The 72,089-nt window shown below is 38.4% G+C and overlaps 3 protein-coding genes across 3 annotated transcripts; 1 reads left to right on the top strand and 2 right to left on the bottom strand.

Moving 5' to 3' along the window:
- Positions 1 to 15,048: 15,048 nt before the first annotated feature.
- On the bottom strand, positions 15,049 to 16,687 carry LOC588672 (serine protease 23-like). The gene is given in 2 exon segments (XM_788343.3): positions 15,049 to 15,249; positions 15,251 to 16,687. Coding segments are annotated over 2 exon segments (1,221 nt in total). The 5' UTR covers positions 16,276 to 16,687; the 3' UTR covers positions 15,049 to 15,053.
- An 18,729-nt stretch (positions 16,688 to 35,416) lies between these two features.
- LOC100889358 lies at positions 35,417 to 48,474 on the bottom strand. Its single transcript, XM_030994211.1, has 9 exons — positions 48,211 to 48,474; positions 47,615 to 47,708; positions 46,929 to 47,106; positions 46,247 to 46,424; positions 45,200 to 45,364; positions 44,619 to 44,900; positions 41,603 to 41,767; positions 36,778 to 36,822; positions 35,417 to 36,177 (listed from the first exon to the last, which is right to left on the bottom strand). The coding sequence occupies exons 1-9, from the start codon at positions 48,472 to 48,474 to the stop codon at positions 36,088 to 36,090; spliced, it is 1,461 nt and encodes a 486-aa protein (XP_030850071.1). The 3' UTR covers positions 35,417 to 36,087.
- Positions 48,475 to 53,263: 4,789 nt separating this feature from the next.
- On the top strand, positions 53,264 to 64,959 carry LOC105447521. The gene is made up of 8 exons (XM_030994210.1): positions 53,264 to 53,586; positions 54,495 to 54,588; positions 55,198 to 55,375; positions 56,109 to 56,283; positions 56,865 to 57,029; positions 61,392 to 61,688; positions 62,455 to 62,619; positions 63,877 to 64,959. The coding sequence occupies exons 1-8, from the start codon at positions 53,341 to 53,343 to the stop codon at positions 64,015 to 64,017; spliced, it is 1,461 nt and encodes a 486-aa protein (XP_030850070.1). The 5' UTR covers positions 53,264 to 53,340; the 3' UTR covers positions 64,018 to 64,959.
- Positions 64,960 to 72,089: the final 7,130 nt, after the last annotated feature.

The raw sequence follows: 72,089 nt of genomic DNA, 5'->3' as shown, positions 1-72,089 counted from the left end.
CATATTTTCCTATTGGCATAACAGTTGAACTAGGTTACTGAAATATGATTATTTTGCAAACGAGTATTCGTTTGAGCCACGTCTATTATTGCTGTGTTTCATCTTTCTAAACGTACTGTGGAATTTTATTTGAACAGTTCTGTATAGACGTTATGCTTTTTGATGTACATAATTAGGTTCCTAATTATTCAGGGCCTCATGGAAGGCCACTACTTATTGGTAAATGGGCTACCCTGACAAGAGATTTGAAAAAATGAATAAAAGAATAAATATTACCTTGCCTGATTTAAAACGATATCGAGCGAACATTTAACCTCCATCATGTCTCTCTCAACCTATTTACGACTGGTACTTCTCCGGCATCACATTGCATTTGTTCAAATTGAATGAGTAAAAATGACAGCGACTGTCGTAAATTGTGCTTGGCATTATGATCTCAAGGGTGTGGCAGGCTGTAAACATTCGTTGGGCAAAACGTCGCAGAGCCGATAGATATTAAATTGTCTGGTATGTGACATCCACCATCAGTGGCGTAGGTTACGGGTAACAGGACATGCCTCCCCCTCCAGACCTCCTCCCAATATATCGAATGGCGAAAAAAATAAACATAACAAATATTTAAACAAAAAAAAGAAGGGTGCAATGAAGGGTAAATGTGGATCAGAATCAAAGTGAAAAAAGATCAAGGGACCCCTTTTGGTTTTCCACCCTCCAACGCTTTATAGCGGTACCCCATATGCCAGAACCATATCTCAATAGCTGAACTCAGTCTACGCCATTTATCGGTTATCACTAAGGTTTTCGTCAATCTCCATCTTAAGTTAGGCCGTTATGGGCAATTTTAATAGTTTTTATTTTATTTTGATTGTTGCCTGAACATATATATATTTGGCAAAAGTGGCCCGACACAATCAAACAATGTCGAATCACCAATGGCTAGTTCTTATTTTAAACGTGATGGTGACCTGTCTCTCGTGAGTGGAGCGAATCGGGAATCATGTCCTGATTCGACTACGTGTATGTTACAAGTTTACTCGCCCAACAAAATGGCCGTGCATTAACCAGTAATCTCCTTATTTCATCAAACCATGTTTCACTGCAATCGACCAGCTTCAAAATGCACGACGGTATTGACAACTCTCTGAAAGACAGCCTTGTGACACAACTTATGTGTTATTTCACAGTGGCGGATCCAGGGGGGGGCCCGGGGGGCCCGGCCCCCCCCCCCCCCTTGAGAAAAAATCATGTAAAATCACGTGATTTTTTACCTTTTTTTGGGGTTGGCCCCCCCCCCCCCCCCCTGGCGCTCAAGGGGGGGGGGGGGTGCAAATTGAATTTTTTTTGAGGATCAAAAAAAAAAAAATGTGCTCACTACCCCCCCCCCCCCCCCCCCCCCCCCCCCCCCCCCCCCCACTCAGCGACTTTTCGGCCGGCGCGATTTTCAAATTTTCGGGAGCAAAAAAAAAAGTTGGGCCCCCTCCCCTAAGAAATCCTGGATCCGCGCCTGTTATTTCATATGTCATTGCACTTCGTTTGTAGCCGGTTTTTGAAGTTTCCCTAAATAATAACAATGACAGGTATTCACCATGCAGGTAAATTGAAATATGCTTTGGCAGCTGGGATTCTTGGTTAAGAACGTGTAGGAATAACAAGTGGTCTTCTTGACAGATAAAACACTTAACGAGTGGAAATGATAGACTGATAGAAGAACATGTAGAAAGATATATGTTATTCAACAACATTTACAGAGGCGTAGAGCTAGGGATGTTATAGGGGCACGTGCCCCACTATATTCGTAAAAGAGTAACGAAGAATGAGAATGACACTGAGAGTAGAAACGTTGGGGGCATAGGGAGAGATAGAAAAGAGAGAAAGTGAAAGCGAGAGAGAGAGAGAGATAGAGAGAAAGAGAGATAGGAAAGAAAGAAAGAAAGAAGATGAAAACGACAATAGAACAAGACCACACGTCAACCCCTTCCAAGTCCCTTTTTGGGGAACCTCGCATTTTTTAATAGAACCGCCCCTATGATCACGCTTCGCCACTGTGTATTCATATCCGGAGGGTGGTAAACAAATAAACGAAGATACACGAACGCTGTGCCAGATGCCGCCCCACCCCACCGACAAAAAGTAGCTGATATATTCACACAGCTTGTATATGCACTCAACGTTGCGGGCAAACAAAATACAAACGAAGTAAAACAAAAATACATCTGCCAGCCGACTGTCTTGACATTGATGTCAAAAGTGCAATAAAAACACATAGGTGGGGACTGGGTAAACAAACGGAGACATGACGCTTGTGTTTTTTGTGAACATTATTTAGCCACTTTGAGTGATTTGATCCGTTTGATCTGTCATGCCACTCTATTAACATTATCAACAATGCGAAAAGTTCGAAAAGAGAGAAAGAGTGAGAGAAAAGAGAGAGAGAGAGAGAGATAGAGAGAGAAGAGGTAAACAAATGCGTGAAGATTTAATAAAAGGCGCCAATAACCATACATATCAACACAGTTTTCATTTGTAAACGGGTTGAAGCTTTATGATGGAGAATTAACTTTTCGATGAATGAAGTAAATGTTTGATAAGGAATGGGATTGGTGTGTCACCGCCCCATTCATAATTATAATTATGGGGAAATTTTGCCATCACGTTTCAATAACTGTCAACTTACGAAAAGTGTAGGAAATTATTTTGTTGCTTGTCGGACAATTTTACCATCAGCAAACTTGTTGGCAGGCATCTTGTCCGTACCGCCCCTTCCCCCGCCCACTCATAGGCAATTTTGTTTACGACACTCGTGATAACATAATCTTTATGCATTTTAATCAGATTTTGTGCTCCGTTATCCATGTTACCGATCTGAATATAACTTCGAGAGTTAATTCTACATCAATCACAATTCTTGACATATGTTTTTTTTCTTTTTAGCTCTCGCAATTCCCCTTCAGTAAATCATTACCTATTCATCTGACATCGCCCATCTCAAGTTTAAGTGATCCCTGGTGTCATATTTCGATTTAGCGGTCATGTTGTGAATGTCATGATTGAAGCTAAAATCTCAAACTGTGATATCACATCATACCTGCATACCATAACATAATCATGGGGAAATTGGATTTTTCACACTTTGACGGGAGCATAGCTTCTGTGTGGGTGTGTGGTGCGGGAGGGGGGGGGGGCAATATACGACACATCATGAACATGGCCAATTGAACGTCTTCTTCTGCTACTAGCTATCTTGTGCTGGAACTTTAAATTGTGACTAAATTACAAATTCATACTGACTTTTGTTGATCTGTGATAATGTATACATCACATATCTTTTGGACTTTTGATGTAAATTTATGTCATATATTTTATATTATTTTTTCTATTACTTTTATTCTACCTACCTGCTAAGCTAAATCCCTAAAAAATAAAACCTCCAAAAGCAAATGACTTTTGTGACATCATCATGCCAGTCATTCATCAGTCAGCTAGATAAACATGAACAAAATACAGTGGTATGTCCTCACCCACTGTGTACCTTATTGCATTAGCATTGCATGTTTTCATAATAGCCTATTATGGTGTTGCTAGGGGATTTCTGACATAGCAACTGCTTAAAAATGTAACTGGATTTTGTGAGTGGGCATTGTATAAAAACACGCAATGCTATGATGTGAACAGGTGGCCAGTTGATGGGAAAGGATATACCAATGTCTATTGTTCATCTAGCTGACTGATGACTGATTGACATGATGATGTCACAAAAGTAACCCTCATCCCCTCTCCAATATTAATAAGGCCAACGCTCCCTGAATAAATGATAACTTTCGTAACGTCTCTTCGACTCCTATTGTTTAGCAAGATATTACCATACTATGCCACAGTGTTATGGGATTTAGTATACACCCAATAGAGGATTTTACGTGTGTATCTCGGCCTTACGCTGACATTGGAGTGAAAATACAACTATTTTTTAATGTTGAACGATGTGAACAATGTTCAAAATTAAAACACAATTGCAGTTTTACTCCAACAAAATTTGAATATCCTGTCAAATATTCCTTCAAATATTCCCCTGTACACGGGTGCCTGTCCACGTTGATCAGAGGGGGTGGGGGGGGGGGGGGGGGTAGGTGATATATTATCCCGAAAATGGGACACTTCTACGGTTGATTGGCAGAGAGGGAGCAAAGTATGACTTTCCGGACGTTATCCGTGATTTTCTCACATATTCAACTCATTATTTACCCTTTAAGCAATTTAAATGTTTTTCTATTCTCTCAAAAGGAAGAGGGACCCACATAGATCACTTACAATCATCTCTATATGCGGACATTTACTGCATTGGGTGAACATCACTCTTTGTTAAGATTGGTCTGGTAGTTTGGACCCAGTGCATGCCCCCACATTTTCCCAGCATACCAACAAATTCAACGCTTAATAGGGGAGTATATTCGTCCAGAATTATGAACATTGAAATGTGATTCTCTTCGAGATTATCGACTAGTAATCCAATTTCGTTCCTGGCTGTTTTCGTCTGGGTAAATTTAAGGAAATTTGAGCTAGGAACATTAGGTATCTCCCTATCTTCCCGTTTCATTGTACCTGTCAGGGCAAATTACTGTCAATTTAATTCTGTTTGTTTTTTGAGGTACGTACTATTTTCTCGTATGATTCGTAATTTAGGATGAATGGAAGCGGGCAAGGTGTGTGTACTTTATACAACTACTTGGTTCTCATGGAAGGAAAAGGAATGGGAGACAGAAACAAGAGAGAGAGAGAGAGATAGAGAGAGAGAGAGAGAGAGAGAGAGAGAGAGAGAGAGAAGAGAAAGGAAGAAAGAAGAAAGAGAGAGAAAGGAGAGAAGGGGCACGGGGGGGGGGTCAGTATAAGGTGATGACATAAAATGAATGAAGACGAGAAGGAAGAAGGAAGAGGAGCTAGGAGGAGAAGGAACATGGTGAAGAAGAAGAGAAGGAGGAGGAGGAAGAAGAACAAGTAAGAAGAAGGAGAAGAAAATGACGAAAGTAAGTAGCGAAAGGCGCAAGAAGAAGGAAAATGTAGAATGAGAAGAAAAATACGTTAAAACTTGAATAAAGGAGAACATAATACTGTGAATATCTAGTATCCAAAATCGTATTGAATCGGCTGTGAAACATATAAAGGGTATATGAAAAGGAAGGGGAGGGATTGATAAAAATGGGTAGACTTGGGAGATTACCATTGACAAGTTAAGGTCATTGCTATGCAGGGCTCAAGGAGAAAGTGTCTGTACTAATAATAAATCGTGACGCTTGCTGAGGCGTCTGGAAACTGCAATATTATTTACGTAAGATGCAGGAAATGTCATTCATCAAAAAAGTTAAAATTCGATCACCGGTTTGCAGTTTCCCCGACAGGAAAATAAATAGAACGGACTATGCATTTGACGGAAGTATCTGGTCATTAGAATTTTCGTGTTTACAATGAGAAGATAGATTTAGGCGGTGGCTAGTTGATCATCTTTTTTAAAAGAAAAAGAGTTGGACAATTGGAAAGTGTTGGGTTCATGTTAACAAGCTTGCACGCGAGTCGTCTTTTGAATAAAATATATTCTTGTTGGAAATGGGGATATTGTTTATTATGTATCAGACATTTTTCTGTAACTGAATTACTGTGGGCCTATACATAATATCCCAATGTGCGTTCATTAATCAGGTGCAGATAGCATTTTAGTATTACATTTCGATTTTATAGTTGCATTCGATGTGCACAAAATAATGCATTTTAGGAATTAATAGCAAGAAGTTATTATATGACGGCAGGCGCGTACGCAGGGGGGGGGGGGGTGGTGTTTGGGGGGTTAAACACCCCTCTTTGAAATTTTTATGTGTATAAACCCCCCTACAATTTTTTAAATAATAAAAAAAAAAAAAAATTATTCCCATGGCTGACCTAAAAAAGGTGACTTTACCTCCCCCCCCCCCCCCAACGGAGCGAAATGTCAATTTTTCAAATTTCGAGACCAAAAAAAAAAAAAAGTGTCCTCTTACCCCCCCCCCCCCCCCCCCCCCCCCCCCCCCCCCCGCTTATTCAGCGCGGCCGGCTGAGTCGTTGCGATTTTTTGGTGACCAAAAAAAAAAAATTCAGCGGCTGGCTGAGTTGATACGAAATTTTCGGCCGATTTAAAAAATGTTTAACCCCCCCCCCCCCCCTTGGAAAAATTCTGCGTACGCGCCTGTATGACGGCAATAATTAATTAAAATAAGATATTCTCTCTATTTTCAAACGCCGTCCAATCTGCACTTACGACTAAAACAAAAACACACCACATAAACTCTTACCTAAACCGCGTTTTTAAATTTAAACTATAATTTAACTGCAACTGAACGAATTAATTTTGACAGTTCCGGAAATGATAAAGATAGACTGGTACCCATTGAAGAATGCCGAAAAACGGAGATGAAAATTAAATGAACTGGAAACTACCAATTTATTTGAGTCAGACAGGTACTGATAAATTCATGTCAAGCAGTGCGCGCGGTAGCATGGTCTCATCTTCGGAGGGGGTGGGGGGGGGGGGGGCTTGGTCTTTGATATAATGACATGGAATTTCAATAGGTGTCTGATTAATTATGTAAAGTAGCTTACTAGTCGATCAGGTAATATGCAAGTTGGATTAACTCTTCGGCTGCTTCCTTTGCCTCTCTCTACAGACGTTCGTTTGTCACACGTGGAATTAAGAAAAAACAATAGGCACAAATTCACGCAGGTATTACTTTGCAAAATTTCCCATTTCTAGTCTTGATTAGCTCCTTGCCATGGCAACCCTTTTAACACCGGTATATATTAATCTTACACTGGAAACAATTCATGAAGCCTTTGGTATCCATGTACCAGGATAACTAAATGCGACACAGAAAGATTATATAACGGGGGGGGGGGGGGGGGGTGAGATGGCATACGATTCCAAAGTTTTTTTTCCCCCTCTCTTTTTTCCTTCTCTTTTTCATCAATTTAGATCGATGGGGCTACCCCCTGCCAACTCTTCCTCAGGCACGGTACTAATTCTGAATTACTTTACCCTTTGAAGGATAATTTTTGATATATATCTAAAATACGTGTATCTCAATGAATCTTAGTAGTCAATCCATTTATATCCAGTGGATGTGTACTTGTAACTTTTTGAAGATGAATACAAAAGTAAATAATGCAGGTTTGGAACATATGTAACGACTAACAATATTATTATTGGTCATGCTGTTAACCGGAAGTTCAACCTTTCAACGGGATGCTTTCACTTCCGCCAGAGAGAAAAACAATCCACAACATGTTAATATGAAAAGCACATGAATAGACAAAATAGAAAAAAACCGAGTGGAATATCTGATATTTCAGGTAATAACCCCAGAATTTGATGTGTTTCATATGGTTTCACAGGATCAAGGAGTATGATTTTCTCGGCTAGTTGAAGTAGAAACCAGAGGGTCCAGGGGGACACCTGGTGAGGGAGAGAAAAAGCCAGAGAAAGCGATAGAGAGAGGGAGAGAAAAAGCCAGAGAAAGCGATAGAGAGAGAAAGAGAGAGAGAGAGAGTGTGTGTGTGTGTGTGTGAGAGAGAGAGAGAGAGAGATAGTGAGAGAGAGAGGAGAGTGAGAGAAAGAGAGATAGAGAGAGAGGGGGATTATATATTTTTTACGACTCGACAATCATATTTCCTCTCCGTCTACACATCTTTGCGATAGTGTATGCTCTAAACATTCAATGATTTTGAGACAATATGTTCCTACTTTAATGACAAGAAACATCTTGCCATTTGCGTTCCCCAAGTCAACAACATATGACAAATTGGCACGAGATCTTGTGCTCCAGGGACCCGACTCATGTTATTCTTCCTTTCAACTGTCACGATCTAAGCACGCACATTCATTATTATTCGAGAGAGTATCAATATTTCATGTCTTCTCCCAACATACGATCTATATTTTTTGATTGCCAGATATTACTCACAATACGAAGGCATATGGAATGGTGATTTATATCAGAGATAAACAGTCATTTAGGACATTTTTGTCCTTATAAGTACTGAGACCCGGGGAATGATGTATGAAAGATATCCCAGACACCAATTAAACTCTGCTGTGTGTCGAAGTGAAAGGATGGAAGCGTGAAAATGTGTCACCTTTCCTCTCTTCTCCGGTCCTTTATCTCTATATTAATTGTTTCCAATATCCATCTTCCGTTCTCCTTTTCTTTTCTTTCCGCTATTATTTCACGATAACCCCATCTTCCTCTATCTCTCAAACTCTATTGTCCAAAGTCGTGACAAATTTCCCCGGTTCATAATATTCACTAACTGATGCTCTAACAGAACATACTCTTTTCTAATTTACCATTCATGACTATTTCTGTCAACCTGTCCTTGTGTTTAGGTGAACAATTGAGTCATCCCTATGTATTCGATCAAATGAAGTAATTACACCTGTAGACAAATCGGAAATAAAGGCTGAGGATATCAACCCTAGCAGTACATCATCAATACCAGACAACAGTTTACCATGGTTACTAATTTATGCATGTCATTACCCCAACATGACGATCATGCAGTTGTTGAAACACTTTCATTTGTTGCTTTCACCCCTATTCAAGTTTTAAAAGAGAAGGTTGAGTTCTGGGAAGAGGTGAAAAATAATTTGTGAGCGTTACTCATTCTTATTATGCAAGTGTGGAAGAACATCAGATAAGACATGTTCCCTGAAAAGCATGGCTCTTCAAATGCCTTCATATTCTAAATATGCATGTAACATCGTAAAAATCGGGGGGGGGCCGCTTTTTATGCCACGTGTTCGTGTAGTCCCATATACATCTTTCTGTGTACAGTGTTTGTAACTTTACCAAGACTTGGCCAATTTTCTTATCATTTTGATGATTCCAGAACCTTGCAATACACACAAATTCTTGTATGCTAGATGATCAACCTTTTCTGGTCGGTTCCACACCGTTGTTCTTTCACAATGCAATCGCATGACCAGAACTCAACTTCATCTTTAAGATACCCTGATCGGGGAACCACGGTTCCCTGGATCGATTGCGAATCTCTGACAGATCAAATTAAACAAGAGCACCTTTCATTTAATTTGCTGTAATTTTGCACGTGATGTACTGTTCGAACTTGGGCGGTGTACATGTATACACTCCTTGTATTCATATCAAGCCGAGAAAATATATCTTTTTATTTTCTCTTTATGATCAACTGAATGATATATCTTTGAATTGATTTAGCACTTGATATCTATTAAAGCAATGGCTTGTAAATAATGCTTTTTTTCATAGACCATGGAAATCTTTTGAACAGGCATAGGAAAGGATTCTATAAACTACTCTCTGCATAAGTATTTTCCAGTATTGTGATCAGACAGCATGTAGAATCAATCCAAATAATGTGGTTGCAGGCAGGGCCCTCAGGGAGAACAGTATGAATACTGATGAGGCTACCCTGGGTGAACAAGACATATTATTATTATTAGTAGTAGTTATGTTTTCGTTTCTTATCAACCAAAAAAGGGTGGCGGTCAATATGTTCAGAATATGTTATATTTCTGTCACATATCGACAAGTTCATACCCTGTAGTATGGCTATGGTACAGTTCAGACCTGTATTTCAATTGTAGGCCTATATAGTTAAAATACTTATAATCGATTTTGATAGAAAGAGATGACGTCATCTGACGGAATGGTTTTCATGGTCTCGTACCTTCACCACCACTACCATCACCATATACCACAAGAATGTCGTTCAACTGTGACGTGACTCTTGTGTGAACTTGCAGTCAGACATAGGCTCCTGAATGTCTTACGACCCGCCTCTTGGCATCAATAATCCACCAATAGTCTCTTGGCATCGATGATCCATCAGGAGGAGCCTCTTGGGCTTAAACAAATTATAAAGATGGGCACTGATCATGCAATTAAATATGAAATAAAATATCTTGCAGTTATCTGGGAAAGATGCCAACGAAATACATATAAGAATAGATTTGTATGTATACTTTAAAATGAACAGAAATTGACCTAATCTTGTTAAAAATAAAATGGACTGCACGCAGAAATTGGTATATGGAACTAAATAATTATTTGTTCCAACTTTTCCTCCCGTCATATAGCCATTATGAAGGCATTTGACTACTCTGATATTCTTCGAAACTGACATAGATAGAGTGGGGGAACCTTAACAAACTTTTTTTGGGTAATATTTACCAGAACTAAACCTTCCCTTTAAGGATCCGGCCGGCGACTAGCCTCTGGGAGAGGCTCCTTAACCCCATCCACCACATGGGACCCTATCAAAATCATATCGAAAAGATGGACAAGGCGTTAGAAATGCTACTATGCAGAAACGCCATATACATGATAGTTTCTCTGGTATAGTAACAGTCCATTTATGTATGCATGAATTTTTTGCATCTTGTGTTTTGTTTTTTAAAGATAAAGCTGAGTACTGATCATGCCATTAGATTATGAAAGAAAAGGTTTGTTTGATTTGAAGTTAAATTTTTTGGAAAAGTTGATTATCAAGAACATAAACGTCTGTGTACATGTATATTATGGAGTTTTGGAATAGAATTGAGTTTTGCTAAAAACTAGATCCACGGCACACAGCCCATTGGCATACGGGAAGTCATACACAATCATGTGGAAGGAAAGTTTGATCCACTCTCCTCAGAAATGTTTGGGTTATATTTCGAGTACATTAATGGAATTCCTTTTCAGAGGGAGCCATTTCCACTGTGAAACTCTTCCAAATAACATGAAAAAGAATGATCAAACTTACAAATTGTAACCCATCGCTACCAGAACTCAACTTTCTCTTTAAGAATTCATCAGTCGCCTTTGGGAAGAGGCTTCTTAACCCCATCCACCCCATGGGACCCTATCAAAATCATATCGAACGATGAACTGTAGCGTGAGAAATGCTACTACGTATTAAAAGATAAGGTATATGTAGACACGCAATATATTATATTAAAGATTCACAGTATGTATGAAATGTTTTACAGCTCGGTAGAACCCGCAATAGGTTAATGTCCGGTCGGTATGTTGCTGAGAGCCAGAAGGGCGTTAACTTTTACGTTGAGTTAACGCCCTTCAGCAGAATATCATGTCGTATCTGTTTAACCAGGGAGATTTGACTTTAAAGTTACATCTCCCTGGTTTAACTATGATCATTCTAACAGACCACTATACTGTTGTGCCTTCTTGATCGGTCACATCTCCCTTGTGCAACAGTGTTTGTGCAATGAAGGAATCAATGTACACTGTACATGCGAAAGGTAAGATACCATAAGAGCATACAAACAAAGCTATTACACATCTTTTCAAAGGGAAACTCCAACCTGATTGCGTTGGTTTTAACAGAAGCAGAAAAATGAAAGAAACAGGTCGGTGAAAGTTTGAGCAAAAACCGATTAAAAATAAGAAAGTTATGATATTTTGAAGGTGCGATCAATCAAACACAACTGGCACCTTTGCGATGTATCTTGCGAGGTCCCCTCACATTTGCCATGTACTAACACACTTCAACCATTAAACTTTCCTCAATTTAATTTTCGATCACATATTCAACCAACAGGTAAATATAATTATTGCAAATATGTTTGTATATAACCCCTTTATGAAACCAATCTTATCCGTGATCAATAACTAAGGAAATTAAAGTTTATGATATTTGTTTTTGGCAGGGCAAATTGGAGAGGAGCTCGCAAGGTTCGTCACAGTGGTGCCAGCTTATGTTCCCATTGGTGACAACTTCAACAATTAGTAACTGTCTTATTTTTAATCGGATGTTGCTCAAGCTTTACATATTTTTTTTCTCTCATTTTTCTATTTTATTACAACCAACTTGATATCAAGGTGATCTTCTTCTACAAGGCATCTTGATTATGGTACACGACAAATGGAGATGTTAATGCTTTGAGAAATGTTTACATATTTTATATTGTAAAATAAAACGTAAAAGTATCTTAGTACTGGCATACGAAGTGCTTTTCATATCCTTGTTTCTTTCGAAGAGTTTGAACAAAACTTTAATTATCGGGTCCATAACTTATGTAGGTCGAAGTCGTGATACCACTTGATTTACCATAATTTATTTTATATCTTAATTATTTGTCTGGGTGGTCAATATTAGTATGATGTTTGATTTGACAACGATACCCTGAAATAATAAGAAGTGTTTCTCATGACCTTGTAATGCAAACCTTGTAATGCAAAAATTGTAAAAACAGAGAAGACCTTGAACAAAACTTTAATCACTTGATTTATAAGTAGGTCGCAGTGGTAATGATTTTCAATAACCTTTCTGGTTGGTCGATATCAATTTGAGGTTTCAATCTGACAGCGATAATCGAGCGGGACTGCATTAATTGGTTGTGCAACATGCTGTGTTAGAAGCGTTTGCCCGCCAAAACTGTCAATTAGTGGTCTACTGCATCCACGTTCTTCATTACCATTCCACAATTGTTTTGTCCACATCCAATTTTGGTCAAGAATCTCAGCTCTAGGCATTGTGATAGAGGTCTTTGTCTTTGTTTCAATGTCATTTATTTCAGATCGAAATATTAAAACAATTTTGCAATCATTACTCGAGATGCATTTTGAATGTGACTAAAGAGAAAGTCGCCCCTAAATTAATCGTGGCTACATTCCTCTTTATACGGCTTAATTCCATGTCTTTTTTAGGCATTCAAAATATATTCTAGTTAAAAATAGTTTACAAGATAAAATGCCCACGGGACCGACGTTTCTGTCTCGTTGACCTCATGACGATTTAGTTCAAGGGACCTAAGTGCCTCTCAACTGAAAATTCACTAGACCAATATTAGGGACTTTTAGATTTGCACGTCGACATAGTGGACTGCTACGTGTGACGTCCTTTTAAGGCACTGTGAAGTCCTTTAAATGCACTGCTAATTGATGTCTGAAAAGTTCGTCACACGTAGCAGTCCACTTTGTCGACGTGCAAATCTAAAAGTGCCTAGTTTCGGTCTGACGAACTTGACCATGTCTCATGGATAGGCATGGGTATAGCTTAATTTTGACAGGCAACATGTCCATCAGGGCTGATGCCATTATTCTAACTTCGACAAATTTGTTTCGCTACATAGACATCAAATGTAAAAACACGAATTGTTTTGTAGGAAGACGACATTTTATTAGAAATTTGAAATAACGTACCCTTTCCCACATTAAAAGAGTTGCAAAATGTATAAAGGCACTTCATATTTAAAGATGCAGTTGAGTTGTGGTCATGCGATTGCATTATGAAAGAAACGGTGTGGAACCGACCAGAAAAGGTTGATCATCTAGCATATAAGAATGTGTGTGTATTGCAAGGTTCTGGAATCATCAAAATGATAAGAAATTTGGCCAAGTCTTGGTAAAGTTACAAACACTTGCACAGAAAGATTAATATGGGATTATACGAACACGTGGCGTAAAAAGCCGGCCCCCCCGATTTTTACGATGTTACATGCATATTTAGAATATGAAGGCATTTGAAGAGCCATGCTTTTCAGGTAACATGTCTTAACTGATGTTCTTCCACACTTGCATAATAAGAATGAGTAATGCTCACAAATTATTTTTCACCTCTTCCCAGAACTCAACCTTCTCTTTAAACAAAATATCTATTTAAAATTGTCATATAGTAATAAATTTGTAGTGTTCATTAAGTGAATTTCGAAAGATATGTAAGAAAATCGAAACAACAATATTTATAAACATAATTAAATATAATCATAACATTGATCAACGTATTAACCTTCATTTTATTGTATGACGTATACACTTTTACGTTCAGGTATTCATTTGGTAGTTTAACTAACAGTTTAAAAGATGGACAAAAAAAATCAAATACGTTTGCCGATCTAGAATAGCAAGCTATAAATCGAACTTATAACTATACAATTAAATATTCGCGGTTTTTCGAGGTTCCTCAAAAAAGCATATTTCTCATTAAGATGAAAATGATGTGACAATAAATCGATAAAATAACCTGAATTATTATGATTTATAACACAATAATCGTGTAATGATATTTTTCTAAACCTTGGAGACTAAATTAACTGAGTGCCAAAGCTCCAGAAGAAAGACGCATTAAATAAAATGTATGAGGGCATATTTGCCGAGGGAGGGGTGGGGAATAAAGGACAGGAAACTTGAATGTAACCTAAATCCGAAAAAAATGTTCAACAATAATTATTCGGGGCATATTTGCGTTTAAAAGTAATAAAATGACGTATATATTAATTACTGAAACAAGCAGCAGAGAAAATTAATTTTGTCTCCCTGGATTACTGTAACTTTTGTAGTTCCATATACTTCCTGAGCTTTATGCTTTTTTTAAAATCAGACACACACAAAACGGCACTCAAATGGGATCAAGTATTGATGGAAAACACACCTGAAAACACACTCATGCATCTAAGTTCTTTTTACGTTACATGTACTTTGTAACAATTTTATCGTATAACAGATTAAGCCCACTATACACTATACGATCCGATTTCGGGAGAATTTGCCAAAACATTTGATACGAACATTCAAACATGTAAAATCTCAATGACCGAGGATCTGAATAGTCAGATGATTAAGAAAATCTAAATGTCATAGATTTCATGATTCTTTGGAAGAAATCTAAATTGGTTAAGAATCATAGTGATATCAGAGCAATAGTGACATATTGTTTAAGATTTGAACCGATTCGGCTATTATTCTGAACAGAAGAGTTCAAGGCACTAAAATTTCGGTTGTTAGTAGGCTACTCTTATCATTATTAAGAAGCAAATTCAAGAAAATAGTGTATGTTTAGATTTCCTAACGAATACAAATGCCATTTGGTCGAAAATGGATCGCAGGACGATTGAGTAGTGTGCGTTAAGTCTAAGTTATGAACAAATTTCACAGAAATCGAAACAACGGTATTCTAACGTAGGTAAAAGAAAATTCGAACAAATATGAAATTAGCTAATATTTACATACATGTCATCTCAATGCTATCAAAAGAGTACTATTTTTTTTAATCATTCATCCATTACATTCGTTGTAGTCTCCTGTTAACCAGTAACATATTTGTGCAAATTTTAGAGGCGTTATACGTATCGCGACATTATTGACAACATTTTCTCCGTCAAGATCGTATGTCTGTTCACCAGTGTAGACTCCAACGACTTTCCGTGTCCATTGCCTTAGCAAGCCGTCCCAACGACGCACGTAGATACCGTCCAACCGCGTCACTGTCGCCGTCGCACTGTTGATAGAAAAGCTCGGACGTCTCGCCCTGTAGATGACAGAAGCGGTAATACAACACAGCTTCGTTGGGTGTGTCGAGCGCGTTCATGTGCAGCTGCGCGTTCTCTTGGACGTTCACCGAGCTTCCGACGCTGACGTTGAGGTAGGGCCGGTCTGGACTTCTTTTGAGGGACAAGACCGCGTAATCTTTATCCAAAGGTAGGTTCCGTGTGCGCTTCAGTCTGGTCCAATCGTAAGGCAGGTAAGCCTTGGCGACGCGGATCCAAATCAGAGCCTTCTCCCACTCGTCTGTAGAGATTTCCTCGGGTTTCAGGCTTCGCTGACGGCGAAATCCTACGTTGAGCTCTCTGATTGGCACAATGTAATTTTTACCGTCATGGATGCATCGCGCTGCGGTCAGGACGTACTGTTCTCCGATAAGCACACCTGAGCAACCGGTGGAGAGTTTAACCGCGGCTGAAAACGGTTCCTTCGAGATAAACTTCCTGTCGTCGATTGGGAACCGCGTGTTTGCACCGACAACTGCGCGTCGTCTCCTGCTGTGTGAATTCTCTTTTTCCTCGGACAAGTTGGCTGAGATCATACTCTCCTCTGCCATCCACCCGTTAAGATAGCTCACAAAATTCTCGTTAGGTGTCAATTCCGTCTTTTGTATAATTCCATCATCCGTGACAGTCTCGAAAGCCAACAATTCCCTTATCTCGGTCATCGTATAATTCCAATCCCGAATTGGAGAAGCGCATAGTCCCTCACATTTAAGCTCAGGGTTACCGGTTCCTTTATTTTCCACGGTATCATCCGCTTCATTTCGTATATCCGAAACGGCGAGCTTGCTTTGTCCTTGAGGGAAATGGATTGGGTGCCATACTTCATGGTAATATGATATATTCTTTCCAGTTCCTTTCCACTTAAAATGAGTACCATTATTATCCTTCCCCTTCTCCACTCCCAGAACGCCGAGTGGCAGCAAGATTAATAACAGCGATGTCGGAATCATGGTAACGAATATTTATTGTCCAAATATTTTACAATAACGACCAGTGTTTTCGCCGATTCGTTGATAGGAGCAGGTCGTAAAACTCAAACTTGGCACGATAACTGTAATCATCCATGTTGGGTATGTCGATGAATGTGACCTCCTCTCTGAATAAATGAAACTCCTTCTGATGAGGGTTGTACCAAGCAGGTTAGACGGCTTGAATCCTAAATAACGTCCAATCAACTTGAATTCAAAAGTACGTCTGGTTGTCTTGGAAAGGACCTCGAGCCACTCATTAGTGCGTGAATGTGATCCAAGTTACCACAATGGAAGACAATGTCGGCAACCCTGGGAAGGCAACACACTCAAGTTCACCAAGCGCCAGCAGCATACATTGGAAATATTAATTATGCCGTGTCCGTTGCAAGGCAATGACTATACTTCAATGGGGGAAGTCTGTGTACGAAAATAAAGAATGAAACTTAGCCACGCCTCTTCCAGGCTCGAAAGCCCGAAGCGTCATCTGATTGGTTGGAAACTTCGAGTATTTAATGACGTATGGTGGTAATGATGAGTTAGATGGGATGAAGTCACAAAGCGCTGCGGGTTACCGTGGGGTTTGAGTTTCACGCTGATCCCGATCCCACTTGTGACAAAACATGATATACGCACAATCTCCCTCATGAGCATTGGAATGTTGAATGATATTAAAGGACCAGCGAATTCTTTTGAGAGAAACCGGTTCAAAGATATATTCATATGAAAATAGCGACCAATACATGACTATCAGCCTATTAAAAAGAAAGTCAAAATATGACACAGGATAAATGTCATCCTAATTATACCGATTGGTGGTACAAATAGTTAATATTTCTCATATCGATATGCAACAACACTTCCTTTGATTAGATAATGATCCGCACGATTAGAGGTGAAATGTATAGTTGCGAGGCGTATTATAGAATTGATTCAAAGTTTGGAGACTTGACTGAGGATTAGCCATTTACAACATCTTGTACTAGGGTAAATATTGTCTATATCGAACCAGGTTTACTTAAAGGGAAGCTAAGTAATAGGACAGTGTGCGCTATTAGTTATGTCATCAACATAAAGCATCCATGTTTTTTATCCTATTTCTGTTCACTGTGGCCCGAATTCACAAAGCAAGGTTTGAGCTCAGACCAAGATTTGAGCTCAAACCTCCTTTTGTTTCGCCAAACCTCCTTTTGTTCTTTACAAACCAGGTTTGTGAAAAACGCGTAAAACGCGTCATATGACGTACGAAAACCAAGGTTTGTCGACAAACCTCCTTTGTGAATTCGGGCCACATGTCTGAGCCGTCATGTGAGCGAAACAAATATCCATGTAAAATGTACGTTGGAAAAATATACATGAAAAGAACTGAAACGAAATGTACAAGGGAAAAAGTTTGTAGGGCTGATAATACTGTCCACTATTGGATTATCAATTTACTCTCGTTTAATCATTTAAAAAAGAAAGGACAATAATTTTGAGACAATAATGGACTATGATTGGAGAGGGAGATTGGCCGCGCTGGCAGCGTTTTGGTATAAAACAAGTCCTTTAGATGGTCTCCCTACCCGCAAACATGTGCTGGTGTTTTTTACAGCTATGTAATGCATTCTTTTCCAGAACGGATTATTAATTGTAGGCCTATTAATTATTCGAAATTAATATTTAAAATAAAAAACAAAGTATAATTTTCGTTGATATATTAAAGGGCTCTTGACTGGTAGGAAGCAGGGAGTTGAGGCGACCCCGGTTAAATTTTCGGAATGTTCATTCGGAAAGTTCACAAACTTGATACAAGCTCATCTCTCTAAAGCCGAGGAAATAATATGAAGGCTACCGGCAGTTATTCTAGGACAAATTTCTATTCCCAAAAGGATAATTGAGGTAGCGATGCCATCTTTTTCGAGACATTCCATTCAAAAATCTGATAGTCAGTGGCTCACGTCCAGGCATCTGCTGATTATCATGTGCTATTTCATGACGAACCCCATTAAACTTGGCAAACTTGACGTTTGCCGGTAGGTGGTCCGTTTAAGTGAGCGAGAGTGGGTGAGATCGTGGTAGACTGAAGGAGATGGGAAACTTGGCATAAAGATGAGGAAGATGGGATGTAGAATGAAACTATGAAAATGTGTGGGAAGAGAGACAGACTCCAAGAGAGAAATAGAGAGAGAGAGAGAGAGAGAGAGAGAATGTTGGTGATATTGTTATGATGAATATTCTATTTTTTGTCACTGATATTTTTGTTGTGTTTTATTATTATTTAAGTGTCCTTCATAAGCTACTTTATGGAGTTAATTGTGCTTTGTAACTGAAAAGAAAATTAGAGGCACTATCAGGCGCGTACACAGGGGGGGGGGGGTTAAACCCCCCTTTTGGTAATTATTTGTGTGTAAACCCCCCCCCCCCCCCTTTTGGATTTTTTTTTTTTTTATTAAAAAAAAAAAAAAAAAAAAAAAAAAAATTCCCATGGTTGACCTAAAAAAGCTGACCTTACCCCCCCCCCCCCACGGAGCAAAATGTCAAATTTTCAAATTTCGAGACCAAAAAAAAAAAAAAAAAGTCCTCTTACACCCCCCCCCCCCCCCCCCCCCCCCCCCCCCCCCCCCCCCCCCCATCGAGAGTCATGTGTCGATCTAATGGTGAATTATTTGCCTATAAACCCGCATCCAAGACGGGCACTGGTTTGAAACTGCATTTTTTCTTCTCTAGACAGTTAGGATGGAGACGTGAAGATTGGTCCCAAGACGTCACACGTATCAGTCCACGCAAATCTAAAAGTCCCTTATGCTCTTTGATTGAAACACGTAAACCCAATTACACCCAATAGGCTGAAACACAGACGCGATTCATGCCAGGATGCATAACGCCCAAAAGTGAGGTAGTCACATAATCCCCCCAAAATCCAACAAAATATTTTGTTTAATGAAAGAAAGAAAACAAAAGATAGAGAGAGTGAGAGAGGGGAGGGGGGGGGGGGTGAGAGGTTACTTCACCCATAATAATAATAATACATTTATAATAATAATAAGATTTATAAGGCACCAAATCCACTTGACAGTCAAATGCTCAAGGAGCAGCTTGTGCAAAAGATGAAAAATACATACATGATACATTTATACAAAGTGCGATAGGAAAGGTACAGACATGAAAGGTTATGGTAATCAATTATAAGCTAAATTAAACAGATATTTCTTAAGATTGTTTTTTAACACTTCAGCAAAACTGCTATTCTTAATCCATTAAGGGAGAGTATTCCACAATGAAGGTCCAGCATGAGCGAAGGTTCGCTCCCCCCATTTCGTATCATGCTCCTAATTTCTCTGTTGATTTAGGAATTGTTTCCAAATTTGAGTGAACCCAACGTAGATTTGTTTCTTCTCTTAATGTCCCAATCGTCTACTGAAGACGCATCATTTCCAAGGTACTTTCTTGTATTTTGAAAAGGCACAGTCCAGATAATTCAATTTGTTGAAACAAACGATATAGAAAAGTAAGTTGGGAGAAATATTTATTTTGGATATTACTTTAGGTGGAAGTCCATATTACACAATTAAAGTGAATTTATTAATCGATTTTCTTAACGTCCGACGTAGACTGTGATGCCGTTGCACATGGGGTGTAATCTCGATTATATCTTACCTTCGCGTTTTAATTCTGTCTGTGAATGAAATCAACCTATAAGACAGGGATTTAAAGCCTGTATGACTTTTTGTTTTGCCTTCACTTTGTGTGCTCCACCACGCTCACATCAGGTTGCGCCGCTCTCTGACGCACAACTACGTCAGCCACTTGACGCCCCATGTGCAACGTCAATAGACCGGTTCACTAACATATTATTCAAATTTCAAGCATCCTTTTTTAACAAAAGTTGTTCTTGACAACCAGGAAGCTTGTCCGAGGCTTGCCCGACGTAGCAACAAATAATATATGTATAGTGGATTCAAAGTATTGTAGTGTATTCATTATAAACAGGCTTAAGGCATATCTCGTCACCATGTCCCCAGGAAAGAAACATCCATGAATTTGAATAAGTTAGTAAACCGGTAGATAAATATACGTCATCAAGAAACTGTTCTGAAGGACGACCTTGTTGTTAAAGAAATCTTCCAGGGTGGACCAGGCGTAGCTTCCCGGAAAGATGGTTCCGCTGCGGATGTACAATTCGCTTGGTTTCACACAATGATATAAAAAGGGAGCTAAATTTATCTGTGAATGGAATTCGAAAGATAATTTCATTTATCATCATGGATTTCGCTCCGGGTCCAGGGTATGCCACCTCCATGACCCGAACGTAAGCCATGTTTAGGGTAGCCTTTTGACAAGGCCTCGTTGACTCTGGCTAAGCGGCTGAGATGAGTCTAGATACCCGGAGTGAACGCGCGACCGAGTGACGGATGTCACAGGTCTGGGCAATTCGCACTGGCGTTCATTCAGGTTTTCGCGATTAGTCTCTTTTTAGTCGCTCGGCGTCTATCAGGCATGCCTTGTTTAAAGGCTATGTTTAGGGAGGAAACAGAGAATGTTCCCTCATAAAAGAGCCAGACTTGTCAGTGGGAGTCTTTGTATCTATCATTGCCGTAGCAGCAGGGGCACAGGGATTATGTGTCCCCTAACCCCGTCCATTAGAAAAATTAGAAAAATATGAAGTAAAAGAAAAGAGAGAGAGAGAGAGAGAGAGAGAGAGAGAGAGAGGAAGACAGAGGGAGAGAGAGAGAGAGAGAGAGAGGAAGACAGAGGGAGAGAGAGAGAGAGAGAGAGAAAGAAAAAGTGATAGGGGAAAGGGATGACGACAAAAGATATTTCGACTACGTTTCGCGACCTCCTAATCAGTAGCCTAATCTGTAAATTCGCATTTTAATTTCCAAGGAAGATCAGTGCTCCCCCAATCGTTGCCACTGCCCCCTCAAATAGATCGGCTCACTTTACGCCACTGTTTGTGCGTGTATATCTCCTGGCATATGTTTTGACAGGTCGTGCTGCCATGAAATGTAGCAGCGAAGGCAGAAGAAGAATGGGAAAAAAGAAACCAAAATATCATCTTCAGCAGATAATTATGGGGACAGTAAGCTTTTCTTTGAATAATGATAAAACCACCAACAAGTTTATTGGAGTAATGGATCTTGTAACAAGTCATCCCGTATAACATGACATTGCAAAAGAACTGAAAATCACTGAATAGGTTATCCACAGTGTCAATGAAATCCCACTGGGCTTTGGGTTTCGCGCTTTATATCATGATACTCGTGATAAGAGAAATGATGTTCAAAAGAGCAAAGTAGAACCGAGAATTGAGAAGTCTTTCGCAAATCTTTACAGAAATTTCGTGTATTTATTTTCAATCATATATCAACTATCCAGGAGTACTTAAAGCAAGTAGTACCATAAAGTATCATGAAAAGGAGAGTTGTTCTATATTATGACGATAATAGGTATATGTAAGTCTAAATTTTTAGACAAAATTCTGGATCCGCCTCTGTGCCAAAGTACCGTATATCATCTGCGAGACCTGAGTAATATAGAAGAGGAAGAAAAAAAACATTATTGTTGATTTAAAAAAAGACATTTTGATTTTCATTAGAATAAGAGAGCCATGGGGACTGCAACAAGCATTTTATGCACTAATTGGGTTGCGTTCAGAGGATTTAATACACTTGATATAACGCAATTATATTAACACATCGTGTGCAATGGGCAATGTGTTATTAGTCGAGAACAACCTTAGTTTGTAGAAGTACACGACATCGGGTTGGTCCATATTAATCTAAGTAATAATAATTTTGTCTACCGAAGGAAGCCTCATCAGCACAAATGCTGTTCTAAGGGCCCTGCAATTGTATTATTACCGTATTGATCGATTGCCAGCAACCCATTGGCACCTGGGTGGAATAATGTCTTGCCAAAGGACGTTGGTGCCAGTCTGGGATTCGAACCCTCAACCCTTGGATTGAGAGTCAAGTGAATGAACCACTATACCACGACACCTACGTCCATCCATCCATCCATCACGCCCAAAACTTGAACAAACATCGCCCGCCTGTGAAATTCCTAAGCTGACAGTATGAATGGATAACGGCACCTGGTAATATAGGTTAATAGAGTTGTCCATGTTGACGTCATGAGTTATCGTTCACGCGAAGTCTGTCGGTTGCTGATGTGTCGAAAGTCGAAACGCTGTTGTTCTATCAGTACCAATTATTGTTCTGAATGGTTACATTTGTAAACACCATTGGACGTTGGTGATTCTTCTCTTTTAATCCAATACTTTAAAATGATATACCTTAGTCAAACCGCCAAACCGACTCCGTACAAACTCGAAGCCGACCAGTTCTTAGCCATTGGAGGTAAATGTAATTATTGTTTAATCGGTCTGTTATCGGTCTTGTGTCGGTTTTATGTCGGTCTTGTTTGAAGTATTATACCAGTATTGATTTACTGGTTAGAGTTTAGCACCAAATATTTGATATACATGTTGTACCGTAACGGTGCTTATTCGAGAGAGGGTGGGGGAAATATGTATTTTTGCAGCCCCTTCTACCGTAGACACTTTCTTCAGGACTTTCGAGGGGATGGGGGGGGGGGGGGGGGGGGGGGGGAAGAGGGCACGCTGGCTCCACACCAAGTTCAATACCCCCACCTGATGCTTGGGGATCCTGGGCGCTCAGGATTATGTCTTATTATGAAAAGTAGGCCTATATACCAAGGAACTAGTTATAGACAACTATTAAGAAATACAAATCGGATGGTTTTTAAATTCATGCATTTTTTCCTTAGTATTTCTTTAAGAATAAGAGCTGTAACAGACCCCTTCAAACTGAAAACTGTTATGTCGAAAATCATAGAAGGAATGCTTTATTCGGTCTCAGTCTCGCAACTCCAAAAGCTTGCCGCCGCCTCAATAAAATTAGGGTACCTCAGCAATTTTAACCAAGGTTGTCTGAAAGGGAGAGGGGGGGGGGGGGGACTGTAAAGAAATCACGAAAACCCACACTATTTTGAGAGCGTGCTTTCCTCTTTATGTAATGTTGTTTTGTCATTCTACCTTGATCATTCAAGTACCTATTTTTAAAATTATTTTTCTGTTTGTTGATGATGATCCCAAGTTATGTCAGATGTATTCGATAGATATTGTATGAAATGATATGCTCTAATACAGCGCCTATGCACATTTTTGTTTCAGTATTCAGTAAGGGACTATTGGAGGGGTGGGGAGGGGCGGGATGGGTGGCCGCTCGCCCTTGGGTTTCAATGGCTGCGTTCATGCTTAAATTTTGAAGGCAGAATGAGCGATCTGAAACGCTCATCGTAAACGCTCATCGTGATCGCAGTTCCACGATGTCGTGTTCATGCTTACTTCTCTGGCTCCCCCAGGCAATTCTCAGTGTGTGGCCTTAATTGGTCTTCCAGCTGGATTCGCAAACCTTCACTGTGCATGCTACGTAGACCCACTAGAGGTCAGTGCGTTGACCCCATTTAAACGCGTTTACAAATTGTAAACGCATCTTTTTGTGAGTTTACGATCGGCGATCGTGATCGCCGTTTTTCGGTGATTCTACAAAAGTGAGCATGAACGCAAGCGTGTTTTAAACTAAACGCGTAACAGATGCCTGATTCTGGCCGTCAAAATCAAGCATGAACGCGCCCAATGTGTATCCAACAGTTGTGTAGGTGTGTATTCAATGTACATTCGCAACTGAAGAGCTGCCACATAACATTATGTGTCATCATAAGACAGATATGGAAGACATTTTTGAGATGCCCGCAACATTACGGTATGTAGTCTCGTCTGGAGTAGAGCGTGCATGTTGTATAGACGACAGTTGTATTTATATATTTTGATAATGATTCGTGACAACTCGAAGGTTCCAAACTGAACATCGTAAATATTGTCGTCTGACGGACGTAGCTTGAAAGCGAAAAACTGTAACATGTGCCTAATTCTAAACCCATGTAACGGGTCATCTCTTATTCTTTCGAAATCGGCATTCACAAAATAACATGGCAAGGAAATATGGATGTTATTTTTAATGACAATTAGATGATCCATAGGAAAAGCAAGGCCTCGGTTTAATTCCGGTCTTCACAACATAAAATAAACTGAGAAAAGGATTCGTTCATTGCTATGAATACAAAATTGGAGACAAGAGCGCTTGGATGTGGAGGAGTGGAATCTAACCACACTCCATTAAAAAAATTTCGGCAAATCCCGAATGATTGTCGGCACTGGCGTACTGGTGGGGGTGCTTGGGGGGCTTCAGCCCCCCCAAATAAAATTGAACCATGACTTTTTTTCACAAGTGATGTATATGTTCGTGATATCACATGATTTTCAACAAAATGCTAGTTTCTCCATTAATTCTTGCAAACTGACCCATTCCCAAAAAAAGCCAGGAAGAGCTTATGTTTTTTATAGTCACTAAGGGCCTTATAGTGGCCACTAACAGTAACACTGGTAAAAAAAAATCCTTTCCAGAAGCTTTGTGCAAAGTACTGCCGGGAGATAACATGCTACCTACCACTCGGGCTGAGCATGCACAGATTTGCGAACGAGCGTTCCATACTTACATCATGTAACACTGCACATATAGTGGGGGAAATTGAATTCAGACAAGATTAAGAGTAGAGAACGGTACAACGAATCGTCTTCTTTCTCTAATAATTTAATGAAACGGCAAAGCCTTCCGCGCTTTGCACGGGAGGGGGGGGGGAATTGAATTCAGACTAGGATTAAGAGTCGAGAACGGTTTTGATGAAACGCGAAAATGATTTCAGACAAGGATTTAGAGTAATAATTAAATAAAACGACAAAGCTTCCGCGCTTCGCGTGGGAGGGGGAAAACTGAATTCAGACAAATACACGATAAAATGAATCGTCTTCTTTCTCTATAAATTTAATGAAACGTGATAGCTTCCGCGCTTCGCGCAGGATGGGCGAAAATGAATTCAGACAAGGGTTAAGAGTAATAATTTATTGAAAGACAAAGTTTCCGCATTTCGCGCGGGAGGGGGACTGATTTCAGACAAGGATTAAAAGTCGAGACCGGTACAACGGATCGTCTTCTTGCTCTAATAATTAAATGAAACGTGATAGCTTCCGCGCTTCGCGCAGGATGGGCGAAAATGAATTCAGACAAGGGTTAAGAGTAATAATTTATTGAAAGACAAAGTTTCCGCATTTCGCGCGGGAGGGGGACTGATTTCAGACAAGGATTAAGAGTCGAGACCGGTACAACGGATCGTCTTATTGCTCTAATAATTAAATGAAACGTGAAAGCTTCAGCGCTTCGCGCGGGTTGGACGAAAATGAATTTAGACAAGGATTAAGAGTAATAATTTATTAAAACGTCAAAGCTTATGCGCTTCGCGCGGGAGGGGGGGGGAAACTGAATTCAGACAAGGATTAAGAGTCGGGGTTGGAACAATGAATCGTCTTCTTTCTCTAATTATTAAATGAAACGTCATAGCTTCCACGCTTTGCGCAAGAGGGGCGAACCAAGAATTAAGAGTCAAGAACGGTACAACGGATCGTCTTCTATCTCTAATAATATAATGAAGTGTCAAAGCTTCCGCTCTTCGCGCGGGAGGGGGGGGGGGAACTGAAAAAATTAATTAGTTCCTGGCCCCGGGTTTATGGGGTTAAAATTGTAGGCATTTGGACATTGGCATTTTTATATTTGTCGGTAATTGGTGGCTCGTTTTGTCGGTAATCGGTGGCCTCTACACCCTTCCCCCCTCCCCCACTGAAAAAGATCTAGCCGCGCCCCCGATAACGACACAGTTTATACACTCGAGATAATTTTTGCAAGTACTACAGTGAAGTACCTGCATCAAAGCATAATCTATACAACGTCTCACGACGTGTCAGATCACTTTTCTCTAACTTCTAACGAATCCCCTCCCGCGCAAAGCGCGGAAGCTTTGCCGTTTCATTAAATTATTAAAGAAAGAAGACGATTCGTTGTACCGGTCTCTATTCTTAATCTCGTCTGAATTCAAGAAGGCCTCTTTTTTTCCAGGAAGTGCCGGTGGACATTAATGCGCCAAATGTGGTTCTCAAATTGCAAAAGATCCCTACTCTTGGAAGGGGTAGGAGAAAGCAATTTTACGTCATATTATATTACTCCAGGAAGCAGGGGCGTCGCCAAAGGGGGGGGGGGGGTGAGGGGGTGCGAACCCCCCCCCCCCCACCTGTCAGGATATTGTCGCGCGGTAAAATTGCGCTGCCGTCGGAAAAAAAGAGAAAAGGGGGAGGGAACAAAAGAGAGGGAAAAAAAAGAGAGGGAAAAAAGAGAGGGAAAGGGGAAAGAAAAGAAGAAAAAAAGGAAAAGAAAAGAAAGAAAAGAAAGAAAGGAAAAGAAAGGAAAGAAAAGAGAAAAAAGAAAGAGAAAAAAGAAAAAGAGGGAGGAGAGAAAAGACTGAAAGGGAAACAAACGAAACGGGGGATGAAAGAGAGGAGAGAGAAGGGAGGTAAGAGTCTGAGAGAGGAGGAGTGGGAGTAAAAGAGAGAAGGGAGTTGTTGGGTGGAGTCGTCTCGTCGAGGGAGCAAGAAAGAAACGGGTAAATATGTTGCTGTGTTGGGTCAGCTGTGTCGGTATTCTTGATCGATCCTCGTGTACTATATCAATGCAGAAGTTTGAAGTCGGTGAGATGTATATTGTCGGTCGGCCGACAAGTTTTTTTCCCTACGAACTGTGTCTTCTTATCCGCTGTGACGACTTCGAGAGTGACTACAACTACAATACTTGTTTTTTCTCGAAGTTTCACTTTTCTATAATATCAGCTAAAGAAATCAGAGGTTTAAAATTTTCGGGAAAACTAAATTCAAACAAGGTTTAAGAGTCAACAACGGTACGACGAATCGTCTTCCTTTCTATATATTGTGATGAAACGCCAAAAAATCCGTGCTTCGCGCGGAAGGGAAACTTCATTTAGTCGAGTCGAGAACGGTACAACGAATCGTCTTCTTTCTCTAATAATTTAAGGAAACGTCAAAGCTTCCGCTTCGCGCGAGAGGGGAAACTGAGTTCAGACAAAATTAATAGGGCTTATTTCGAGTCGAAAACGGTACAACGAATCGTGTTCTTTCTCTAATGATATGAGGAAACGTCAAAGCTTTCGCACTTTGCGCGAGAGGGGGGAAACTGAATTCAGAAGAATAGGGCTTATTAAGAGTCGAAAACGGTACGACGAATCGTCTTCTTTCTCTAATAATTTTAATGAAACGTCAAAACTTCCACGCTTCGCGCGGGAGGGGGAAGCTTCATTCAGATAAGGATTAAGAGTCGAGAACAGTACACCGAATCGTCTGCTTTTTCTCATAATTTAATGAAACGTCAAAGAGGGGGGTGGGGATGGGAGGGGGTGGGGGAACTTCATTCAGCCAAGGATTACTAGTCGAAAACGGTACAATTAATCGTCTTCTTTTCCTTATAATTAAAGGAAACGTCTAAGCTTCCGCGCTTCGCGCAGGAGGCCCATCACCCACACCCCCTAATGAGCGCGCTTTTAAGTGATTCTCTTGCTCACTACCGCCCCTCCCTAAAATAAGATCCTAGCTCCGCGCCTGCATTAAAATATATAGCTATGATGCTGACTAAATTGAAGAAATAATACGTATATTTATGTCTTCGAGGAAAATGACCATTTCGCGCATATGCAAGTACTATAGATAGTCCATATGAATTTTTTGTTTAGCTTCGGCCCCGGGTTTATAGGGTTATTTGTAGATATTGAACATTTAATTTTGTCGGTAATTGGTGGCTAGTTTTGTCGGTAATCGGTGGCCTCTACACCCCCCCCCCCCCCAACTAAAAAAGGTCTAGCGACGCCCCTGCCAGGAAGTGCCTGAAAATGCGTCTAATTTGGTTCTAAAATTGCAAACGCTTCTTACTCTGGGAGGGGGCCAGAACCCCCTCCCAGACCCACCCCTGCTTGGTCACTCCACTCCCTCGCCGTTAAAGCCTCGTTCTGTCGCTTCATCGTTTTACATTTCAACCCTTGCCATTTTGTGCCCCCCCCCCCCGGTAAGAAATTCCTGGATCCGCCACTGATGCCCCTTGACCCCCGCCGGGCTTTGCCACTAGACCCCATTTCGAGAAACGTTCAGCAGGGACTGCATGTTAGAGTGGGGGTGATTCGGATTTTTTTTTGTCAGCCCCCCCCCCCCAAACGTTTTTGCTCATTACGCCACTGATTGTCGGTATAAGATTGTGTAGGCCAAACCTTTAAAAAAAAGTGATGTCCTTCATAGTTATTTATCATTTGTCTGTCGGAGTATTGCATTTAGTCTATCCACCTCCCTGTCTGGAAACGTTCATAATACCAATACAAGCAATTATAGAAAGAAACATTGCAACGCGTGATAATGAATAACGAAAGAAAGTAAATGTATATGTATTGTAGTCCCAACTTTTACTCTCCCATGTGTGTTTTTCTCCCATTTCTCGTCTCCACCTCCTCGTCGCAATGTTTATTCCTCTCCCTCTCTGTCTGTATGTCTCCATGTCTCATTTGGTCTGTAAAATATCTGTTTTACTCTCTCTCATCTTGAAGGATGGAAGTGAATATGAAACAATCCAATACCTGCTCGTGCCATATTGCTGCCTGTAATTATTTTCGTCAGAGGAAAAGCTGAAAGGGAGGAGGCGGGGGGGGGGGGGGGGGGCAAGACAAGGTGACGATAAGTTCCAGGTTTCATCATGAAAGCAGACTTTAAAACAAGCATATTGAACACGATCGAATAATCAACATGAAGCCATACCAATAGCCCTAGCCTTTGCATCTCCTACTGATATAATTATGCGTCCATAAAAATAACGCATTAAGTAATCAGAATTTTTATGGCATGTACAATAGAATATTTCTAAAATAGTTGTGATCGTATTTTCCCCCAAACGGGCAAAAAAAAAGAGAGAAGATTTCTGAATAAACATATGCACTATCCATCAGAGTCACGACACACTCCTAACAGTTAATTTTGAATAATTGTTGGGAAGAGAAGACACAGGCGGGGTAAAGGGGGGGGGGGGGGGGGGGGGTCACACCATTTTTTAAAACGCCATCTTTACATGTTGTCTTGCGCTGCTGTTGGTTGCGATCAAGAAGCTTCCAAACAGACGATGCAGCTCACCATCCCAAATCGATTTGGAAGCTTGAATGCATGCCGCACATTCCCATCAAACATAGGACTCCTTAGTGAATTGAAATGAAACAGTTATTTTGGGCCGGGTCTGTGATGGAACCCGTCACATGTGACAGTGTTCACGGTGGGAGACAATTCTTCCAAACATCCACCCCTAATTTCCCCTCATAATGGTAACATAATGGCGTCGCACTGTCAAGCAGAGGGAGTCGAGCTTCTGCTCATTCAAAACAACAGTTGGGTAAAATTCTTCTTCTTTATTTTCTGTAAGAGCAATCCAATCCTTGTATTAAGTTGATTTGTATGAAAGCAGAAAAATAACAGAAACAAAATGGGAAAACTTTGTTTTTATATTCGCCATCGTAGAGGGGGGGGGGGGGTGGCTGATGTATCTTCCCTGCATATCAACTTTCTAGTTTCTAAAAATGTTGCTGCTCGAAGATTACGGTGACTTTAGCCAAAATATTGATATTTTCTTAATTCAGAGGGAGGGGGTGGGGGTGTGGGGGGGGGGGGGGGGGCTGCACCCAACAAACGCCTATGTTCTGGATGATATATTGACAATTGTAATTCGAGGTAGGCCCTATACATTAAACTTTAATTCAGGCATGTTGTTTGGCGTGTGCATAATTAAACTTTCTAAAATTGCCTGGAATTGAAGTGACCATGATACCATGCTCATGATACTGGTAAGATTAAGCTCATGATGTCATTGCTTACTGAATATGCGAAAGAAAGCATCCCTTTTTTGTTTCCTGTTTTTTGTAATTGCGAGAAAATTATAATCAGTACAGAAATCAATTCTAATCATCTGAATATCCCCGAGGAGATTTTCATCAATGCCCATATCATAATCGTAGCTCCAGTTGTAGGAACCATTATCGGGTTTGTATGATTGTAAGATTGTAAGATTTTTTAAAACTCTATCGACCTCCTCTCGGGGTACGAGAGTGCAAACATATTGACAACATAGTATCAATATAACAATAGTATATAGCAATGATACATATGTTATAATATGAATAGTGATAAACATATGATTATACAAACAAAGATAAACATGTGATAATATGAACAAATAAACATATTTACAAATCAAAGTATAGTACGACTGGCCTTGGTTGTTTTTTATTCTATTTTCGTCTAGACTAGTCCTCTATTAAGCTCTCGTGCATGTTCTCTACCTTAGGCCTGTCACCTGTCCACCTCTTCTCTTAATGTTTCATATTGTTTTATATACCTCACTTAAGTAATCCAGCAATCTGATTGGTCGAAATTGCATTCATAAACTTTAACTGTTCCCGAAAATTCCCGGTAACCATGGTTAAAAAACAGTTCAAAATCCCAATAACCATGGTTATTGGGAAAATAGGTCAGTCTCCATGGTTACCCCATAGGTTTACATGTTAAAAAATGGTCTGAGCGATCGAGGATACCGTACGTGTGCGAAGAATTGGTCGGTAATTTCAATACAATTGAATCTCGATCGATCTTACCGACAAATTTATCTTGCATTGTTGACATGAAGACGAAAATAAACTTCCAAAAACAAAAAAACAACATCTGCCGATAGATCTTGATCTAAATTCGTGCCAATATGCATTGCAAAAGTAAAAGAAGGGCCTGTTTAATGGAGCAGCCGCGAAGCATCCGCCACGCGAAGCCGTTTCCAATTCATTTTAATGTATATATAAGAAAAAACTGCCATGTATGGTAACAGAGCGCGATAGCCGAGTGGTTTAAGGCGCTGTCTAGATACATCATCTTTTGTACGCAAAGAGATCGAATCCCATCTTCGACAAAAGTTTTTTTTAATTTTTTTTATAATTTTTTAAAAATATTTTTTTCGGCATATAAAAGTATTAATGACTGCTTTAATATTCGAGAAATAGTTGTTTTTATAAGCTCTCGGGAAGGTTACAATTGTGCTACTGCCCTCGGCACGCCTCGGGTAATAGCACAATTCTAATCTTCCCTTGAGCGTATAAAACAACTATTTCTCTCAAAGCAGTCATTAATACTATATTATTTCATTTACTGTATGTGCTGCATGACTCTTAGGAGTAGTAGTGGGAGGGGTGAGGCGGGTTAAAGGTACTATGTCCCATTTGCAGGCCAAAAAAATGAAAAAGTTAAATTCCAACTGCATTTGAAAGATAATACTATTTTAGAACTCCCCTAAAAAAGGTGGGGCTTGAAAATGTCTTCCAGTCGGAAAATAACGACTATTAGTTGTCAAATCGACTTTAGGGCTATAGAGCCCAAAAGTAATAGTCTTGATTTTCAGACAATTGTACCGAATGGTCATACGTTTTATGCTGCGCAAATATTCAATCAGTTTAATCTTGGCCATCACAAGAAGTGGGTTATTGATGTAGACAAATGCTCATGTACCCTTTACAACTCTTTTCATGTATGTTATTACCAAAGAAGAAAAAAGCCAGTCAGTCACTCAATAGTGTCTGACAGTGAAGTCTAGCAAGTAAACGTGTTTCCTTGCATAATTTGAATATGAGGACACTGCTAACGTTTAAATTTTACAGATAGGACATACATGACATATTCATAATTCCTGCAAAGTTCTACAGAATTTGAGGATGGCTGCAAAAGGGACATAGTACCTTTAAGCTTTCGTGCATTTTCTCTACCTCAGGCCTGTCGCCTGTCCACCTCTACTCTTGATTGTTCATATTGTTTTATTTCATTTACTGTATGTGCTGCATGACTCTTAGGAGTGATAGGGGGGCGAGGCGGGTTAAGAGAATACTCATATCCTCAGTAGGCGTAGTGAAGGATGTCAGGATGAAACGTAGAGAAAATTGTATAGAGTGGAATGGATAGACAGGGGGAGGGAAAGGACATGGGAGGGGGAAGGGGAGGGGTGGCCGGGAGGATGTAGAGGGGGAAAGAATATTCCGTCTTTGTGGCGTTTTAACATCTCTTAATTATTATTTCCTAAAAAAGTTATTTCAAAGCATGTACGATCCGGCTGGGCCCAACACATAAACCCAATTAACTTATGAAGAGTCCACAGTACACCATCACCTCTTTCTCTGCTTAAGGGCACGCAAGGACATTTTACCGGACTTGAAATTCCTCAAGTGTTACCGGTCACTCAAGATCCAAGTTCAACTCGGACCACCTCCCCAACCAGGTCGCATTGCAGACGCGACCCCCGGAGTTTCGGGGACTGCGCTCAGTTGCGTCTCGGCGAGAAAGCTCGCCTCCGCCGCTGGACTGGTCATTCTTCATTAAAGTCCCTTTTGTTGGCTTCATTTTCGGGCTCCCTGGTCGTTTGAAGTGAAAATTATGCCATCCTATTTAGCTAGGATAATAACCAATGCTGTGCTTCCCATTAGAGGGTGGAAACATGTCTATTAAGTCCTTAATTGAAAGCCCCTAGAGGGATTGGTCGACTTTATTAGATTATCAGACACGCGTTTCCGTATCATAAATATTGGACCAAAAATGTAAAGGATAAATGAATATAAGGCATATGATTGTATTGCGATAGTATAACTATATGAGTTATACTATTTGTGGTTGTGCGTCTTGATTTAGTTTACAGCTTCAAAATTATGGCACTTGACGCTTTTATGAAAGCAACATTTTAATCTTAAAGAAACCTTTCACTTTATATGGCATTTGAAGTAATCATACCGACTTGTAATTGAATTTGTGTCGAATTAAATTAATTGTTTTTATAAAGTTATGTTTGATTAATCATATGACACAACTTTCCTTCCCCTATGCATCTACTCTACCCCTTAATTCTCTAAGTGTTTAGCTCAATATCCTTTTCGTTATGTAATGCTTCTTTTTCTCCTCCTCCTCCTCCTCAATATTATTTAGATAATAACTCTCCTTTTCTCTCCCTGATATTTTAGGAAGGTAGCTCTTAATGAATCAAATCTAATCTTATTCCAAATTGTGCACATTGTACTTGTAGTCATCCTTTTAGATACAATGTCCTCGAAAAGTTGTTTGTCACCAAGCTTGAAATAAATGCAACACCTTGGCAAACTGAGCCTTATGACTAGCTTTTACATGTAACCTAGTCATAAAGCTCTGTAGAAACATTGAATGTGAAGGTATTTTGATAGTTCAATACGTGATAGACGAGCCGATTTAAATTGCCTTACGTTGCTTTATGGGAAGTCTGTTTGGTCGCAGTTTTGGAATATCCTTGTGCGATGTGTTGTGTATAGAGAGGAAGTTTTGGTTTAAAATACATTATTTATCTGCTTTTTCTTCTCGAGGTTAAACCAACTACTCATCGGGAAAACATACATTGATAAACATATCCACATTCAGTGGCATAACGTGTGCAGTGGGCAGGGGCGGCGATTTCTTTTCATGACCGGGTAGGGGGGGGGGGGAACGACGAAATGCGAGGGACGAGGAAGCAGTGGCGTAATGAGCAAAAATGTTGGGGGGGGGGTGCAGAAAAAACCCGCTCTTACATGTTACATGCAGGCCTAGCGAAACGTTTTTCAAAGTGGGGGGGGGGGGGGGGGGTCTAAAGTATTCACGATCAGGCAGAGCAAAACGAGCGAAGCAAGTGGAAAGTAAATTGGCGTAGGGTTCAGGGGCGTAGCCACATGAAGCTCAGGGGTTTTAGGCATTAAATAACGGTCGGATGAGCATCCAGGGCCTGCCTTAGGGCCCAGGGGCCGGAGCCCCGGAAGCTCGGGGTTTTAGGCATTTAATTACGGTCGGATGGGTATATTTGTATACCTTATTTGTGACACTGGCATGCACGTCACTAATTAGAGTGGGGTAGAGGTGGCATAGCCCTCAGAATCTAAGGGGTTTTAAACATTAAATTACGATCAGATGAGCATCCAGGAGCTGCCATAGGTTGTATTATTAACAAATTTCATTCCTTAGCAAAACTATAGTGTAAAAACAAGCAGTAATGATACTTTTTTCACTTCACTTTCTACAATAATAACTTGTACACTTTGAAGGATATTATCCGAGGGAGCGTAGATGCCGAGCGGGAAGATTTTTGCATTTCATTTGTCTAAACGCTGCACTCTTGGGGCCCCCCAGAGCTTAAAGTTTGTTGCAGTCTTTAGGCAGTATTTGCTATACACTTTTTTTGGCATTTTTTTCAAATTTTCCAGGGGGGGGGGGGGGCGATCCCCCAAAAAAATTGAGAGGGGACGTGTCCCCCCGGGATCGTCGCCCCTGGCAGTGAGGCGCTTTGGTATAGTGGGCGGATGATATTTGATATTATGGGAGGGGCTCGTGTCCTTCCCACCCTCTCCCTGAAATATATCTTTATCTCATTACCCCTATTTCATATGGTAGTGTTATTCGACAGGGTTTGGAGCGGGGATGATCAGGGAAGACCCAAAGAAAACTCCAGTGGTGGTTATAGAGTTCTCCCCAAATTTCCTCAACTCCCCGTCTCATCCCAAAATAAAAGTTTGCCAGGCACATGTAGGAAATGCATGTACGACCCCCCAAGCTCCCCCTTTAACCACTCCTGAAATCATCCACATTTATTTCTTTATCCCTCAGAAAAAAAAGAGTCAACTTCAACATCAATGATGGTGGCAATACGACTTTATCGAAACTTTGAGAAAATGTAGTCCCAGAACATATTGCATCATGACACCTTTCCAGACATGGGTTTTATAATGTTTGTGTAAGCCTGGGAGTAGCACCCAGTGAATGTTGTTCTACCCGCTGAGACCGTTTAACCTTACAATTGACCTCATACGAGCACCTGCATTGTTTGCCCAAGATCATTATCTCACTTGGAATCTCAGGTGAAAAAAATCACCCGAACTTTTCTTTTTTACTCAACAGATTTCAATTGTTATTTCCACTTTTCAGCGACGGTCGACCTACTTTTTAAAAATTATGCTTGCACGACCTGTCCGAAAGTTTGCTGCTAACAAAGCGTAAATAATTATAACGGCAGGCAAAACATCACAAAATCACTAGAAAACAAAAGGAGCCAAAAGTCGATTGCTCTATTCAACAATGATTAAGATTTATTGGTGTGTATCTATAAAAAAAACACACACACGAAACAACGGCAAGTGAACAACGACAACAACAGTGATGAAACAAAGTGTGACAAAAAAAAAATACATTTTAAGATATCACAACAACAAAAATACACTTCAGTCGGTATTACTTTGTTGACAGTAAATTAAAGCATGAATCAAAACAGATTTGGGATTTTCACGTATTTTATTGCTATTGACTGCAAAATAATTGATATCGATTGCATTTTTTTTTGGTATCGGCACAAACGCTAGACGTCTTTTAATTGTTCAAAAATCTTTAATTTGACACTTAAGAATAAGACAACAGCAGAGACGAAATTTCGTATTATTCCCTTTATAGTATGTATGACATGCAACTAATGTTACAACTGTTTTACTACTTAAATAAGCAGTAATAATCAAACCTAGTCATTTTCACTCAAGACATCTTGCCTTACCTACGTTTAACTTTATGAACAATGTAGCCATCACTATCGATAAAAGCCAAAAGTTGAAATATGTGGCAATCATCTAACGTTCACTGCTTATTCCATGCCCATGAATTATATTATCGATCAATAAATTGTTTTACGTAATTGGCAGTAGTGTAATAACGCCTCGTGTGAATCGGGATTCAATTGAAATCAAAATCTATTGAACCAAGCGGAGCGAGTCGACATAAATCCACTCCATTGCTCGGTGAGGGGACATGAGCTTGCAGTACTGCATGCCCGCGTATATCTCATTAGGATAGTGACAGTAAATTAAAGCATGAATCAAAACAGATTTGGGATTTTCACGTATTTTATTGCTATTGACTGCAAAATAATTGATATCGATTGCATTTTTTTTTGGTATCGGCACAAACGCTAGACGTCTTTTAATTGTTCAAAAATCTTTAATTTGACACTTAAGAATAAGACAACAGCAGAGACGAAATTTCGTATTATTCCCTTTATAGTATGTATGACATGCAACTAATGTTACAACTGTTTTACTACTTAAATAAGCAGTAATAATCAAACCTAGTCATTTTCACTCAAGACATCTTGCCTTACCTACGTTTAACTTTATGAACAATGTAGCCATCACTATCGATAAAAGCCAAAAGTTGAAATATGTGGCAATCATCTAACGTTCACTGCTTATTCCATGCCCATGAATTATATTATCGATCAATAAATTGTTTTACGTAATTGGCAGTAGTGTAATAACGCCTCGTGTGAATCGGGATTCAATTGAAATCAAAATCTATTGAACCAAGCGGAGCGAGTCGACATAAATCCACTCCATTGCTCGGTGAGGGGACATGAGCTTGCAGTACTGCATGCCCGCGTATATCTCATTAGGATAGTTAGGGTGAGTGTACAGGGAACCCGATGCAACCTGCAGAAAAAAAGAAAGATGGATAGATAGACGATTAGATAGATGAATATATATATATATATAAATAGATAGATAGATAGATATAACCGTAACATTGATAACATTGATAATATTGATACAGATTGTTTTAAATGTGATTGTAGCGTAGTGTAAGTTCACCCTTTGAGGGGGGGGGGCGCCCCAGTCTTTGGCGGAAATTGATATGCGAATTGACAAGGCTACTCATTAATGGCGGGCCGGGCTAGGGCACGGGGGGGGGGGTGGTCTATGCCACTCATTTTATCTTTCTGTCTTTTTCTCTTTCTCTCACCCTTCCCCCTTCTCCCGTTTTCTCGTTTCCCGCATTTTCTCAACCCCCCCCCCCTTTTCACCTCCATGCCCGCATCCCTTGTACCATAGTAGGTCTATGCTTGTACCTAGTAGCAACGCCACCGTATAATGATGTTTATGATTGTTTTAATATTGCTGCTGGCGTTTTGTACTGCACCGGTACCCGACGCTCATGGCGGTATGTTTGTAATGCCTCGTTGCACACTGAGCGCACACTGTGCGTCATTTGCCTGACGTTTGGTTGCGTCAGAGACTTGTGTGGTCTTTGACCAGAATTGTGAAGGTGACATCGGAAGAAAAAAAAACGATTGAAAATGAAACAGTGCACGTAATCATGGAATAGACTTGTTTACTATTATAATATGTTTTTCTCCGGAACCCCTGGTTACCAACCATTAATTCACCTGATATGCTAGATGACTCTCCAAAGATGAAATCCACTTTACATACTTTATTTGTTACTATGTCTGGCAAGCTCTGGCAAGCGTTGAGCTGCAAAGAGCAACTTTTCATGTCAAAAAGTAATGCATACAGTTGGGAAACCCATGGCCACTGCAGTTACTGTCCCAACAGTTGCTGCTTTCCAGATGACCGCAATCCCTGTCATCAGAGGGTTGGAATCTCCTGTAGGTTCCAGAATGCTGTAAACCATACAGGAGCATGATTTTTTACTTGCACGTCACTGTTTTACTGTATATAGAAATTGTACACCCTTTTGTTGTCTGCACCTTCACCTGCTGTCACAACACATCCCATCCCAGTATAGCTTGGACAAGCTGCTTCAGCTAGGATTACCTCATCAAGTATCAAGTAGTGAACAGGTCTAGTGCCGTAGGAACAAATGTCGGGTCACCGAGTAACCAGTAGGCCAATTCCGTAATGCGTTTATATATTTATTGCAGATTATGTCTAACAAGTCAGATTTATGCAATTCGCAGTTTTGCTTTTGAATACGGTAACACATCAAGAAAAAAAGAACGAAAAAAGAAAGAAAACTAGAAATGCAATCGTGTCGGAACGATGTGCGTGCAATGACGCCGTGTTTCTACGTGTCAAACGAAAGAGCTTCTCTCGGACTATCCAGAGCAATTTGCACGAAGTCTGTAGCTTCTGTGATATTGGAGATAGGTAGGGCGAAAGAAAGGCATCAACAGTGACCTTGATGGGATGGTACTATGCCTACGAAGTTTGAAAGAAATTGGGATAGGGGAAAGAACCTAGAAAGGGCTCGCAAGCACTGCGTGCACAAATTAACCAATGGGATTTGGTGCATGTTTGACATTGCAATCAAGTTCGTTCTGGGGGCCAAAAGCGTGAACCCGGTATGCCCCATAGACAATGCGTGTAATGAATGGGCGGAAAACGTGCAGGATCTGTATTATGACCGGAGTTAAATTGTTTTTTCTCTCTCTCTTTACGTCTCTTTATGGGCCGTATTTGGTATCATTAGAAAGAGAATTTCATGGTTGTTATTGTAAACTACTCTCTTTTTTTCTATGATAATCCTATCGAAACACGTGATGTAAAATAGATTTATAGGACAAAATGGCGTCTTAAATGGCCCCCTTGACCAATTTCAAAAATCCGGCCATGAGGTGCCCTGCGTATTGGAACTCGGCATGTCACTGCAAATTTTCAAGGAAAAAAAAGGACGTTTAAGGGGCGAAAAGCAGTCTGAAAAAATGACGTCATAGCCGAAACGTGTTAGGTTCGGGCGGAAACTCGGCGGAATTCGTGTAGTGATCTTTGTTCAAATGCGATTTACTCACAATTTTCTGTGTGAACATATATTATACTTGGTATCATCCGAAAGGGCACTTTATTGCGGTCAGTTTGACACCATTGTTAACTGCGCGCAATGTATTGTGCGCATTGAACGCGCTATTACGTAATCCATAGTAAATTCATCATTTTTGGCGATAACTTTGCGCTGACATATTCAAATTTTACTAAACTTGGTAAAGAGATGTCACGTATATGGATACATATGTCTGCCAAGTTTCATTGATGTAGGTATAAAGATCGCCATTTTAGAGCAAGTTGAAGTTATTTCGGAATTTTCTTGAAAATGGCGAATTAGGAGGGCAATTTTCTCAAATTTGGTCAGTGATAGGGTATATAATTTTGTATATGGCTGGAAAGGGCATATGTTCAAGTATCTAAATCCCAAAAAGGGTACGGGTTTGCCAAGCCATTATGGAGATACGGCCACAGAGAGAAAGCCAATTCCCAGAACTTTAGAGGGCGCTATTTATGTTGTGCAAAGCCATTGGAGCGTGAAATTTGGCATGGCTATGTGCAATTATGAGATAAAGATACTGTGAGATTTAAATACAAAACGAAATTTAAATGAGAAAGTTATGGCAGTTTTAGATTATTTAGGGGTCCATTTTTCAAGAATTTGAGAGATTGTTGACGGAGTCGGTTTCAGATTTGAATTTTGAGTACGAAGATGGCATTTTGAAGGTCAGGTTATACGTCGCAGATGAAAGAACATCTCTTAGACTATCTAGAGGAATTTGTTAGAAGTTTGTATGATCTAGGATAGTGGAGATAGAAAGGAATAAAATAAGGCCTTAAAATGGACCAGAAACGGACATAATGGCGCCTGGACGGTTATGCATGAGTGATTTCGAAAATCGAAGAATGTAGTGACCTTGATGAGATGTTAGAGACGATGCCTACGAAATTTGAAAGGAAAAGGACATGAGGAAAGCACCTTGCTAGGAATCACAAGCACTACATGCAAAACGAATGCGATTTTCGGACGATAAGGAAAAGGAGAATACTAGAAATGCAATCGTGTCACAACGATGTGCGTGCAATGACGCCATGTTTCTACGTGTCAAACGAAGGAGCTACTCTCGGAATATCCAGAGCAATATGTAAGAAGTCTGTAGCTTCTGTGATATTGGAGATAGTTAGGGCGAAAGAAAGGTCACCAAAACGGCCCGAAACGGGAAAAATGGTGCCTGGACGGTCACGCATGAGGGTTTCCGGAGAACGAAGAATTTAGTGACCTTGAAAGAATGCTAGAGACTACGCCTACGAATTTTGAAGGGAATTGGAGTAGAGAAAGGGATCTAGAAAGAGCTCGCAAGCACTGCGTGCAAAACCAATAGGACTTGGTGCATGATGAACATGTTGCGACGCGTGCTTTGGCACGAACGGCCGCCCATACTAACACAACCGAATAACAGTCTTAAAAAAAATGACGTCATGGCCGAAACGTGTTATAATAGGGCGGAAACTCGGCGGAATTCGTATAGTGACCCTTGTTCAAATGCGATTTACTCACAATTTTCTGCGTGAACATATACCATACTTGGTATCATTCGAAAGGGCACTTCAGTGCGGTCAGTTTGAAACCATTGTTATCTGCGCAAAACGTAATGCACGCATCAAACGCGCTATTACGTAAAGCATAGTAAATTCATCATTTTGGGCGATAACTTGGCGAAGAAGGCATTACAATTTACTAAACTTGGCAGACAGTTGTCACGTATATGGATACATATATCTGCCAAGTTTCATTGAAATAGGTATAAAGATCGCCATTTTAGAGCAAGTTGAAGTTATTTTGGAATTTTCTCGAAAATAGCGAATTTGGAGGGCATTTTTCTCAAATTTGGTCAGTGTTAGGGTATATAATTTTGTATATGGCTGGAAAGGGCATATCTTCAAGTATCTAAATCCAAAAAAGGGTACGGTTTTGCCAAGCCATTATGGAGATACGGCCACAGAAAGAAAGCCAATTCCCAGAACTTTAGAGGGCGCTATTTATGTTTTGCATAGTAATTGGAGCATGAAATTTGGCATGGCTATGTGCAATTATGAGATAAGGATAATGTGAAATTTAAACATAAAACGGAATTTATATGAGAAAGTTATGGCAGTTTTAGATTTTTAGGGGTCCATTTTTCAAGAATTTGAGAGATTTTTGACGGAGTCAGTTTCAGATTTGAATTTTGAGTACGAAGATGGCATTTTGAAGGTCAAATTATACGTCGCAGATGAAAGAACATCTCTTAGACTATCTAGAGGAATTTGTTAGAAGTTTGTAGGATCTAGGATAGTGGAGAGAGGAAGGAAGAAAGAAAGGTCTTAAAATGGACCAGAAACGGACATAATGGCGCCTGGACGGTTATGCATGAGTAATTTCGAAAATCGAAGAATGTAGTGACCTTGATGAGATGTTAGAGACTATGCCTATGAAATTTCAAAGGAAAAGGACATGAGAAAAGCACCTAACTAGGAATAACAAACACTACGTGCAAAACGAATGGGATTTCTGGACGATAAGGAAAACAAGGAAAAGGAAAATATTAATGGGGCAGAATGTGAACGAAAACAAGGCAATGACGAAGGTCGTCATTGCAATTAATTGGGCAGAATGTGAACGAAAACAAGGCAATGACGAAGGTTCGTCATTGCAAAAAGATTTCATTACCTGTAGTGTACCATCGGGTAGCGTAGTGAATTCGACAGTGCTGTCGACCCAGTCCTGTCCCGTTAGAAGCTCGTTGTCATCCATAAACTCCATGCTGTACCCTCGTTCGTTGTACCTCTGCTTTACGACATTTGGTGCCATGCTGAAAGCGTAGTCGAATGCCGCCTGTATAAAAAGAAGAAGAGAGAAAAAGCTGAGGATATACCAGCTTTTAATAGACCGTTGTACTAACATATTTAAATTTTAATATGGATGTTTCTATCCTGTGGACCTATAGTGACGAGTTATTCCATTAACCTGTTAATTGATGAATAAACTACAATACTTTAAATCCAGTCTGCATACATTACTTGTTGCTATGCCGGGTAAGCATCAGGCAAGCTTTCAGGTTGTCATTAAAAAGTATACAAAAATGAAAATACGTGAGTCTTTTAGCACATAGCACAAAATGAGTAACTTTTTGTTGCCCTCTTGAGAATGTATATAGGAACTCTGTGTTTTTTTGATCTGGTTCAAAACTGTACGAACCAGAGCAAAATAACACTGACTTCCTATTGGAAATATATTTTTTCAAATGGCCATATCTCAGCCCATACCTAACATATTCAATTGGTTTTCGACATTTGGACATTATTTTCTGATGCTCTTTCGGAAAATGAAGTTTAAATTTAGAAATTCTAAAAATAGATTTTTATGATGTCACAGCTTCGGTACTCTATACGGACCTTTGCGTCGTTGATCTACTCTGATGTTTAATACAGCAGTACGTTCTTGACGTCATCTAACGCCATTTGGGTGTGATGTAAATTAATGTGTTGTCTGTGCACTCTTAATGTCAGCGAGTAAATTGTGCCGAGTAAAACAAGCTGATCAAATGAGCAATTCAGTACTCAAGCTGGAGTAAGAAGTCAATTTTAGTGGTAGGCCTACTCGTCATCCGAGTAATTTGTTACCTTCGATAAAGAGTAAATCAATGACTCAACATTGAGTAAGAACTTCGTTTGTGTCAATTTTGAGTAAACTACGGTTGGGTATTACGCGGCGGCAGGTGATAAATAACTCAACATTGATCTCTTACCCGAATTTACCTCGGGTGCGAGTGAAAGTTGGATCGATGGAAAGTTCAACTAGCTGTCAATATGCATGTGACACCTGTTCTACACATTTTTACATAATTGCAGCTGTATGTTCCTTTGTCTACCTAAGGAACTGTATATTTTGTTCTCTTTCATTGTCCGCCATGTGCATGTCTCGTGCATGCATGTGCGCGTGCAGAAAGATGCGAAAGAACTGAGATAGATGATTGTGACACATTGGGAAGAAGCCCACTGTTTTTGTTGGTGCTTTGAGGAGCACCGAGAAAGCCAGGACAGTGTTATGTAGTCCTCGAGAGAAGCGCCTATTCATGCTCTTCATTGACAGCAGCAGTTGACTACTGCTTCAAGATGTTTCAAGTACTACAGCTGGATTACCCTGCCCAGGCAGCTGTCATATGGGACTTCTTTGATCGTTTCATTCATGGAATTCGTACTAAGGATCTTATTAAACCATTGACCCTAGTACAGATGGACTAATAATGAGATTCTTTCTTTGATGAGAGAACTCTGAGTTTTCACTGTGATTCAAACTGATTTGGGAAATTAAAGTCCAAAAATTATGTTACTGAATTTAAAATGTCGTTGACTTTATGTTATTTGCATAGTGTGTGAATGAAGAACTTCAAATCAATGCTAAATTTAGAAATCAGGCAAAATTATGGTTTATATTCTCTATTGACAAATAATGGTTACTTAACAGCTGTTAAAAAAAAGAACAATATTAATCAGCGGTTAAGTTAAACCCTTACTCAAAATGTTAAAACCCTAGTTGAATCCACCTTTGTTTTAGTCAGTATTGAGTAAAAAACATGTACTTAACTTAGTCAATGTTTTTACTCAATATTGATTGAGCAACTAAGCGTTACCCAGATAACATCATACTCAATATTTGAGCAAAAAATTGCTCAAATAATTTGAGTCAAAACATGTACTCGTTAATTGAGTAAAATTTGGCTCAACTCATGAGCAGTTTCTTACTCGACATGAGTTGATTACGTTTCTACCCAGTACTGAGTAAAAAAGGGAACCGCTCAACAAAGGAGTAAATATTGAGTAAAGGTTGACTCATTCAAACTGAGTAGAGATTTAGTCTTTTATTGAGTAATATTTTTACTCAACAGATGAGTCAATTTGTTACTCAACACATGCTGAGTAAAGTTTACTCAAAAGTCGGGTGGTTCCCTCTTGACTACTCAAAAGAGTAACATTTTGACTCAAATTGAGCAGTTTTTTTTTAGAGTGTGGATGATGTTTAGCATGATGAAAACTAAAGTGATCACAAGTGATTTGCCTGGTTGATCTGATTGTAGTTTAATAGTATCAGTGTGTATGCCCTGCCGATGACTTTGATACGTGATTTCCTTTGTAATGTTGAAAATATTTTATTCGCTTTGGCATAATGTATATAGGGATTCGACTTAAATATTTCATTTGATTTGACAGAGTATGTACTTGCATAATTCAGAAGGGATAGAATACAGCCGAAGAAATTTGATTGCCTTGATTTTAATTGAATTTATTCTATCTTTAATAATTGATCCTCAATTTGATAAGACAACTATACATGGTATATACTGGTATATGCTGAATACTACCAACGAAATTTCGCATGAAATGATGTAAATGTGAAATTATTGTCTTTGTCTTGTTGTCTTCTGTAGTTGATCAGACAAAACTCACCTCATTGATCTGCCTGCAGTTGACAGGGGATTGCTTTGATTTTAATTGAATTGATCCTATCTTTAGTGTCGAATCCTCAATTTGATAAGACAACTATACATAATTTATATACTCTTTGCGCTACTTTTAAATGGTTTATGTCGAGCTGGACACTCCCAAAGATTTCTTTTTGTGGAGATGTAATGTTAAATTATTGTATGTGTCTTGTTGTCTTCTGCAATTTATCAGACAAAACTCACCTCGTTGATCTGCTTGCAGGTGGCAGGGGTTGTATAACCAGCTGATGGGAAGACGCTCTGGATGGCACCCTGGTTCTTCATCTTCCCGGCTATCTCATAAGCCGATTCCTTGATGCCGGACAGGTCAGCTACATTCCTGGGGAAGTACACCATGGCCGTGGTCTCGATCACGCTGGTATCCACCGAAGGTTTCGACGATTCGAACTCGGTTTGGTCGACGTAGCCGACGTTGGTGATGACGACGGGTAAGGCTTGGCTGGGATCGAAACCAGCAACCATTTCCTGATTTTAAAAAAGGATGCATTTTAACCCTTTACTTCCACAAGAAATTGACAACATTCAATAGTAACTTTCTGGCAGTTTTTTTAAATTTAATCTCATTATCCAAACCGTGTTATTTAATTAAATCAATCATTAACATTTTTATTTTTTTTAAATTTATTATTTGTTTGAAATAAATACAATTGAATAAATGAAAACATAATACAAATTGAATGAACTTGAATAAATGAATATATATATATATACATGTATATATAGATACAAATTGAAAAAAATAAACAAACAAATATGTTCTTTACCTGAGCTGTAATGAGCCACGGGGAAGTTGCACCGTCCCATTCAAGGTCCTTCATGGCCGTAAGGGGCGCTAATTTGTTTCGTGTGGCGATGTAGTGTGAATTCAGATTTTCCATAGAGTTACTGGTTTCATAATCCATGTTGTAATGCATAAAAGAGTTGATGGGCTAAAAGAAAACATTAAGGGAAAGAAAATCAATGTATATCATGATTGAAAATGCACCTCAATAGGGAAGGTGGCACCCGCTATTTTCATTTTCCAGAATAATATAGTGTCAGACAATGGAGACAATTATCGTTGTCTAACAATCAAAAGGTCCTCACACTTGTTTTAAAAAAAAAACGTTATACCACCCCGCCCCCCTTAAGGATTCGCATATGCGTGTTCCCAGCGACCCCCCCCCCTCTTTTCAGACAAAGTCCGGTGTGTAAAGTCAATCCGGGAAGACATTTTTCTTTTGTTACGAGCCGGAGAGTTTGGGAACACGCATGGTATCCCTCCGTGCACGGAGTGGGAGGCCGGGTATACCACCATCTAAGATGAAGAAAGATAAGAAGAAAAAGAGGAGGAGGAAGAGGAGGAGGAACCCGGCCCCCCACTCAGTGTTATTAAGGGTACGCATATGCTCGTTCCCTTTTTTTGAAAGCACCCCCTATCTGAGGACTGCCAACATTTCCGAACCCCCCTTTCGCGGGCTTTTTGCGGGCTTTTCCTGCCTTGGCGACCCTCCTAAATCAGGAAAAATGCTCAATGAACCCCCCAAAATTCGGAATAATTTCTCAGGAGTCCAAAGAGATGAAAGAAAAAAAAAGAAAAAACACCCCCTTTTTAAAGAAATCTCCGGGTGAAAAGTTCATACACCCCTTTTTTTAACAATTCTCGGGCCGGACTTTGTCGCACGAAAAGTACCCCTTTACCGGACATTTTGGTAACAGGCATGGGTTCATTCCGACTCCGGAGTGGGAGGGGGGGGGGGGGCGGGAGGAGGAGAAGGAGGAGGAGGAGGAGGAGGAGGAGGAGGAGGAGGAGGAGGAGTAAATTTTCTTACATCAGCGAGAAGAACGTATGCTTCCTCAGCTGTGACGTCAGCAGGTAAATCCTCTTTTTCGACAAGAGGCGGCTTCTCTCCTGATGAAAACTGAAAATGATTGACGCCCTCTATCAGCACGACGGGTCTTGTTGCGATCAAACTTGATGGTCCATTCACAAGCAAGCTTTCAAGCTCCCTGTTTGAATGAAACACAGAGAAGCGAACAAAAATTTTCCAAACTAATAAACATATGATTTATTTATTCTGAAAGAAGAAAAATGCAAAGAAATAAGGAAAGGAAATTTTGAACAAGAATAAAATCAAGGAATGTCGCTCAGACTATCAGAACTATTATTCATTCACGGCCCTTGATCGCCCTCCTAGCTCCGCCCTCACTTAAGAAGGGGGAACATTCAGCCCCAATTAGATCACATTCCGGATACGCCACCTTTACGTCACAAAAGGTGGTTCATTGAGTGACGAATGTATTAATTTATTCAAGGTAAGAGGCCAATACAGTAACAAGATGTGTTTTCTAATATCGACAATGGAATATTGATATTCATTTGAGAAATAGAGAGAGAGAGAGAGAGAGAGTAAGAATAAAACTAATGAAAGAGAAAGGTTGTGACCGCATTCAGAGATGTACATTTACGAATAGATCACAAACATTCAAACCAATCAACAAACAAATCCAAACCTGAAAGTGCGAGCGTTCCTGGTGATTCTGACCTGACCATCTAGATCCCCACACAGATGCATGACGGGGGTGGGGTAGGCACCTAGGTCCCCTGTTGCCCCCGTCAGGTATGAACCCCAAAGCATCATACCGGCCACTTGGGTAGGGTTATTATCAACCCATGTTTGCAAAAATGTTCCTGCGAAGAAAAGACAAAAATACGCTTAAGATATGTGCAATGTTTTTGGTCAAAAACTAACATCGTACCTTTTTTTTTACAAAGACATTTTTTTTCTTCATTTCTAAACGTCTATGGCATCATCAACAGCACCTTCAACTTCTCCTTCTTCTACTACTTCCGTCTTCTCTTCATTTTCCTCTTTTCCTTCTTATCATTTTCCTTCTTCCTTCTTCTTCTTCTCCTTATAATATTCTTCTTCTTCTTCATCTTTTTTATCCTCTCAATTTTTTTTTTACAGAATTTATTATTTTCCTCAGCAAATTGAATATTTCGATATCAAAACGAAATTAAACAAATTAAATGCAGTTGAAACATGATTTGTTTTTCTTCTTTAAATCATCCTACTGGCTGAAGAGGATGACATTTTCGCACCCTAAAAAAACAGGACATTTTTACCAACCCAACTAGCATTGGTTAGATCCGGATTAAAGTTATTGCGTTTTTTGTAAACAATATTAATCCTTACCTCCGAGTGAATGTCCAGCCACGAAGATAGGAGCATCGTCAGGAAGATTAGCATTACGGAGCTCGGTGATTGCACGCTCAATAGCATTCCCCACCTGAAAGTAAAAATAGGAATTAAAAATTCGAAATTGATATGAGAGAGCATAACGATATTACACAATCAAGGCAAACAAACGAACTATAAAAAAATCAACTAAAATAAATTGATAAACAAACAACCTACCGGAAGAAAACTAAAATCAACTCGCCCTCAAATTAGAGAAGAAATCACTTTTAAAAGGGGGAGAAGAGAGACGAGAGAAAGGAGAAATGCAAAGATAAAACATGAGACTATCGACAGAGGTAACAGGGTATATATATGTTTATACATGTTCTTAATTATTTTGTATTGCTCTAATGAATTTATGTTCATGATTTTGTTATCATTATTATTATTGTTATATATATTTTGTTTAAACTATTGTTCCTCATCATGTTTAAGAGCTAGGGCCTAGTTGAAGACCACCGTTATTGGTGATAATGAGTCACCCTGTCTAAATATCAGAAATAAATGAATAAACAAATAAATAAATAAATAAATAATTAAGAATAACTTACTTGGACCGGGTTAGGAGTATCGTTGAGATAGTCGGTGGTAAGAGCCACATGGAGCTTGAGGGGTGATGCTTCCTGGATCTGAGCGGCTAGAGGCTCGTAGGTCTCCCCTCTAAGCTCCGCTCCGGGGACCACGATCAAACCAGCTTCCATAGGGCCATTCTTGATGGGATCCAGAAGGATCACCGTCTGCCCATTAACACACCCACGGAGCGAGATCGTGATGGAGAATAGGAGCAGAAGATGGGCAATATTAAAAGCCGCCATTTTGGATGATGATGTTTGAAGAAACTCACTCTTTTTAAATGTCAAAAGCAAAATTAATAGCCGTTTCCTTTCACTTAAATGTGAGGGATGCGACTAGTCAGAATGAGGAATGCCAACGTCACTAAGCCTCTTATTTTATAAAGATAGAAATATGATTCATGTTGATAAGCACAGGCGTATTGGAAGGAATGGCAAAGGGGCAGTTACCCCCGCCATTGACAAATTTCCGACCAAGTATAAATGTTAGGATTTTTTTGCAAATTAGATGGGCCGGCCACTAATCATCAATCGCTATTACAACTGATAAATAATGGTAATTTTTAAGTTTTTCTGCACCGCCGTCATGCTCTGCGGTATATGAAGAAAAAGGGGAAATCGAGTCCTTATCTCATCTTAGGCTATTATGTAACACACCCACAAAATATATTTTTTTTACTGACGGCATTCTTAACTAAGGTTTTTTAAGGGAATATTTAAATATTGTGGATGTGCATTATGCATGTTGCACCGTCATCAAAACTGTGAGTCAAAGTGAAATGTGTCTCAAATAACTCGTAATCCAATGAATAACATTATAACAATTATTAGTAGGCATATAGGATTATACTATCATTTCGAAATAATTTTATCATCAAGTGTATAAACTTATAAACTAAGAAGAAAGAAGAAGTAGAAAAGATGCTGAAAATGAACGTCCATCAACTACCCCTCCCTCTCTCTCTCTCTCTCTCTCTCTCTCTCTCTCTCTCTCTCTCTCTCTCTATCTCTCTCTCTCTCTGTGCATGCAAAATAGGGTTTCTAAAACATGTAAATAGAGAACTTCACCCTTAAATACGAGGAGCATCACTGGCTCAATTTTGCCCTCCCCCCTTCAAAACGCCAAGGTTGCGATACGCCACTGGTGATGAGCAAATAAGTCTATCAGCCTTGCTGGGACCAGGTGGTCTCGTTCTTCATCAGTTGTATTGACAAAAGAAGTTAATCATCGCTAAAATATCTTGAGTAATAACCCAATGCCAAACTCTTTATTGATCATGATTATTCTTCACGATTTTGAGTCCCATACATGATGATACTGACGATACTGGCGGCTATACGAGACCGACAATATCGATATGACGAGCCTTCAGAAGGCACAAAAGCACTTTCATGGTTATTCTATAAATGCGTTAAGTGGGATCACTCCACCTTCAAAAGATCTTAGGTCATTTTGGGTCATTTGTACCATGTGCTGGTCTTGCATGTCATATTTTGTAGAATTTTATTTCTTTAACTTGTTATCATTACCTCTGTGGAATCCAGTTTCGAAAGAGATATACATCCACTACTTTCGAGTCCTGGCCGTGTGATTATCGTTAAATAAACTGTATATCGGTTACTCAGATTGGTCATGAAGTAGGCCTACACAAGTAAGATTGTGGATAATATTGTAAGGTTTTTGAATTATTAAAATTGTAAACACAATGAAAAGGCACCTCACCTTTTATGGATATGGCACTATCATATTCACGCTCGTGCCATTGTATTTTAAAAAAATTGTATGTAAAGGTAATTTCGGGAGCAATTATTTTCATGACACAATCCCACTATCAAATTATCACACTCAAAGGAATGTTAAAAAAGACACAGTTCGCAAATTTCTTTCACCTTTTCCACAACTAAACCCACTATTGCCTCTGTACTTTACCGGCAAAGTGTGTGGTGGATTATTTTAGGGTCGTTTGAGTTTCCTTTTTTTTCAAAGGATGTAGAAAAGGGGAATTTTGGATGAGAGGAGGCAGACAAAAGGAAAGAAAGTTGATTCCGGAAACAGGTTTATTGATTTCCTTGTCAGCAACCTAACCAAACAACTAATACCTCGGTCAGTAGTCACACCGCCAAACCAATCCCAATACCATGATAACAACTCTGAACCGATCGACTTTTGGTCATCGCAGGTAATACAATTGTTTGTTTGATCTTTTGTGTAATTTGTGTTACTCTTGACAACAACGACACCAACAATAACAACAACAACAACAACAACAACAACAACAACAAAACATATACATCTCTTTTATGAGAGAACCCATTTGAGTGAAAAGGCTTAACATCCCAAAGACAAAAAAGGTGTTTTCTATATTTCTTACTTGATAATTATGTTAACAAAACGTTGTTTACATAATTTTTTGCAAAGGAAGATCTTGTACTTTTTGCCCTGTGGCGAGGACTTATATGGAGTGTGCTTATTCATCAACGTGGGTATCACATTAGTTTTCTCAACATTATCTACACTTTGTTATTTACCATGCTTCAGCAGCTGTGCGTTTTCTCATCAATTTAATTGAACTTTGGAGGACTTTGGTGTGTCAGACAGTTAATTTCATAACCTTTGCCAATACATATGTGAATAGTGTTCCGATTACGTAATATCTTCAAGTTTATATTAGGCTATTTCATAAGGTGATGCACACCGGGTTTTTGAGATGCCAAAGATGGATTGTTTTTAAAACTCTTTGCGGTCGTGTCATTGATAAAACGTCGTTTACAAAATATGTATACAGTAGCATTAAAACAAAATTCTCCAGGGCTCCGTCTTATACAGAGCTGCGATTGATCCAAATAAATCGCAAGTCATCTAATCAATCACAAGTTTGCAGTCCGCTATCTCTTGTGTACATAGTTGCGATTTATATCAACCCTTTTTAGTATTGGACCCAGATGTGCGCAGGTAAAAAGCGGCAATGATTTCACGTATTATGTGTATTATCGCCACATGATTCTCTTTTCATATTTTTTTCAGCATTATCTTTCATTTATCATTCAACAGCAGGGCCTTTTCTCATCACCTTGGTAGACTTTCATAATTATGTCAGACAGTTCATTTAAGGTTCATGTCGATGCCCTATTGTAAAGTATAAAATCTAAAAAGGCCAGGGTAAAATTTAAATTGCATATATTACGTGTTGTTATGGAGGGCAATCCATAATGTTTGTCCTACCAAGCAGCAACTAATGTATGTAATTTGAATTTTGACCATTGAGTTACATTTATTCGTAATAGGTGAATGAAATAATTAATATCGAGGCGCTTCACAAATACATAAATTTGGTTAAATTTCGAAAATGGCCTATTGCCTTTGGTTAATTTTATTTTGAGAGTATTTGCTATCGCGGCCTGGTTCATCCCTACATTTTCATAATTCGAGTAAAGAAAAGAATTCATATTCCTCTAAAAATATTGAGGACAACGATGATAGTGCGAATAATGAGAAGGAGAGAACAAGAGAAAACGGTATAGAGGCAATGACCATATACACGACGACAACGATGGTGATGATGATGTAAGTGACGATGAAGCCGGTGATGAAGAGGGCAATGATTTTGTGTATGTGCCTCAAAAAAATGCGGTGTTAATTAACATTCAAGCAAAAAATAAAGTTCTGAGAAAAAAAAAAAATTAGTACAATGTTATCTATACAAATCCTATATTTTCTCAACTGTTCAATATTTTGCTACTTTTCATCTAAAGTGCTTTTGTGTGTGTTAAATTCCTTTTGAACACCCTGTTGATTTTGGAATTCCAAATAAAATTGAATATTAAATTATTCAATCTCTTCAGACACTTTGGTGTCAATGATGGAAATGACAATGTTCATGACTACGACAATGATGATGATGTTGATGATGAGGAGAAGTATTATGATGAGGATAATGATGATGATGTATGGTGATGTCGAATATAAGGATGGTGATGTAACAAAGTAAATATGATAGTAATAAGGAAGATGATCATGATAAAGTATAATCTTTTGTTAGGGTGTGGCCTTGTCCATAACAAATTACACAAAATGGATTATACACGAACTAAATGCATTGCAAACTTAATCATACCCATATCTACTCGTTGTTTACTTTAGACAACAGGATATTTAGCTGTTTACATTAGATATCATTTACACGTACTTAGCATTGGCCATCCCTGTGTAACAAGAGCACGTAATACCCCGGTCACACCGACGAGAATGATTTTTTAAACTTTAAAAAAACAACTTATTTACAAAAATCCAAGATACATTGTATACAGCAAGACAAAATTATACACAAATGCGAATGGAACCAAAAGGTTGGTACCGTTTAATACACCATTTATGACGAACAATCAATCACGAAGACTAATCATTGAACCATGAACAAGTATCTGTGTGATGCACATCATGCACTAAAATTGAAACAATTTTGTATGTACACGTAATGATTATATAACTGAAACATATATAAACTGTGTATATTTCAACTATTTACACAATCTGATGAATATAATCTGATTAAAAATGTTATAATTTTTTCAGAGTGTCCTAGAATCGGTCGGTTTGGAGTCAGTATGGCGGCGTGACTGAGATATGGGCAGCTACTTGCGTTATTGTCATTTGATTGGTGAGTTGATTAGAGTCGAAGGAACGTTCTCATTGGCTTAATTCCAAGGTTAGGTTGCCATATTTTGTTTCCGTTTTAATAACAATTTAATTTACATAATGGTTTCTAGTCGTTTTACATATTTTTAACTTACACAAATTGAACTTACATAACAAAACAGGGTAATATGAGGATACGTATCGAAAAACAAATGTAAGGCAAAACTGTAATGTGGAATATTAAACACAGAAAAATACCTACATATTACATCATGTTATATTCTAATCTTCTGGCAATGTTAAAAGGACCTTTATACAACAAAAGATATCACCTTTAATCTACTTATCCGACGTCCAGATAAAAAGTAGGGACACAATGACCACAATAAGGCCAGCTGTATATGCAGTCCATCACCAAACTGCTACTCTTCTTTTTAATAACTATAACCGTGCAATAAACAAGTGATATCACGATGTTTGGGACATTTCTGGTTGTCTTTGCTCTTGTCGGACCATGGGGCGCCCACGGCCTTTCGGCTGTAGTCGTCGAACCCGTACGCGACCAGGGAGTGGAGGCGGCACTGATCGTGATCCCGGGGGCAGAGATCCGTGGAGAGGCCTACCTACCTCTCGCTGAGAGCATCCAGCGTGAGTCGATGCTCAAGCTATGGGTTGCATTGACCACGGATTACATCGGAGACACACCCTTCCCACCACAGGTGAATGCATGCATTCATTATTTATATATTTATATACTTTTTTGTTTTTGAAAATTGTATCCATTCATTTATTTTAATATTCATGTATTGATTGATTGATTGATTGATTGACTTATCAATTGATTGAGTTATCACTTATATATTTATCTAATATTTATTTACATAATTAATAATTTTGAATTATGTTATATATTTATTTACATATTATTTGTTCATTTATTTATCTACCCCCCGTTCTCTCTCTCTTTCTCTCTCTCTCTCTCTCTCTCTCTCTCTCTCTCTATATATATATATCTCTTTCTCTACATGATATGTTATACATATATTTATTAGTTTGTTTATTCATTTCATTTTGTAAAAATATGTATTAACTTGTTTATTTAGTTGATTATATATTTATTTGTTTTATTTATTGATTCATCATATTCTTTCTTTCTCTCTTGATTTATTCATTTATTCATTCACTTATAAATTAATATATCCATTCAAGTATATTCAATTTTGCGGGTGAAAATGCAAAAGGGTACAATGTGGGCTTTTTAGCCACATGCATTCTAGAATTTTAGAGCGTTTTCCAAACGGGTGACCCACAAGAAATCCCAAGAAATCGAAATTTTCTATTTTCCCTTTTTCATTTGTTTAATCGGTCTCATAGGTTTTTTGGTCTCGTGGACTATTATGGTCCTTTAATCATTTCTATATTTTCTTATATGTTCCTTTGTTTTGTCAGATTTCGGACTACTGGGTATGAAGACCACGGATGGTTGTGAATAAAACAATAACTACATAAAACAACTACATACAGTAGTTCATAATTAGCTTTATGTGTGTGGGTGTTTTTCATAACTCAAAAAATATTAATATTTCTGTGCGGTAATGATATATTTTGTTTTTGTCATTTCATGCAGCTAACCCGAGCAATAAATATTGCTTTAGACGATCTTGTATCCACTGGTATGCCTGAAAATACACCGATTTTCTTTGCTGGTCATTCTCTTGGTGGTAAGAACAGTGTGAAACTAGTTAATCATCAATTAATTGATGTTTCATAGTCATTAATACTAGGCCTATGATTGATAATTTTCTTTTTGTGTTGCGATGAAATGTGTCAGTTTTGAAATTATAGTTTTCTCCCGATGATATCCTAGTACGAAGATAAACGATTTTTTGTTAACATGATGATTTGAAATTTCGAAGAAAAAAAGATTTCCTGGTATACCGCAAACATGTCACTGAGCGCGGATTTGAAAATGATGAGCAAGGAAATTATAGAGAAAATGCCTATTATTTTCAAACAGGAACCTGTAACTGGAACTACACAAAGCACACCGCGAAAAAAATGATTAACCCTTTGAATATGGAAGACACCACTGGGTTTTATGTGTACATTGAATGTAAATGCCTTTTATTAATTTTTATAAAAGAGTGTGCATAATTTGTATATTATTCCACCACTAATATGCCCACCTATTTATTTACATGTATCTGTCTCATGTATACATTTTAATCATAATTTATTCACTGGCATAAAAATTTCAACATCTTAACCTCAACATTTAATGAGATGTCCATCTCATATCATTTTCATCTCGTTCTACCTCTTCCTATTAGGAACATTTCTACAGAGCTACGTCAGCAGAAGTCCGTCTGTGACTAAAGGCGTAATGTTATGGGCGTCATACCTAACGGGTCGTTTGGATGACCTTGCTGCCTACCCCACCCCCATCATGCACCTGAGTGGGGATCTAGATGGCCAGGTCAAGATCACAAGAATAGCAAAACCATTCAGGTGTGTACGTAATTTTTTTCTTTTATTAATTTTACCTAATTGTATTATTTATTTAAGTACACACATGTATATGTATTTTTTCTTGTAAGACATTTGCAAATCGGTAACCTTCTTTTAAAACTTCTTGTAGTAGCTTCCGCTGATGCTACTGCTACAAAAGCAACAACAACAATAATACCAACAACTACTACTACTACTACTACTACTACTACTACTACTACTTCTACTACTACTACTACTACTACTACTACTACTACTACTACTACTACTACCACTACTACTACTACTACTACTACTACTACTACCACTACTACTACTACTACTACTACTACTACTACTACTACTACTACTACTACTACTACTACTACTACTAATACTACTACTACTACTACTACAAAAACAACAGCTATTTCTACATCCATTACTCCGACGACGACGACAGTGACTACAACTACTGCTACTATTCTTGCTTCTCTTTTTACAACTGCCACTACTACTACCACTTCTTATTCTAATATTTCTCATGCGACTATACTTTCACTATTCCTACCTCTTCATTTACTCTCTTCTTATCATCCGTGGAAAAAGAGAGCGCGGTGTCATTTAAATCAAGTCAAACAACATAAACACTTTTTTTGTAATACCAAGGACATTTTCTTTTCCCCGAAATATTCTAATCCACATCGAAACATTTATGTAATTCATTACATTTGTTGTAACTTCTTACCTGCAGGGATTTAGAGGCTTTGCAACTGAAGGACGAAACAGCCCTTGCTACTAAACCAGTCGTTGTCGTAGAGGGGGTGAATCACTTCCAGTTTGCGTCAGGTGACCCACCCCCAGCTGTTGTCCGAGGAGACATTTCTCCCGATGCTACCGCTACCGAAGCCTGGACTCTGCTGGCTCGGGTAACAACATGCTAATCGTTATCGTCTATCAAAAGAAAAAAGACTTGAACATTATTTGCAAATTAACAGTACATTACCTGTATTTGCATATTAACAGTACATTACCAGTATTTACAAATTGTCGAACAAAATCATATGAAATCAAGAAAAGCTGTTATAATGGCACAAAGGAATCAATATGAATATTTATATATGACTATGTATTCTTAGATTATTGCCTTTCTATTTTGATTTGCTATTCAATTTTTATATATTTTTAAATAAAGTTTTTAGAGTAAACATTTTAAATTATGGGGCTATGTAATTTGCATTTACTGGTCACGAGAATGAGGCTTAAAATAATTTCCAATAAATTTAAAATCCCTCTTGTAAGAATCACAAACCAAGTGGATTTTAAAATCTCATTATGGTCGTTAGCTTAAAAGTTCAGGGAACAATATGTGCTATTGTCCGTTATGGTCAGTTGAGATCTGATGTGGTCCACTATAAACTATTATGGTTTCCTAACTAAATTAAAAAACCTGGTGGTATGAGAAAGTTGCTTCTAACATTTAACTGCTTTGTTGTTGTTGTATAAATAGGTGATGAGAGACTTTATGTCATATAATCTTGATGTGGATAAAGAAACGACGTTTACCAACTTGGCAGCACGCCATTATGAAACTCAATTGAAAATGGCGCCACTTACGGCAGCCAAGGACTTGGAGTGGAACGGCACCGCTTCAACCTGGATCTCAGATGCACAGGTAATATCATAATGTTATTAGAGACTTTTAGATTCTGCACGACGAGAACGTGGACTGCCCTTTAAAGGCAATGTGACGTCAAGGCCAGTGCCTTAAAAGGACGTCACATTGCCTTAAAAGGGCAGTCCACGTTCTCGTCGTGCAGAATCTAAAAGTCCCTACTGTGTTCTTGTAAAGCGCTCATGTCTGTCAGACTTTACACTCCTGGGAAGTGTTTCACAACAAAGACTAAGATTGACTTAAGTTGGACTTGAACTATGGCGGGCCGTTCATGCCACTAGTTCCTCTAACCATCCATGGCATTGGTTTTTCAAGGGACGTAGACAGCATGGTCACACATCTACAAAATTTACATTTTTTGATAGTTCATTATTGAAGTAAAAAATATTATCTAAATATCATAATGGAGAGACTAATAGGGAGAGCAAGCAGTGGCATGATTGGCCTGCCATAGTTAAGTCTAACTTAAAGTGGATCTTAAAATTTGTGAAACACTGTAGGTGTTCCACAATTATTATCCCGTTTTTAAGCATGGCTGCCATTATGGCGCTCTAGCATTTCGAGGGATTTAAGCCAGGTACTCATTTACCTCACCTGGGACGAATGGTAAATATTAATAGTCACATTTGTATAGCGCTAATCAAATACCACGTTTATATTGAACACTTTACATTGTAATTGATTATTACTCCGGTCATTGGCTCCAGCTGTTAAACCGCACCCACTTGTCTTGTTTCAATCTGCCACTGCTACAGGATTGCCTGTCTGTATGTAAACCCATCAAAAAAAGTTTTAGAACTCATATAAGATCAATTATATCTCTCTTGTTCTAGCATAATCATTGCTATGTTTAGTACCATTAGAAAGTGTGTTTATTCCCCCTTCAAATTATTTTCCAGTTTTTTTCAGTCACGGAATGTACAGTATAGATCAAAATGAGGGGCAAGGTAAAAAGTGAAAAAATGCAAAATTCACTGTTTGTCCTCGGCTGTGCAATCTGCTTTCTTTGAAGATTGAAATGATGTTGTGTTTTCAGATGATCTTTCATGAGCAACGTTATACTGAGGCAAACATGCACGGTATTCAAACAAACATTCAATACATAAAATTACGTCGTAGAAATGAAAAATTGTTTTACACATATGTGAGACACGTTGATTCCTACACTTCTTCACAGCCTATTATGTTGAGAACAGAAGGCAACAGACATAGATGTTATTAAATGCTGCAATACTGAAACCTAATTAGTGTAGACAGTAACGGAACAATATATAATATGTACAGGTTGAGATTAACTAAAGTGTTGGATACTCTTATAACTGACTGAATTAGCAAAAACAAAGATGCACGAGGTATGTATTAAATGGGTGACAAGCACAATTTGAAATTAATTTAAGTTATTTAACACTACAAGCATGTGATTTCCCGCAACGGCAGACGTTTCAGAATCAACATGTGATGTAATCCTCACTAGTGGAACCCCCAAAAGTAAAGAAAATTATATTTAACAAAAGACGAGGAAAATTGTACTTGACCCTTTCACCTTTTAGCAAACATTGTGCCTTAAGGTTAAGTTTCCTAGCTTACATCTATTTCTCAATTTCATCACTTTCGCTTTTCCATTACAACATTTATCCGCCTCTGATCATAGAACAGCGACGGAAGGTAACTTTGAATAGAATAGTTATTATCTCTCCGGCTGTCTCTCTATAAGCAATTTAAAAAATGATGCGTTATATAAATATATCTTTCCATCATGCTCTTGGTCATATGATTTTCCAAGAATAATTGAGGAGTTGGTAAGAAAGGTCATCATCAATTTTGCCGAATCGTTCTCTTTTAGATTGTATCTCATTCCCAAGTGTTACCTGCGGACCAAATGATTCGAATTGATACCTTTCCCCTTAATTTAAGACCTATTTTAAAGTTGATCCACCCCCCCCCCCCCTACGTCACCGCTATCTCTTTTGATATGAAAACTGATGAGGCCTCCAGTAGCAGTGTTATCGTAGAAATTGACAACATCGGTGCTTTGCATTTAGGCTGTATATTACCTAGAGGGTTAATATTCACAACTCGCTTTCATCTTGCTGAACTTGGAACTACATACAAAGAAGAGTTTTGCGTCTGACACTCAAAATGTTAAATATCGTATATAGCATATTAAATAGATATGATTTAGTTGTCTATGTACTACATTTAATTATCTGATCGCATGTTATTTATAGTTTAAAAACCTATACCGTAATTATGTACGGATTTTCTATGATTACTTTTAACCATCAGTTTTGACGTATGGTCGACCCCCGCACCCTATCTCTTTCTCTTCCTAGAATTATTCAAATTTGTTTTCGATATTCTTTCCTAATATCTACTTCTTCTTTATACTTATATTAGACTATAAGTTCCTCGATAATGCTGAACAGGTTGAATACTTTACATATGATTATAAGTATTATGTGTGTGTGTGTGTGTGTGTGCGCGCATGAGTGTGTAATTCAAGCTGTAATAATTTTATTAAAATATTTATCATCATCATAGTAATAATAATGAAAATAGTAATAATAGTTGTAATCCCCTTTTAAGATATAAGAAGTGCTTTAATTTATGTCATAACAAACAAAGTTAAATTTGATCTTGGCATTCAAGGGTAAATCCAGGGTAAATCTTAAACCGACTATGATTGTCTAGTATTTTATAAGATACAAGGTCAAGAAATTACCCAACACAATTCTCCTGATTGCTATATTTCCTTGCAAATGGGGCGCTTTAGTCCCTAGAGTATACTGCTAATAAACAAACCAAACGATGATCCAACATAAATCGATTGGAATGAAATGAATCTAAAGGCATCCAGTCAAATCGACCCTTCTATTTTTTTTGAGATCGGAAGCTTGTAGCGCCTGGTAAACATTCCGTGTCCTGCTTACAGCTTCTAGTGCTGTGGTCACACTTCACGAAAAAGCCTAGTCGTAAGTGCCACGTCATCTCCTGAAAGAGGCATTATAAACATCAAACTATTATTGTTGTTATTAGCATCATCATCATCATTATTATAATCATTAGTTTTAACATGGGAACGATTTTTCTTTCTGTTTGTTTGTTCGTTTGTTTAAATACTGGCACGGAGACATTCCATAGGAACCACGCAGCTTCCGTAGTGTCACAAAATAGTCACACACTCGCCATCTCAGAGACCCACGTAATGCTAATTAAAGATAAACTTGAGTTCTGGTAAAAAAAAAGAAAATGAATTCTCACAGAATCTAACGAAACTTACACTGAATGTTCAAGATTACAAATAAATGTCATGTGCCAAACAATTTTGGAAGAAAATGTATACTGGCTGAGTGATGAGCATAGAAAGATAAAGAAATCAGGGTAGTAGGCCTACTAGCTCCGACACCGTGTGTGTTGTCCCATATACATCTTTCTGTGTAAGTGATTGTTACTTTACCAAGACTCTGCTAAATTTATGATGATTTTGATGACTCCAGAACCTTGCATTACACACCATTACTTACATGCTATATGATCAACTTTTCTGATCCATTCCACACCTTTTCTTTCACAATGCAATCGCTTTACCAGAACTCAAGTTTATCTTTAATCTCAAGGCAGATACCGTGTAATACCACATCTATGTCCATCCCCCTATCATAACTAGTAAATAATACGGCTTTGGCTTTACGTGAAGGTATGACCGTAGCACAACAATCTCAAAGATTTTGGCCTAATTCTCCTATTGCCGTTGGTAAATATAAAAATCTAATCAACGCTATGCGTACGACTGGGATTACACTGAAAGGGGATATCGTTTCGAATATTCAGTGGGATTTGATTATTTATTAAATTTCGATTAGAAATTGTAGGTTTATCATCTTTTGATAAGATGCCCAGAGGACCCCTTCGATTTGCGGAGTAATTATTATTAATGCGAGATTTTTGTTTAAAGGGTTTAAATGATAATAAACAACAGATAAAGGACCAGTATTTTAGTAATACATACGTGAAAAACATTATTGTTGCTCCTGACTTTTTTTTTTTTTTTTGGGGGGGGGGGGGGTCATAAATGAAAGGTATAGGTTAAGGGTTATCGTTGAAATTGGGTTTTAGATTTTGTAGAATTGAGCTAAGGATAAGGGTAAGGTAAAGTGGTTGGTCCAGGGTTGAATGTGGAAAATCGGCTAGTGTAGGATATTGACCAATATGACCAACTGACCAAGGAGTCCGCCCATTAGTCGTATAGAACCTCCATTGTCACTTTGAATAAGTTGGGAGCCAGAAGGGAGTTTATCCTGTATTAAAGTATACCAGTCAATGTCCTTCTGGCTCAAAGAAGACTAACTTTTGATCTTCCAGGAGCTTGTTGCTGCCTTCCCAGCTGACCTCGCGACCCCAGTGACCATCTACAACATCGGGTACACCGACCAACGCCAATTCGAAGAATCCAAGCCCGCTGTGGTCAAGGACTCCGATGGCATGGTCATCATAGCAACCAGGTCAAAAGCCGAGTTTCCACGCAACCCTGTCGACATCTCCTCCCTCATGGACTCGGCCAATGAGATCGCTGGGAAGTTTAAGAACCAGGAGGCAATTAAAAGGATCGTCAAGGAAGATGGATATGGTGATAGCGCCACCTGTCGGGTTATCAATGAAGTAGGTACTCGAGGATGAGATTCTAATTCACCTTGATCGATACGACACGATGTTCATGATGAAAGACTCATACCCCCAACCTCACCTCAAAAATGAAAGAAAGAAATTAGGTTGCCCGTTGAGCGTCAATTCTCGTTATTTAAAAAAAAAAATACACTTAGTCTATTTGATATATCAACAAAATTACTGCTTAATGTAATTGAAAATGAAGTGAATATCATTTCTCTAAACCTAGCGACTTATTTTTAGCAAACTTGGTTCAAAGTCAAAGAGCTCTATCAGCATAATAATAGAAAGAGACAAAAGTTTTGTTGCGTCTCTTGTTTTCGCAATGAGGTAGTGTACAGTTGAATTGAAGAATGCGGGTCTTCCTAGATAGAGGGGTATAATGTCCAAAGGAACTGCAAGTAGTACACACCTTTCACGCGAATGTGTGAAATATATATAATATAATTTGCCTTGCCAAAATAATGTCATAAAAATAATTATAAGTTTTAAAGGGAAAATGAGATCTTTTGTCATATTATATGACATTTTTCTTCAGTTATCTAGGGAAGAATATCAAAAAGTATTTATGACGTTTTCTCAATTATCTAAGAGAGAATATTGAAAAGCCTTTGTTTTATATTTATAAAGATTGATGCGATATAGATAAATACAAAGCAATGGAATAGTACCCCTGATTTACCAAGCATCACGTACTTTTTTTTATTCGTGCTTTAACCTGTTAACTTCTTAATCTTTCTTTTTATTTTTTTGTATATAGGAAGCATACCAATATGCGTATAATGCAGCGCCTGAAAGAGTTCAATCGCGATACGATTCAAGAGGAAAACAAATGGTTTTCAGGGATGATGTGAACACATCTACTGGCTCACAATGGGTTAGTTCACACGTGGAGTACGAGACGCAAAGCGATGGATCCCTTGAGGCAAGTTTAGAACAAGGCTTTTTACCTTGAGTGCAAAGTTTTTAGAGTTCCAGCTATTATGTTTTTAGTACCTTGCCCTTTTCCTTGAAAATTATAATTACGTAATTCACTACACCACTAAGAGGTTGCAAAGTAATTTGCAAAGTGCTATGGCTTTGTGATAATTCCCCGAGGTCTGGGGCGGGTAATAATAAGGTCTCTAACAATAACAACAACTGTGTATATTATTATCCTCTTTTGTGTTACAGTGTAATTATCTTGATTCTTGAGCTCGTTATCTCGTAAATAGTACGTACATGGAACCGAAACACAAAGCAAATTTAATTTTGTTCAAGAGGCTTTCCATTATTCACTTTAATAGTGGTATAGTGTCAAGTATGAATAAGGATATACGCCCAAAGAACGTTATTTAGTACTGACAACACTTGACCACAAAAATCTCCCATTTTTCCATATTTAGTTAATTTGTAATTTGCAAATCATTAAAAAAAAATATATTTTCACATTTTGGTTACGACAGATCAGTTGAGCTTCTGTTTTTTGTTTCCTTAAACACATTTAGAAAATATAGTTATTTTTTTTGTCAAATCCACTACATGTATTATAAAAGAAATTTACATGATAGAAATTGTAATTGTTGTGGCTTTTTGTCGGAAATTCGTATTATTATTTCTTGAAAGAACCTCTTAAAATCTTATATAATGACAGTTGTCTTTTTTAGTATCAGCTTGCAAATTATTAACAATCTCTCTATTTCTCTTTCCCTATCTCTAGCTTTTTGCTTATTCACACGATCTCCTATATGTCCTTCCTTATCAAAGCATGTCTTATTTGATATAATTTACTAGAAAAATCGTAAACATTACTTTGTGTGCAGTTAACCAGTCACATGCATCGGAAAAGAGGATTAATTCGATTATGTAGTTTTCTGTTAATGTGACTCTTTCTCAATTGTTTGAAATTGTACTCAAACATGACATCAATCACTAACCCTTTCACGTTCATTGTCATTAAACACACAAGTCATGATCGCAAAATTCTTCGAAAAAATTAAAAGGTATTTCAGTAGCCTACATGTAGTTTATCACCTATTGAAATGTGTGGATATTACAAGGACATTACGTGAACCGGACATTGAATTGATTTTTGGTATTGTTATAGTATTATTCCTATCACACACTTCTTTATATTCTACCTACCAATCTTCTTTTTATTCTGTCTGCTTTTCACCGTCTTATTTTTTTTCTTTTTCCGCAGGTGACTTCTGGTGCACTGTACACGAACGTGACGTTCCCCGTAGCCAGCCTCGCGGGGATGTACTACTGTAAGCTCATGTCCCCTTATAGAGCCCTGGAGTGGATGTATGTCGATTCGCTGCGTCCCGTAACGACAGATTGAAATAATCTCTAAGCCAGTTCATTTTTTAACACGATTGCAAAAACTTTCGAGAAATCAACTCAAGGGCGATTTCAATTACTATATTGTATATCTCCTAGAGATCATGTCTGGATTACGCAATATGTAATTGTAATGCGAGCGGACAAAGCCATTGCAATTGCGTAAGTTGATTCTTACGAAGGTCTTTGCGCTCATGTTCTTCGTTCTCGTTCCCTATGTTTTTCCCTCTTTTCCTTCCTTCCTTTCTGGAATTATTCCTTTATTTACATAATTTACGACCATATCGTTGAATTGATTAGGATTCAATGCACAAAAATCATTTATAGATTACCTCAAACCTAAACCGCAACCATCTCACATTCCCTTTTTATTGTTTTTTTTCTCTTTTTGTCAACAGTCTTCCTTTCAAAAATTAATCCATCAAAATTTCTTTAAAGGGATGTAAGCTTTCCTTTATGAATACTTGGAGTAACATTGAGAGACTCAAGGCCTACCCTAATTTTGCCTATATTTTGTTTGTTCTATCACCTAATCCTGTCTTTTATGTAGTCAGAAGAGTTGGCCATGATTAGGTTCAACCCCTTTCTCTTTCTTTCTCCCTCTCCCTTAACCCCCTCTCTCTATCTCTCTTTGCCTCTACTCCCTCTCTTTCTCTTTCTTAGTCAGCTTTTATCCTACACCTAATATTGAGTTCCTGGATCAGAATTAGAGACAAATATTGTTGAGGTTCTTTTTCTTTTAAGTAAAGCTTGCTTTCACAAAATGTAGGAGCTCATTTATGAAATAGAAATTAAACATTTTCTCGTGCTAGTATCCTGTTTCTTTACCTTCACGAATCTTCCTTTTCCATGCACCTTAACTTCCCCTTTTCTTTATTCTGGCATCGTTGAATAAATCGTGATAAAGTGTTGAATTTCAAAATGAGTGCTAGTTTTGTTTGTTTATTCTCCAGTGCACACATGAGCAATAAATGTGAAAATCGACATACTCGGTATGCATCGAGTATGATTTTATCTGTACCTAGATTATCGTAATCTTAATTGTGTTTTAAAAGAGGGGCACTGGCCGGACGCGCCCCCTAAATCCGTTATTGGGAGATGGGAGGGGTGCAGCATACTCGCATATTGGAAAATCATTGAAATTTATGATGAACACATCAGACGGTGCCATTTTGAAAAATCAATTCTAAAATGATTATCGTCGCCTGCCATTGAGGGCGGCAAAGGATAAATCGAAATACTCGTCATCCTGAGGATCAAAATGCACAACCGCGTCAGGAAGTAAGTCTAATGATAAGGACGCCAGACAGCAATTGGTTGTGTCCAATTAGAAACAAATTTTCTTTGAATCGAGCAGGCATGAAAAGACCCGTACCAATAAGACAGACGTCACGTTATTCCCAACAATTTAAATTACAACATATCAAAAGGCATATCAGCCATCAGCAATAACATGAAAACGCGGAAACTAGTTATAGCAATTGTGCCACTCTGTATAGCCACGTTTCTCTTAATGTCTCCGGGCAGCTCAAATGTCTGCAAAAGTGACACCCTAATGTTCGTTGGAGTCGGGAGGAGAATGAGTATGGGATTAAACCGAGCATGGTGTAATCGTCGTCGCGAAATACGCCCCAAACCGCACCGTCAATACCCAAGACTTCCGACGTCTTCCAATGTCCCCTATTGCTGTACAGTGCGTCCCAGAAAAAACGAAACCGAGAATTATCGATGTTTTATCACAACTTAGTCATATTTATAATTACTAAATGACACATATTTGGAAAACTTAGATCCTCCTCTTTCATTTGATGCAACTCATATGATGCATATTTCACGCATGAGTGATTAAAATGAATTTGAAGAGAGGAAACCAAAAAGTAATTTGGCGGACGGTATTTGAATTTCAAAGAGAAAATCACATTTCCAAAAAGTTGAGTTTCTGCCCTTTCATATGACACCTCAATCAGGAAAAATGAGCAAGGAATGGCAAAGTTCTGTTTGTTTAAAGTAGTGCTTGCATTTCCATAATTTTATCAAACAAATTCGTTTTCACTGGGTGCCTGCCGTAGCAAAAATCAGAGTTGACAAAAGACTTAAATCCGTTTCGTTGATAATCAACCATGCATGAAGTCTTTCGTTTATGGCTGATTGTCAACGAAATGGAGTTTAGACTTTTGTCAACTCTGTTGTAACAGCAGGCACCCAGTGAAAACGAATTTGTTTGATAAAATTATGGAAATGCAAGCACTACTTTAAACAACCAGAACTTTGTAATTCTTTTTTTCTTCTTTTTTTTCCCTTCATTTTAATCACTCATGCGTGGAATATGCATCATATGAGTTGCATCAAATAAAAGAGGAGGACCTAAGCTTTCCAAATATGTGTCATTTAGTAATTATAAATATGACTAAGTTATGATAAAACATCGATAATTCTCGTTTTTTCTGGGACGCACTGTGTAATGCCGACATTCCTGTCAGCTTATATCTACCCCAAATTAACTTTCCTATATCGACCTACTTATTTCAAGTTTGACACGACGGTCAGCACGTACTCTGGAGATAAATAACGAAATTGTGCAGATCTAATTTAAGGAATATTTTGCTTTAATATAAAATTATGACGCTGAGTACTTGTGTATATGACAATAACAGACAAAGAACATTGCCCGGCCCCCACTCAGTGTTATTTAGGGAACGCGTATGCTCGTTCCCTCTTTTTGAAAGCACCTCCTATCTGAGGACTGCCAACATTTCCGAACCCCCCTTTCGCGGGCTTTTCGCGGGCTTTTCCTGCCTTGGAGACCCCCCTAAATACGGAAAAATTCTCAATGTACCCCCCTAAATTCGAAATAATTTCTCAGGAGTCCACAGAGATGAGAGAAAAAAAAGAAAGAAAAACACCCCCTTTTTAAAGAAATCTCCGGGTGAAAAGTCAAATACACCCCTTTTTTTTTTTTTTTTTACAATTCTCGGGCCGGACTTTGTCGCACGAAAAGTACCCCTTTACCGGACATTTTGGTAACACGCATGTGGTCATTTCGACCCCGGAGTGGGGGGCCGGGGGACATTGTTACTCATACGATGATACAAGTTGCTACTTAACGGAAACATGTTGTTGACTCTGTTTAATGTTTACCCCCCCCAAAAAAAAAAAAAAAAAAATAATAATAAATAAAAAAAAAAAAAAAAAAAAAAAAAGAAAAAAAAAAAAAGAAAAATAAATAATAAATAAAAAATAATAATAAATAAAAAAAAATACAATAAAATAAAATGATGATCGTTGTCGCGGTTAAAATCGAGTCTAAAGTGATAAAATTGCAAATAATAAACTCTTTATGTTGTATAGCTCTCTCTCTCAAGACTGATATTACTTTAGCTTTGAAACAAGTTTTCTTTGCATCAAATCGTTTATAAAAGATGCGATCAGGTGCATAAATGAGGAGCATCCGTTGCCAAGTCTCGATAGAGGGGAAAAGGGAGGAGGCTGGGCGGATTACAAGATCAATCTTAAATGTTAATAAAAACGAGTGCTTTCATGTATAAGTATGGCTTTGAAAGATTTAGGCCAGTGCCTTGAGCGTACATGACCTTCAACAAATTAATACAATGCTTGGGAAAGCCCCGCATGAATATTGTTAGGAAAAGGATTAAACTAAACAACAACAAAAAAAACACACAAAATAGCACACCCACTCCCCCTCTTTTAAAAAAGGAAGAAAATAAATTCGGATTTTCAAACTTATCTAGAGCTAATTAAAATTCTCTAAAGCTATTAAAGGTGGTAACGGTCCTCTTTATCCAGAGCCTAAAAATGATAATGATTATAAAGCTCACCTGCATAATTTTCTTCTACGGTTCGTCATCATTTGCAGTATTTGCTAAAAGTGTCAGTGTCAATATAAGTACACTCTAAAAACTGAAATGTTAAATGTCCATTTAAAATGGCCGAGGAGTGACCACTCTTTCAAAATGTCAGACTGTTTCTTTTAACCTGCTAAATTCAAACTTTATAGTGTTGGATGCAGCATGTTCAAAGTGTTAGTCTACCATTTTGAAAGAGTGGTCACTCCTCGGCCCTTTTAAAAGGTGATTTAACATTTCAGTTTTTAGAGTGTATTCATAATTTTGTTTGTTTGATCATATTTCATAAAATTTGCTTGAAACCAGGATGGACTTCATTTTAAAATCGTGCCTTATCAGTTTTATGCAATTTACACTATTCTAAAACATATCTACCAGAAATATTTTTTTTTTAAATGTGGTTATATATTTATGGATTTGCATGTATAGAGTATAACAAATTCGTTTAATTTCGAGGGCTCGTGGGAGTTTGTAGAGATTGGTTTTGTACAAGATTGTGTTTATCTTTGTGTTGCAATGACATCTTCCTTTTGCAATCATCTATAATTGACTATAACTACTTGCAATATCCTGCCATTGTTAAATCGGTATTGGTGACGATTTTCAGCTATGGTAATTATGAATCCTAGTCAATTTTCTCGAAAATAACAAGCATGACTATTACACTACCTGTCAAAAAACTGTACCATATCATTCCAACTCTATTTTGTGAAGTACAGATTAACCAAGTAATTTGTCAAGAAGTACTATCAGCGATGTAATTTGATAACTTGGACAGGTATCTGACAAAAAATACGAACCGTAAACATCGATAAAAGGGTCTAAAGGCCATTAAATTAAGTTGAAATATTCATGGTTATTTGCCCTATATATATGTTTCCTTGGATACGGCTATTTATTTTTCATTTTAGTCTGTTAAATGTACCTGGGAACTTGATAATGATGGCTTGCAAACTTCATCGCAACGTGCTTTACACACTGGTAAAAAGTCAGAGATGTAGTACATGGATGAGTAGACCCACTTAATATATAAATTATCTATATCTAACGTCTACAGAAAAGCAGCTATCTAGTTGACTCTCTTTCCACACCTTGTGACACTTCATTTGATTTATGTTTCTTCGCGTCATGTCTCACACCACATCTCCCCTTCCTCTCCTATATCTTAAACTCTGTATAGCATGTTTTAAAAAAAAAAGATTTTTTTTTTTTTTTTTTTTTTTTTTTTTTTTTTTTTTACATGCTTCTTATCTCCAAATATTTGTTTTTAATTTTTCCGCCCACACATTTTTGTCATAGGGCTTTTCTTCAAACCTTCTCTGTACCGACCATATGTATCTGTCAAAATTAAGATAATGACACTTTTCCACAACAAGACATTGTCATATTAGATTATGAAAATGTTGGTGCTATATATTTAAAGGTTATTACAAATCAAAATTCAAAAGTAAATTACCAAAAACCCGAGAGAGATTATCTTTCCCCATCTTATCAAATCGAAACAGACAAACAAACAAATTAAGATACAAACATTCCCAAAAAATTATGAATCTTTATTATTTCCAGAAAATTATGAAGCAATTTTATTAAAAGAATATTTTTTTCTAACTCATTATCTATCGCTTGGAAAGAAACAACATTATATGATAATATACATTAATTCAGCCAATCATCCCTAATAAAACACTTCTTGAAATGAAATATTAATATATTTAAGACAAAATCAAAGATGATATTCCAGCTGGAAGGAAATGGAATCCAAAAAAGAGGCATCATAGTTTTTCTCGTAATCACTGAGAGATTTAATGTAATTTCCTTTTTGCAAATCCTATAATCCGTGAAAGAAATATCCTCTCATCGTTTTAAAACATAAGAATGTTGTCAAAATAGGCACACCCACACAGCCGATCTCGAGTTATGTGGTATATAAAAACTAAGTAAATGTGTTTTCATTTCAAATCGTATAAATTGCGTGATGAACATGGCGTAAAGTGAATTCAATATGCATTACTGGATAAAAACTTTTAAATCCTTTAAATATCCTATCAGTCCAAGAAACCTTAAAACTCCTGGTATGTTCCGTATGGGGGTATCTCATTAAGGGGCGAATGCTTACGAAAGTTGCGAATTTTTGATTCGCCAGTGTTTGTAAAAGGTTGAAAAGGTTCGTAAAAGGTTGCAAGAAGGTTCGCAAACAGTTCTCATTGTCGCAAAGAAATTTTGAACGTGTTCAAAATTTCTTCGCGAATTAATTTTTTCGGAAACAGTTGCAAGCCTTTGCAAGCGGTTGTAAGACGGTGTCGCTGAAGCTGATTCGCCAATGCTAGCGACCACGTTACCATAAGGTCTTTATATAAAATCAACCCATTGAGTACCAGGAGTTAGCAAAAGGTCCCAAACATTCACAAATAATGGCAAAGGATTGGCAAATAGTTCATAATATTCGCAAAAAACTGTGGCTAATACAGTCGCTAATCGTCGCCAACTGCCTTTCGCAAACATTTTCGCAAACATTCGCCCAAATGTTGTTATTGTCCCTAAACATCGCTAAATGTCGCAAAGGCGAACCCAGATTTTCGCCAACATTCGTCAGAGAAGTTGGCGAATCCAAATTTGAAACATTCCTAAGCATTCGCCGCTCAATGAGATACCCCCTTTAATTGGAATGATTTGTAATGTGCGTATTTTCTCGAATTTTTAAAGAATACCTTAAAACAAATGTTACCCGTTTACACTCTCATCATTAATTTTGAGGGGCTAGGGCTTTATGTTTAAAACGTAAATGTGTGCATCTAATATCAGTAAATATCCATCAAAATACATATTGGAGACATCAAGATAACCAATTAAAAAAAACATTTAGTGATTTATTCTTCTAAAAGTTAATATGCATGGGATTATTGTATAATACTTTTCTACCATGCGCCTCTCGAAATTCCACCAGACTAACTTAAGCCTTGGTCACAAATACCGTTACGGGCTGCTACGAACGCCATACGAACGATTTTCAGACAATGGAATTTCGGGAAGACAATGGAAAAACAGGGAGATTCGGACCGTAGCATTAGTCAAACCCGATTTTTTAAGCCCAATCCCGGCGTTGCGTTTAAAGTAGATATTCATTGATTTTAAAAACTAACTTTATTTTCATTATTGCAAAGTTTAAACTTTGATTCGACAAGGTTATCAAAATTCAATGCTTGAAAGCATTCGAAGTAATGATTATCATAAATTACAAAACGCTTAAATTCAGCACCGGCATAGCACATGAAGAGATCTCCGAACGCTGCTGAGATGTGTGAGATCACAGTATGGACATGATTTGCACAAGCAGACGATGTCCCATGACATCACACACATTTTTAGTGCCTGTGTTTTCATCTTCTCTTGAGTTCTTCCTCTTACTTCAGTACCGTCAGGCTAAATATATAATCTATTGCCTCACTCTAAACCCCGCACATGTTTTTATTTTAATGACAAATGCAGCGATACAAAAATAAAGGAATCTGTCGCTTGTAAACAAAATAAGACGCCATTATATATTCAGCTGCACACACCCCGGTATGTTCGGCGTTTCAAGAGGAAACAAATGCCGTCCTTAATATCATTCCGGGGGGTTTTCAATTTGAAAGTCTGGTTTCTTTGATTGTTAATTAACCCCTATCCTGTGTATTTACAAGCAAAAGATTTTAGTTATCAGAATCGGGTCATATCCCCTTTTGAATGGTTTGACATGCCATTACATGACATTATATACACTGAACTCATTATAATTTGATAAAAAATAGCTTTGCACTCATGTTCATTCTTTATGGGATGTCGTCTGCTTGGGCAGTATTGGTCCATAAAGTGACGTCATTAAACATCGTTATTTTTCCGGCGAATCTCTCTTATATATCCCAGCTGCTACGGAGGTGGTTGTATTTGTATTTTTATAAATCACCCAATATGTAGTTGACCTAAAACTTGTACGATAACTATCTGTTAGCTTACTAGTTTCTAGTGATACATTAGTTGACATATTTGTGATTTTCTTTGAATTTCACCTTTAAATTTCAGTAGAAAACGCTCCTTTGAGTCTGGATAACAGCCTCCTGAGGAATCGGAAGAATCTTGTTTCTTTCGAAAAGTACACAACAGATACTTTCGTTCCCCAGCTGCAAATATGTCTAACCTGAATGAGAATGATAGCCAAGAACAGGTGCAAATG

This window comes from Strongylocentrotus purpuratus, unplaced genomic scaffold (assembly GCF_000002235.5).
Source record: "Strongylocentrotus purpuratus isolate Spur 01 unplaced genomic scaffold, Spur_5.0 spur5_scaffold_21, whole genome shotgun sequence".
NCBI classification, from domain to species: domain Eukaryota; kingdom Metazoa; phylum Echinodermata; class Echinoidea; order Camarodonta; family Strongylocentrotidae; genus Strongylocentrotus; species Strongylocentrotus purpuratus.
The sequence above is the reverse complement of the archived record's forward strand: the minus strand, read 5'-3'. Positions and strand labels throughout refer to the sequence as shown.

Excerpts from the sequence above, each read along its gene's own strand:
- LOC105447521 (XM_030994210.1), top strand. The coding sequence starts at position 53,341 with ATGTTTGGGACATTTCTGGTTGTCTTTGCTCTTGTCGGACCATGGGGC. Across the intron at positions 55,376-56,108 it reads AGAATAGCAAAACCATTCAG|GGATTTAGAGGCTTTGCAAC; the intron begins GTGTGTACGTAA and ends TCTTACCTGCAG. Across the intron at positions 62,620-63,876 it reads AAAGCGATGGATCCCTTGAG|GTGACTTCTGGTGCACTGTA; the intron begins GCAAGTTTAGAA and ends CTTTTTCCGCAG.
- LOC100889358 (XM_030994211.1), bottom strand. The coding sequence starts at position 48,474 with ATGGCGGCTTTTAATATTGCCCATCTTCTGCTCCTATTCTCCATCACG. Across the intron at positions 44,901-45,199 it reads CGTGGCTCATTACAGCTCAG|GAAATGGTTGCTGGTTTCGA; the intron begins GTAAAGAACATA and ends TTTTAAAATCAG. Across the intron at positions 41,768-44,618 it reads CCTGCAAGCAGATCAACGAG|GCGGCATTCGACTACGCTTT; the intron begins GTGAGTTTTGTC and ends CTTTTTATACAG.